Genomic DNA, 72,089 nt, shown 5'->3' on the forward strand with positions numbered 1-72,089 from the left:
TTCACTCCAGGCCTTCCAGATGATGAATGCGAGCACTCCTGAAGGATGTTTACAAGGTGATTATTTGTCTACTTGTTCTAATGTAACTGTCTGCTTTAAGGAACCTAAGGAGAAAAACTGGACTTTGTGTAATAAATTACAATACAACAAAGGGGGAAAACAGCATAGGCAGGAGGTGAATTTGAAAAGTAAGGGGAAAATAAAATAAACCAACCTCAAAGAACTTGAAGTGCCCCTGGAGGCCCATTCTATTCTAAATAAAACATTTTTGTTTGATCTTTCCATGCATCCTGTTGCAGGTTGCCTTTTATCAGAGAATATTCACTCGAGGCTGTTGCCATTGGTAACAGTCACTGAAGCACATTGCAGGGACCTCTCCGGCACCCACACAATTGAACACTGGTCTCTCTGTAGGCTCCTAGAATTTAAATTTGATATGTTTGTACCTTTCATTTGTCTCTGCCCTTTGGTCTCACAAATGTAATGGGAAGGAATTAGGATACATGAAAGAAATGTAGCAGAGACATCCTTCAAAACTATCAAATTTGATTTTTTATATTAGATGGAACTTTAATAAGACTAGGTGATACATTATATTAGGAAAATCAAATAAATATGCTAAATAGTCTCACTGTAAAATTTTTTCAGCTGTAACTTACATTTTGTATGTTAAAACTCTTTAATTTGAAGCTACATACTTTGGATAGGATCTAATATTTTCAACTTTTTTTTTTTTTGCTTTTGGTCATAGGGTTTATTACATTAATAGAAAACAAGCTAATACACACATTGCAGCCTAATACACACATCACATCCTAACTAGCACACAGAAATTTTCAAACCAAAATAAGCCAAGCAGCCAAGCACTGTTTCATACTGCACTGAAATTCCCCTTTTCCCTTATCTTCAACAACACTCACCTATTGTCATTTCCTTAACAGTCATTCTTACTTGTAGAAGGTAGTATTATGTATTATTTTGATTTGCATTTCCATAATAATAATGATGTTGTAAATTGCAAAATCCAGTTTTTCTGAAGTTGTTTAGATCATATTTATTGAAACGCATTTTAATATATTTGCCCTGTAATAATAAGGTTTTTTTTTTTACTTTCAGTACCTTTATATTTTAGTAATACATTTCATTTTTTAATTTTGAGATATAGCTCAGTTCTATGCCCCTCCCTCCTTACCTGTCAGTCCCTTTCTCATCTTCCTATAAACCTCCTTTCCTGCCCCACAGAAAAAGAAGACGCGTTTTCCCCTAACCTGCCCCAGTACATCCAGTCTCCTCAGGACCGTGTGCTTCCTCTTTCACAGTGTCCTGGCAGGGTAGGCATATAGAAAATATAGAAAAACATTCAACAGAGACCATGACAGAGAGAGCCCATCTCCTTTCTGGGGGACCCACGTAGAGGCTAAGCTGCCCATTGGGTGTATATGTGTAGAGGGTCTAGGTCTAGGCTATGCCTGGACCTTGGTCCTTCAGTCTCTGCAAGGGCCCCTGGCCCCAGTTTAGTTGGGACTGTTGGTCTTTTTGTGTAGTTCTTGTCCCCTCAGTCTATCCTTCTATCTAGCGGTCTATGCTTCTCTAAGGTTCCCTATGTTCTGCCCAATGTTTGGCTCTTGAGTCTCAGTTTTGGTCAGTTGCTGGGCAGAGTCTCTCAGAGGACAGCCAGACTGCAAACACAGTTCCGCTTTTTCCATATCCTCACCAGCATGTGCTGTCACTTGAGCTTTTGATCTTGGCCATTTTTACTAGCAGAATTTGTTTAAATATTTTCTTAGAAGCTAACTTGTGATTTAAAAATAACTTTCACAGCCAGGCGCAGTGACATGAGCTTGTACTCTCAGCACTCAGAGAGGCAGAGGCAGGCAGATCTCTGTGATTTCAAGGCCAGCCTGGTCTACAAAGTGAGACCAAGACAGCCAAGGTTACACAGAAAAACCTTGTCTCAAAAAGAAACAAACAAATAACAGCAACAACAAAACCCTCGTACAATGAGACATAGCTTCTTTTTCTTGTTGCTATAATAAAACCAGCTGATGAAAGCAACCCAAGAAAAGAAGAATTTGTGAGTTGTGGGTGGGTGGCAGACAGTTCTCCCATGGTGGGAAGTCAAAGTGACAGGACCTTGAAGCAAGCAGTGATGTTGCATTTTCAGGAACAAAAGAGAAATGAACCCTCATGCTTACTTAATTTTATCCTTTTTATGTAGTCCATGACCCAAGGGTACTGGGACACCCTCCTTCAGGGTAGGTCTGCCTACCTACTCAGGACTATCTCTAACAGGCACTGGAGGCAATAGCAATTGTCCACCATACAAGACGCTTATACATGAAGAAATTTTTAAAAAGTAATTATATTTTCTGCAGTCTTTGAAAATAAAACAAAATCAAATGAAACAGAGAAAAATAATCAGTACTCAGGTTTTCTTACCCTATTTTCTATCATTATTTTCACAATTCACAATATCTTGAATTCCAACATTTCTTCTTTTGTGGTTATAATTTAATCACAACAGTTTTCTCTTCTCTCTCCTCCCTTCAAGCCCTCCCATCTACTCCTGCCATCAAACCCTCCCTGTCTCCTGCAAATTCATGACCTTTTTTTTTTTGCTAGTGGTTATTATATGCATATATGTATACATATATAATCCAAAATATAACCAATTTAGTAGATATAATGTTACTTGAATGTATGTTTTCAGCGTTGACTATTTTCAGTAAACATTTCTAGACTTTATATTAATGAAATTGCATATTACATTAAGGAACTCTGTCTTTCTGTCTCTGTCTCTGTGATGGAGAGTGAGGATCGGGGGTGGGAGTTGGGGAGCTAGGGCAGGACATGCTTTATAGACAGAACTGAGGGGCTAAGTAGAAATTTTAGCAGCACTCATGAAGTATAAACAGGGAAATTCAAATAATATTTAGGACAATCACAAGTAAAGCCTCAAACTGTAATACAAGCTCGACTTAAAGACTGTAAGCACACACATATTGTTCAAAGTTTTTCCCAGAGTAGACAATCCTTTAGGCTAATTTCAATTAACTTTTCTAAAGTGAAAGTACAGGGCCAGCGAGATGGAGGTAAGGCAGTGCTGCCCGAGCCTGCTGATGCGAGTTCACTCAGCGAGACCCACGTGACGGAGGAGAGCCTGACTCCCGCAACTCCTGCAAGCTGTCCTTCCATTTCCACACGTATTTTGTGGCACATTCACATAAACACAAAAAAGAAATGGACGTAAAATTTTTAATTAAAAATAATGAAAATCTTTATAGTATTTTTCTAAACCTAATGAAATGATACCAGCTTTCAATAGCAGAAATAAAACTGAAGGTATGCAGAGTTTAAAACAAAGTCAGTCAGTCAAAAAATAGAATAAAGGAGGTCAAAGAAAGAAAGTTTTTCTCCCAAGGAAACTTAAAAGTTTCAAATAAATAAAGATCATAGCACACTCAAATTTATGATTGAAAAGAAAGTTGTGGTCAGAGAAAAAAAAACATTTTAAAAATATATATCTGCTATCTATCTATCTATCTATCTATCTATCTATCTATCTATCTATCTATCTATGTCTGTGTGTGCGTATGAATTTGGATATCAGAAAAAAGTAGCTGTACCTGGTTTTCCCTCCTACCATGTGGGTCTTAGGAATTAAACTCCAGTCCTTACTTTTGGCAGAAAACACCTTACCCTTCTGCTGGGTCAGAATGGTGAATCATTTGTAAACCTTACTTCAGATTCAGAAGTTACTTAGAATTTGCAATTAATGAAAGTTAGATGCACTATGACATCTGACCAAAAGCCTTCTAACTTGACTGTTCCATTTTTTTTTCAATAATGTTGAAATCCTTCTGCAAAAATATACACTGAAGACACTAATTCCAAGTTTGGGGTTGGCTTCAGCTGACAACCATTATTAATTTTATTTGAAAATAAAGGAATACAACATAGAATATTTAGACATTTGTGTTAGCTGGTAAAACTGACACCTTATGTATTTGCACAAAGTTAATAGTGAATTTCCACAGAGACTATGGTCCTCAGAGCATGTATCTTATAGTATAAACTCACTAACATGTAGCCAGCCGTTGCCTGTCATCTGTAGAATGGGGGGCACAGTGGACTAATGAGCAGAGCCTTGAGTCATCTAAGGGTACATGCAGGCTCTTTGTTCAAAACACCAATGTAGTCTAGGACAGTCCTGAAGTTGAGACACGGCAGTAGAAAAACACACTGCCTATATTTTGCAAAATAAATATTGGCATTTGAAAATTGTATCCAGGAGAGACTATTACACAGTTCTAACAATGTCATTATTCTATTATAGTAACAGCTTGACAAAGGAACCATGCTCAGTAAGAGTGGGGGAAAAAAGCTTGCCCTGGGACTCAGATTCTTTGTGAGTAGTGTCTCTGATTTTGGTTTTTAGGAGATTTGAATGGTAACCCAGTGTGAAGCCAGTATTAGTATCTAAGGCCATGTTCCTAGGCTTGGGGTATTTCATTTTTGACTCTGAAGTGAGAATGTGTGTATTATGATAACTAAGGTAAGTGTAGCTTTTATATATCAAGGCAAGATGATGCATTAACATAATAGCTTCATATAAATTTCCCATCCTAATGCCTTCTCCATTAAATCCTCAATAGTGGGAAATTTAGAGGTAATGATTTTTAAAATGTGTTACGTTCTTTTATGTCTGAGGTATCTATGATATTAAACACCACTCTTCAATAGTAAGAAATATTAAAGTTTTAATCTAATCTTTCAGAAGAAAATTACGTTCCTTGAAATAAACCAAACTCAGCAGATGCTGAGACTCACAGCCAAACTTTGGATAGAGTGCAAGGAGTCTTATGGAAGAAGGGGTTGAGGGGAATAGAAGGACATGGAGGAGACAGGAGACCCACAAGGAGACCAGCAAAGCTAAAATATCTGAGCCCAGGGGTCTTGCAGAGACTGATGCACCAACCAAGGACCATGCATGGAGAGGACTTAGACCCCCTGCTCAGATGTGGCCTATTGGCATCTCAGTCTCTATGTGTGTCTCTGAGTAAGTGGATCAGTGGTTGCTTCTGTCATGAACTCAGTTGCCTGCTCTGTGATCACTTGCCCCTGGCTAAGAGGTTTTGCCAGGACATAGAGGAAGAAGATCCAGGTAGTCTTGATGAGACTTGATAAACTGATAGACTTGGGCAGTTTTCAGAGGAGAACTCCCTCTTTTAGTGGACTAGGGAAAAGGGATAGGGTGGAAGAAGGAGGAAAGGTGGGACCGGGAGGAGTTGAGGGAGGGGTCTACAATAGGGATATATAGTGAATACATTGGAAACAAATAAAAATTAAAATTAAAAAAAGAAATAAACTAAACTACTTCCTAATGAGCTGGTCCCACAGACAATGCATTTAAAGACACTAAAATTTCTCAAGATCTGTGATTTTTTTTTAATCTTCCAGCTCTAAAATGAAGTACTTTTGATTCTTGGGTATTTTGTGTGGCAAAATGTGGACACATGGATTTGTTTAGTCAGTTGGGATTTTGACTTGTTTCATACCAATAAAATTAACAACATAATGTCTGTATCAAATGGAAAGTAGTGAACTTATCTACATTTCTAATTTGAACAAGCTAAACTGGTTTGCTTCCTGTTTTTTCCCCAAAAAGAAAATTGAAATTTAAAAAGCCTTTGAGAAGCTGCTTGTGACTTCTGACAAGTGTGCCTTCAGTGTCTCTGAGACTCAGCCCTGTCAATCTTCCCAGCTTTGCAAATTCTTTACCTATTCTGAAAAGTGCAATTGTGGCAAGCAATGGCCTTTTTCTGTGTCTGGCTCCTGCCAGGAAACACTCTTGCACTGCTCTTCTAAGTCTATGGTTATTGTTTTATCTCCTAGTTAGTTCCAGGTGTTAACTTGACCTGTTCCCAAGTTATAAGAAGCAGCACCAGCTGAAGAATTGCCTCTATTGGATTGGCTTACATGGAATGTCTATGGGGCATTGTGGTGACTGATGGTTATTGTGGTAGCTCACTGTGGGAAGTCCCAACCCTGGGTTGGAGGGGGAGGGGGAGGGCAGGGTTGTATAATCCCTGTATAATGAGCACTAGTCTGGGAGAGCAAATCAGTAAAGAGTGTATCTCTGTGGTGGTTTCTGCTTCAGGTTCTGTGTTAAGTTACTGCTATAACTTCCCTGTGTTTTGGACTGTGACCTGGAAGATGAAGCCAAATAAATCCTTTTCTCTCTGCAGAAGTTTTTGGTCATGGCGTATTAGCTCCACAACAGAGATCAAACTAGCAAGACCCTAGAGGATCGACTTCATGATGCTGGGGATGTCTCAGTATTAAGAACACTGCTTTTCCAGAGGACACCAGTTTGGTTTCCAGCAGCCATCTGTACCTGTAGTACTGATGGATCTGATGCCTTCTGACATCCAAGGGTACCATTTGGTACATAGACATGAAAAATTGAAATACCCACACACATAAACTAATTTTTAATTGAAAATAGATTCTCTTTCATACAATATATTCCAATCTCAGTTTTCCTTCCTCCGGTACTCCCATCTCCATGACTCACCTCCTTTCTCCCCCTCCATTTTCCTTCAGAAAAGAGCAGGCTTCCAAGAGACAACAACCAAACAGAACAAAACAAGATACAGTAAGACAAGACAAAAGGCTGGACTAGGCAACTCAATAAGAGGGAAAGAGCAAAGACGGACCTGCTCCCACTGTGAGACTATGTGAACTCTGCTTACTTGTGTTGTTGGGCTATGCTCTCCTGATTTCTCTCATTCCTTCTAACTTGTAATCTTTCCTTTTCCTCTTCTGTGGGATTCCCTCATCTCTGAGGGGACCTTAGGGAGATCTCCAGTTTTGACTCTTTATCCATATAATTTCTGGCTGTGGGTCTGTGCATCCCTCCCCTCTGGTGCAGGAGGAAGCCTCTCTGAATATGACAGGACAAGGCACTGATTTATGAGTATAGCTGAATATCTTTAGGGATTATTTCATTGATTACTTGAACATCAACCCAGCCACAAAACATTTGACCTACAATATATCCTGCCTGGAAGACATGCTAAAGAAACAGGGGTGCAAAACTTCTCTGTGTGGCTAGCCAATGTCTGGTTTAACTTGAGGACCATGCCACCAGAGGGAGCCTAAGCCTGACACTGCCTGTATGACCAGGAACCAAATACTAGATGGCCCAGAAGCCTAGAGTAGAGCCAAACATGGCTGTCAAATAAATAGATAGATAGATAGATAGATAGATAGATAGATAGATAGATAGATCGAATTATTTGTAAACTGGATAACTGAGAGATAAAGATTTTCTTTACTTTCTAATAGCAAACCTTTCTTCCTCTTCCCCATTGTATCTCCATGCTATTTTTGCATATATTTGATTCTTTTATTTTTTATTTTTTGATTCTTTTATTTTTTTATTCAATTATTTGATTCTTTTTATTTTTTACTCAATATAATTTTGGTTAAATGTCAGTAGTGGTAAAAGAAAACAATAAATTGTAATTAAAATGTGTATGGTAACACTTGTATAATACAATCAATACTTGTATAATACAATACATATAATACAATCAGAGCCAAATGTCACTCCAATCACAGTTTATGTGGTTGAAACACTGGGCCCTATAATAGTCCTTTCTTCTTTCTAGGGTTTGCAGAATTATTTTGTCAGAGACTTTAACATATATCTTGATTTATCAGAGGAGAAAGGAATTAGGCTATAAGAAAGCAAGAAAGGGCTTTGAGGAAGAAAAATAACAAATATCCTGTGTGTATGTACATGTATGTATGTATGTATGTGTGTGTACCTGTGTGTAATGTGTGCACATATATGTCTCTGATGTGAATATGTGTGTATGTGTGCAAGGAAACTATTTAAGGGGAGGGAAAGGATCAGCAGAGCGGTAGAGGAAAAAAATAGGGTACTGGGAGGAGATGATGTGAAGAAAATACAATGATACACAAGCATGAAAGTGCATGAACTCATTATTTTATATAAATTAAAATATTAATTTTAAGAATGTGTATATTCTAGGTTGGACATACAATAAAGATAGGGTAATAAATGTTTTGAAAGAGTAAAAGTATGAGGTATATTTATTCTTAATCTCTGTACAATATAATATCAATGTCTACATTATTCTGTGCATGGTCATTGAAGTTAAGTTGGTGTTGACTGTTTGGGAGAGTTGACTGAAGTTTGAGTCCCTGCGAGGTACTATCTTCAAACAGAAGTTGTGAGGTATTTCATTGTGACTTTAGCAGCTATGGTCTGTTTGTGTAGCCTTTGTTACCACCTCACTGTCCTTGAGGGATATGTATTCAGTTTCTATAATACTTTGAGAAAAGTCACTATTTCATGTTGTAGTTCATGTCATTCACAGCCACCCAAAACTTTGTCTAGGAACAACATCTTAGACCTCCAGAACCTAGCAGTTGACTCCTGTTTTATTACTGTAATTCCGTCTAAGCTATGATTCAGTGTATGTGGATCATCATCCATTCTTCAGCTTTCAAATATATTGTTCTGGCACTGAACACCTACTATCAATCATAGAAAAATGGAAACATAAAAAATAAAGACACACAAATAAATTTTTAAACAGGGCATGGTATAAAAAGCTGCACTATTACATAGCTAAAGAAAATGTCTCCTCATATCTTCGTGGTCCCTATCTGCTCGAGATCAGGTACCACAGCCTTGCTTTCACTGCATGTGAGTTAAGGATGTCCAAAAGCCTCCACAGGGTTGTCACCAAGCACCCAGGAAGGAGAGAACAGCTCCACATATGTTCCACACTGATTCATCCACCACTAGACCCAAAAGCAAAGGGGAAGGAATATCAATTGAGTTTGTTTAGCTTTACATTTTAAAATTTGATGGCCTCACAATTGATACCAGGCATGTGGTACTTGTGCAGAACTTGCTAGAACAAAGGAGTCAGTCAGCATCATTTGGAAGCAGATAATTCAGAAAGCAAGCAGGGTGGAGTGAATCTTCAGAGCAGAGAAAAGGAAGGGTCCCTTATACCAAGCGGAAGCTACGGGCATGAGAAGACTGTCTGCAGAATAACTAGAAAGTAGGTGGGCTAACTGACCTGCCTAAAAGCATTTTTGACTGACTATGGTTGGTATTAGTTTAAAATCATAAGGAAAATCATGACAACTTGTGTTCAGCACCTCCTAAACACTGGTTGCAGAGGCTATAGTCTTAGTTTATAGGGTTGGTTGTTATCAAGATTACAGGTTAGAACTCTATTGTCATTTATAATCTGATTATTGTTTCTTTCTGTATTTCATCTGTCATATCAATGTGATTTAAAATTTTCTACAAAGGCTTTGAGGTTATATTTGACAATGGAATAACAACAAATACCCCATAAACATCTAAGCCTATCCATTTCCATTTTAAAGCTGTTTGATTTGGCGGCCACATAGGAGGGATAATGAGAATATAACTCTATTTATAAATAATCACAGTTAGGATTGTTCAAAATATACAATATTATATTAACATTCACTTTTTCAACTAATACAACTACCTCAAAAGATTCCTCACATGGCTCTGAAATGTAAAATAAGTGACAAATACTTGTAGTATTAGGGCTTGAGTAGGGTCCTTTTACAGCCAATAGGCAACCTCATCTTTTAGGGTAGATCTTTCCAGGTTGGAAACTGCCTGGGATTCAGCAGAATTCAAATCATTCCTCTTCTTAGAGGGCTTTGGAGTGGAGGCACAGCATGTGAGTATGAAGTGACTGAGAAGAGACAAATTGGTATTCTGAGTGAGTAACTTGATCAGGTTGGTTACAGTTTTGTTTTGCAGTTTATATTTTCTAGTGCAAACAGCTAAGTTATTATGTTTTCGGATCCCTTCATTGTTCAGTAGAAATAGAGAAACATGCTTCCTTCCACACTCCTTAGCATGGTAGATAGATACAAAAATGTCTGTTGGCTTTGCTCCTGAGTGTCCGAGCATGATTGAATTATGAGCTTTTTTGCTGCAAAGACAAACCATAGATTTAACTTTGCACTGACAAGTAATGCCTCGCATGCTGAGGGCTAATGACAAATGTAGAGAATTGTAGGGCTGGAGAGATAGCTCAGCTGTTAAAGGCTAGGCTCACAACTAAAAAAATAAGAGAATTATAGTATTTGGTTTCAACTGTTAATCCAAGAGGACTGAGTTAGCTGAAAGAGTTATACTGTGTCCTGTCGCTTTGATTTTCAGTGAAGGACTTTCTGTATTGAATAAAATGCATGCAATTAGATGAGCACTACTTTAAGGCAAACATTTTTTAGCACTGGGATTTACTGGGGGTAAGGGGACTGCTACAGTCCTGACTCCATTTTCTTATTATCTCTTTCTCACTGGGAAGGAAGGGTTTAACTCTGTTTATGATCATTCCCAGGGAAGACAGCAGCCCTTCCCACCAATATGCCAGCCTCACACTGAGGGACTTGCTCACAGGTGAAGAGTGGGTATCACTGGATTAACCCAGTCACACTGCAAGCTGAAACACTAATCTCCTGGACATCTTCATCTCCTCGGGTCTCCTTATAAGCCCTTGGTTTAGAGAGGAAAAAAATCTATTTCTTATATTTTGAAGTGGAAACTCGTAGCTGATTGTAGATAAAATGCACCACAGCTGCGGGAACAAGTATTGCAGAACTCCAACAACTGTTTCCTATTTCATATGTCAGTGGCTTCGCCTGGGCTGAGCTCCTCTGTAACAGCAGGTAATCTTTATTGTGTTGGCTGCCTTTTGCAACAAATTCTCTGTCCATGCTATGTGTAGCTCTGTTCCCTCCATACATTCCATATATCTACAAATATTTTTCCTGCAGAATAGGAGGACTGTTTCATGAGGCAATGTTTTATGAACCGAAATTACTGCAAAGATACATTAAGAATGATCAAGGTTAAAAAGTAGTCTGGAGGGCTTGAAATTGAGAATTAATGCTATTTCTCATTTAGTAGAATTCCCAATTCAATCATTGTATGATGGCTAATTTCAATTTTCAACTTGAGGGAGACAAATCTCTGGGCATGAGGTGTTTTCTAGGGTCATTTAATTGAGGTATCTATAGGTGGCATCACTGCATGAGCTGGCATAGAAAGGAGGCTGGAGCCTAGCATCAGCCCGCGGGTGCTCTCCGCCTTGTGACTGGAGAATGAAAATTTATGATGCACCTCAGCCCTTGATGCCTTCACTTTCTGCCACAGTGGAATGAACCAAATCAAGTCCTTCATGCCTTAAGATGTTTGTTGTTAGCTATTTTTTCATAGCAATGACAAAGATGAGAACGATAATTAAGACAAGTCATGAGTTAGGGGTTCCTGTTTGCCATAAATACTTAGGAGGAAACAACTTGATCCTATACTTGTATAACACATAGTCATTCATAAGTCAGTGAACAAGCAGTTGACAAAAAGAAAACAGGCATATACATTCTGGCTGGAATTACAGAACATAAACTGAACATTAGCGATTCAAGCAACTAGTGGAATTTCTCTAATACCTGACGAATGAGGACAACCACATTTTTTTGGGCTAGCATTTTCAGAATGTATTTCCTCATATTATGGATTATATAATTTGGATGTTTGCAAAACTTCACTAAGATCCTAATATCATGCCTCTAAAACTGCTTAAACCTTAAATAATTGGATGGATTTCAGGGTTTATTTAGAGAACTAATAAGTTTATTCCATTGATTAAAAAAGACATTTCTCAGAAAAGCATAAGAGAATTTGACTTTTTATAAATTATTAAAAGGCTAAAAACCATATGTTACTTTTTTGTATGCTACATGTAAAACTTCTTATAATTCTGATATTTTATATTTTACTCTATTTAGAATTTTACTTTTCATTTTGATACCCAGTTGACACACTTGGGGTTACAATGTTATCAGGCCAGATTTTTCTGTACCCAAGATTTGACAATGAATAGTCCTTTTCCAAAATTCAGGTTAATTTTTTTTTATGTCTAATGCTTTGTCCATGGTTGCTTGATTTAGTTAGCCCACTATCTTGTTCCAGATTCTTATTGTCTGTCTGATTGATGTATCAAACCAAATAGCCCAAATGTGCATTTCTTCAATTTTGAAAGCTTTTGTATCATTTATTTTGGTGATTTGTAATAAGATCTGTCAATGTTTATATCTTTTTTGCCGCATGGAAACTTTTGTCTCTTTTATTTTTATTTTTGTTGTATTCATGATTCTTATTCATTTATTATTTACATAGGATGCACATTTCTAATTTTAGTTTTCAGTCTGTTTGTATACATTTTATTTGAAACGAAGTTGTTCTAGATAGTATATCAATGGATTGTGACATTTTATCCATTCTGACAATCTCTAGTTTTTCTACGATAGATATAAATCTACTTACATTTAAAGTAATTACTGATAAAAAAGGATTTAGTTCTACCATCTTGATAGCAGCATTCCCTCTACCTATTGCATTGCTACTTACTTTTACGTTTCATTGACATTTTGGTTTTAATATTATATAATTTTAATATTTTATTACATTTTATTTTGAGTTTATAATATAATTGTGTAATTTACCCATTTTTTCCTTCCCTCAATATTGGGGGTAAAAGGGGGTATACTCCTATATACTCCTCCTCACACTCAATCAAATTCATGGCCTCTATTTTCATTAGTTGTTTTTACATGCCTATATGTATGTATGTATACAAATTGTTTTTCTGAATATAAACTGCTCATTCTGTAGTTGTTAGTTGTGTGTTTTTAGAGCTGATTATTTGGTATTGGATAACAATCTGGTGTATTCTTTCCTAGGAAAGAATGTTTTCCCATTCTGAGGATTCCTTAGTTGCCTGTAGTTTTTTATCTACAGTTGAGACCTTATAGTCTTTCCTTCATTCACTTTGGTTTGTCTATTGTTGTTGTCATTCTTCAGCTTTTGTTTTGACTATCATTTTCATGAGACTTTATAGATGTAGCTTTTGACATTCCTAGGAGAGATGTAATCTCCCTGCAAGCCCTCTGATCCTCTGGTTCATACACTCTTCTACAATGATCCCTGAGCTTCAGGTTCAGTTGTTTCATAGATGTATTCATTGGAAATGGGCCTCACAACTCTACATTTTAGTTGATTGTGGATTTATGTAATGATCTCCTGCTGCAAAGAAGTTTCTTTGATAAGGGTGAAAACTACATCTGTCTGTGGATATAATGGCAAATACTTAGAATGCAATTAGGGTTTATACTCATGTAGTAACGTGGTAGTTGTGGCTTTTCCTTTAAAACCCAGGACTTCACTAGTCTTGGGTGGCTGGCTAGCTTTCCAGTAGCCAGGAATGGCTCTTCACTTGCTTTGTAGGCCATCAGTCAGATCAGAGGGCTGTTGGTTACCACCAAAATAGCTGAGTTACTATTACACCCTTATGACTACATGCTGATCATTATTACGGTTTGTAGGTGTTTTGGCTTGGTAGGAATGCTGGTTTCTTCCATCCTTTGAAAACTTTTATGACACCTTCTGGTACCATGAAATGGTCCCCTGGAAGAGGCATTCAGGTCAATTTCATCTCAGGGGCTTGTGGGTCTTCTTTTACCTTCCATCTTTGGAGAACAAATAAGAGCAAGAGTAATAGTCTGGAATATTTGATGAGTCTCCTGGACAATTGTGGCCAATAATTCCAAAGAAGGTTTCCTATGCCTTGTATTTAGGTTTTGTTAGATGATCTTTGGCTCTTGCAAAGAACATTGTCAGCTCAGATATTCAGATGTGAATATATATTCTATAGGATACTGCAGAGAACAGAAAAGATAAAAAGGTATCATTCCTGGAGTGGGGCTTGTGGAAGCAAATGAAAAAGGGAGTAGCCATACATAAATAATATGATAAGGAAAGGGGCAAAAGAGGGGTCTCTAATTAGGGAGAAAAGCAGGAGCTAAATACAGAGGAAGAAGGCAAGAGGGTTAAATAACAGAAAGAATTTCTGAAAAAGTCATAAAAAATCATACTATTAACTATGTACCTCCTAAAATACTATACCACATATAATTCTATTTATATGTACTTACTTTATAATTTATTTTTATGCATATATACACTTACATGCATTTATGTTCACCAAATGCTTACAGTGTTCATGGAGGCCAAATGAGAGTGTCAGATTCCTGGATCTGAAGTTATATAAGAAGGTATGAGTTCTGGGACCTGAACTTGTGCAGGTCTGCTGTAAGAGCAACAAGTACTCTTAGCTACTAAACTGTCTCTCCAACCCCATATTTGACCTTTGTCAACTGACTGTTTATTATCCTTTTAGCTAATCTTCAACTCCCTTCAGTATTTTTGCTGTGCATGTCTCCTGGTAGCAAATTCTACTTTTTGTTTACCTAGGAATAACTTACTTTCTTTTAATTTTGAGCGGCCTTTCCAGATGAAGAATTCTGTTGACTGGTTTTATTTTCCTAAATAGAAGTCTGTTTATAGTACCTCTTTCTTTCTCTCTCTCTCTCTCTCTCACACACACACACACACACACACACACACACACACACACACCACCCTCCAGCTCCTTTTAACACTTTGAACATGTTGGCCCATAACTTTCTGATCCCTGAAGTTTCTGATAAAAACTTATTATGTCAGTTCTCTTGTATGATAGTGTTAATTGTTGACTTGACTCCCCGGAGAATAATCTGAGACAGGCCTCTGAGCATATGTGTTGGGGATTCTATTGATTGCATTAACTAACTGGTATGAAAAACCTCACTTATCTTTCCCTAGATAGGGAATTCTGGTGTGTACAAGATGGAGAGAGTGAACTGAGCATTGAATACAAGTATGTATTCATTGTTCTTTTATGCTGACTAGGAATGTAAAAAGTTGTATATACTGTTTTTTATTTTCTCAGATGAGGGGGGAGATAAAAGCCAACCTAAGCTTTATGAATACATGGCTTGTGCTGAGCCCAGAGAATTTCTATTTAACTATCCCTAGGCCTTGGCCTGGGAGCTTCTAACCTCCGTGCAATCTAGTCTTCTGTAACACAGGACCTTGAAGCCTTCAGTTTTCATCCCCTGAAACTTACTGCTTAGTATACTCATCCTTTTTAGTTCTTTCTGAACTTTAGCTGGCTAGTTCAATTAGCTAGTCCTTCTGACTCAAACACTTCTCTAAGATGACTGATTCCAACTGACTTTTCATGGCTTCTGAATGAGTTGGTCTGCTTGGAAAAATTACCTCTGAACTCCATAAACTGAACATCACTGACTGCACCAAGTGAAGGGAACTGAACTGAACTGAATGAACTCAAACTTCCCTCTCTCTCCTTGCACTGCTCTAACGCAGCCTCTTCCTCCTGTCTATCAGTGCACATCTATCTTTGACTCATTCTGTCAAATCTTTCTTTGGTTTTTCATTGTTTGGGATTAAAGGTGGGTACCAAGGCATGTCTGCATTAGCTATAGAGGGGTTAAAGGTATGTGGCTTGTCTGCATTCCAGCCGATCACAAAGATCCAGATGGATGTGATCCCTTGCCAGATCTACTTCAACCCTCTGATTCTCTAACTTCCCAGTCATTACAGCCAATGCCTTGAACTGTGAGCAAAGTGAATATTTTAATCCCTTTACTCCTCAGATGCTATCGTCAGAATAGTTTATCATGACACCAGAAAAAGAAAGTAAAACAGAAATTGGTAGTACAAACTTGGGCTATGACTGTGATAAACTTGACTGGTTCTTAGGCTACTGGAATATCAGGTTAAAGAATTCCTTGAATGATAGACACGGATCTAAGTGGGTCATTTGGGTGGACACATGGCACACAGGAGTGCTGAGAGAAATGTGGACAGTGGAGGCCAAGCCTGTGAACTATCAGGGCATGGGAGAGGGGAGCAGCAAGGGCTCTATTAGCAACTGAACTACAGACTATTCATATGCTACCTTAGCCAAGAGTCTGGATTCATTATTCTTGTGACCTTGAGGAGAGGTCATTATTCTTGGATTCATTATTCTTGAGGAGAGCTGAATTTCAAGACAATGGACTGAGTCACTTTGATAAGAAAGCATCAATGTTGGTGGGGAGAAACAGCTATATTCATTAAAGAGATCAGTGCTCCTCAAGAGAAGCCTCCTGTTATGCACTGGAAAGATGGTATCCCAAAGTCAAAACCATTCTGCTGGAGGGTCCACTTTGTGCAGATCTGAACTCACTTAAAGAAAAATGCCCATGCTGAAGGGGTTTCCTGCTCCTCAAAAGGAACTTAATAGGGAAATATTTACCAAGGTCAGTACACAGAAGCTGTTAGGATTGTGCTCTCCTGTGGTTCAAGGAGAAACATTGTAACTTGGAAATACAGAGCTTTTTCTTTTCTTTTCTGGAGTTCATAGTGAAGAGACTCTTGACTTTTAAAATATTGGATTAATAAAGAATATGTCAAAATTTAGGGTTTATAGAGTTTTATGTTATGACATAAATGTGAGACTTTTGGAGAAGGATTGGATTAGAAGTCTATGAGTTAAAATTGATGTCTTTGGAAGATGGTACCAAAAGAGAAGAAGGAAACTCCTGCCCCTCACAAAGCCAAAGCCAAAGCCAAAGCCAAAGCCAAAGTGAAGGCCTTGAAAGCTAAGAAGGCAGTGCTGAAAGGCGTCCACAGCCACAACATGAAGAAGATCAGCACGTCACCCATCTTCCAGCAGCCCAACACCCTGCAGCTCCGGCGGCAGCCCAAATACCCTCAAGAGAGTGCACCCAGGAAAAACAAGCTCGGCCACTATGCCATCATCAAATTTCCCCTGACCACCGAGGCAGCCATCAAGAAAATAGAGGACAACACACTTGTGTTCATTGTAGATGTCAAGGCGAACAAGCACCAGATCAAACAGGCCATGAAGAAACTCTATGACATTGATGAGGCCAAAGTTAATACCCTGATAAGGCCTGACAGAGAGAAGGCGTATGTTTGCTTGCCTCCTGATTATGATGCTCTGGATGTTGCCCACAAGATCGGTATCATCTAAACTGAGTCCAGCTGGTAAATTCTAAACGTATACTTTTCTACCATAAAAAAAAAAATAAAAAAAAAAATTGGTGTTTGGATATCAAACCAGCAAGGGATGGATAGAGTTGTGAGAGTATTACTTATCAAAATGACAGAACTAAGGGCCTTTTGATAGATAGGCATATGAGCAGTTCTGTAGGGATTCTCTAGATTACCTTATTTGACGTGGGAAGACATTTCTTAATTATAAGTTAGGCAGTTCCCTAGGAAGGAAGTTTTAACTTGTATAGGGAAAGTGAGCTGAGCTCTGCATGTTTAGTTCATATATTTAGATGCTTCAGCTCTTGCTGTCTTGATTTCTCTACCATGACGGCTAGCACCTTGAATGGTCAGCATTAAGTGCTTTCTTCCTGAAGTTGCCCTTGTCAGCGTATTTTGTCTGAGAAACAGGAAAATAAACTGAGACATATTGCTGCTTTCATCACTCTTCCTTTGTCTTTAGGAAGTTTAGCTACAGTGTGTCTCAATATGACTTTGTGAGTGAGTGTGTGTGTGTGTGTGTGTGTGTGTTCCATTTGTTCGGTATCTATTCACATTTTGGGGTGTTTATAAGTATATTATCTATTCTGAAAAAATAGCATTATTTCTTTTTTTATTTTTTATTAATTACACTTTATTCATTTTGTATCCCCCCATAAGCCCCTCCCTCCTCCCCTCCGGATCCCACCCTCCCTCCCCTTTCTGCATGCATGCCACTCCCCAAGTCCACTGATAGGGGAGGTTCTCCTCTCCTTTCTGATCTTAATCTATCAGTTCTCGTCAAAAGTGGTTGCATTGTCCTCTTTTGTGGCCTGGTAGGGCTGCTCCCCCCTCAGGGGGAGGTGATCAACGAGCAGGCCAATCAGATTATGTCAGAGGCAGTCCCTCTTCCCATTACTAGGTAACCCACTTGGACACTGAACTGCCATGAGCTACATCTGTGCAGGGGTTCTAGGTTATCTCCATGAATAGTCCTTGGTTGGAGAATGAGTCTCTGGGAAGTTCCCTGTGTTCAAATTTTCTTGTTCTGTTGCTCTCCTTGTGGAGTTCCTGTCCCCTCCAGCTCTTACTATTTCCCACTTCTTACATAAAATTCCATTCACTCTGCCCGACAGTTGGCCATCAGGCTCAGCATCTGCTTTGATAGTCTGCAGGGCAGAGGCTTTCAGAGGCCCTCTGTGGTAGGTTTCTAGGTTGTTTCCTGTTTTCTTCTTCTGGCTTTCAGAGGCCCTCTGTAGCAGGTTTCTAGATTGTTTCCTGTTTTCTTCTTCTGATGTCCATCCTCTTTGCCTTTCAGGTGGGGATTGAACATTTTAGTTAGGGTCCTCTCTCTTGCTTGGTTTCTTAAGATGCATAGATTTTAGTGGGTTTGTCCTACGTTGTATGTCTATATGAGTGAGTATATACCGTGTGTGTCTTTTTGCTTCTGGGACACCTCACTCAGGATGATCCTTTCCAGGTCCCACCATTTACCTGCAAATTTCATGATTTTCTTATTTTTCGTTGCTGAGTAATATTCCATTGTATAGATGAAGAATGGATGCATTATTTCTTTAAAACTTTTCTCAGACACAAGCTTCCTTCTTGTTTTTCTCATATTCCTGTAGACTATTGTTTGGTTTTAAAATGTCTCATACATCCCATAGGCTCTGTTCACTCATCCTCAATATTTTCTTATTCCTTATACACAGTAATTTCCATTGTTGTACCTTCAAATTTGCTAATGTTTTCTTCTTACTTTTCAGATCTGTCATTTGATTTTTCTGGTGAATTTCATTTAAAAATTTTAAACATTGCACTTTTCAGCTTCAGAATTTTTGTTTATTCATTCATTCATTCATTCATTCATTCATTCATTCATTTGCTTTACATTACATCCCTATTGGAACTTCCTCTTACTCCTCTTCTCCCAGCCCACTCCTCTCTCCTCCTCCTATCCCCCATCTTTTTGTCCTAAGAGAAGAGGAGACTTCCCATGGATGCCAACACTCCTTGGCATATCGGCTTGCAGTAGGACTAGGCACACTTCTCTTATTGAGGCCAGACAAGGCATCCCAGTTATAGGAAAGGGACCCAGAAGCAGGCAACAGAGTCAGAGACAGCTGGAGCTCTTGCTGTCACAGGTTCCATAGGAAGACAGAGCGGCAGTTGTATAGCTGTTGCAAATGTGAAGGGGGCCTAGTTCTATTCCATGCATGATCTCTGGTTGGTGATTCAGTTTCTTTGAGCCCCCAATGGCCCAGGTTAGCTGATTTTATAGTTTGTGTGTGTGTCTGTGTGTGTGTGTGGTGTTATGGTGTCCATGACATCTCTGGCTCCTTCTATTCTTCCTCTTCTTCTTTCACAAGGTTTCCCCAAGCTCCACCTAATGTTTGGCTGTGGGTCTATGCATCTGTTTCCATCAGCTTCTGGAAACATCCTCTCAGACGATAGTTATGCTAGGAGCCTGTCTGCAAGTATCGCAGAATACCATTAAATGTATCAGGTGTAGCTATTCTCTCATGGCATGGTTCTTAAGTTGGGCCAGTTGTTGGTTGGTTATTCCTTCAATTCCCACTCCCTTTTCAATCCTGAACTCCTTAGAGGCAGGGAAATTTGTGGGTCAAAGGTTTTATGGCTGGGTTAGTGTGTCCTCCGTTGGAAGCCTTGCCTGGTTGTAGGCGGTGGCCATTTCAGGTTCCATATCCCCTGTTGCTAGGAGTCTCGGCAAATACTCTGTATTTTATTTTCTTGGTTTCCACCCTTTTTCTCTAGTTGTTTGAATTTTTGGGAAGTGTGAATGTATATATGTATGCATGTTCATATATATGTGACGCACATGTGTGCAGTAGACATTGAAGCAAAAGGACAACTTTAGGTGTCATTCCTAAGGATACATCAACCATTTTTATTGTTTGGTTTATTTTTATCTTATATTTAAATATTTTTTAGTTTGTTTTTGGAACAGGATTTCTTGCTCACTCAGAGCTTGCAAAGTAGGCTAGACTGCCTGGCCAGTGATTCCAAGGGGTTCATCTGTGTCTACCTACTTCGCACTGAGATTACAAGGCTTTTCCACCACTGCTGACTTCAATCATCTTTCAGTGTGAGTTACTGGAATGGAGCTCAGGTACCCACGCTTAAAGGGTACCTTATAAACTGAGCTATCTCTCAAGACGTGATTCTTTGAACACTTAAAAATTGTTATTTTATCCCATTTCACTGTGCCAACTAGAAAACCCTATCTCTCAGAAAGCACCCTGATGCTCTGGCACTTATACTGTTTCTGGCCCTCTCTTCCAAGATGTTTTATAAAGCTTAGGTGTGGGGTTATACAGAAGTTGCCTATATAAGACGAAACTGGAGCTGGCCTCCCCACAGACCCTATCTCTGCATTTTTTTTCTAGTGGATCTCTGTAGTAACCTCTACTGCAAAAAGAAGCTTCTTTGGTGAGGGTTGAGAGATGCACTTGTCTGCGTGTTTAAGATCAAGTGTTTAAAGTACCCTTAGGAGCTCTATGGTTCTAGAGTAAAATATCTTAGAATAAACTAAACCAAGGAGGTAAAAGACTTCTACAATAAAAACTTTGCATCTCTGAAGAAATTGATCCAAGAAGATGGACAGACTCTCTCTGTTCATAGGTTGGTAGGGTTAACACTGGAGAAATGACCGTAAATATAGATTCAATGCAAGCTCTATCAAAATCCCTTGACAATTCTCATAAAAACAAAACCAAAAAACCCTAAAGTTTATTCAAAAGTACGAAAGACTCTACATGGCCCAAACAATGATGCGTTGAGTTTCTAAGAGGCCCTTTGTGGTAATTTGTCACTAGTGAAGGAACCAAGAAGTAAAAAACATAAAGTTCCTCTTTTCCCAACACATTGGAGGGAGGAGACTTTTGGAGTCTTTGAGATTGCTTATTTTTATATGTATATAAATATGGGAATATTCTTGTATTATTCAATTTAAAGGAGTTTATCAAGTCCCACATGATGATCTCTGGATGCTCTTAGTAGGTAATGATACAAGAATAAATGAGAGACAGTAGATTTTTGCATGCACAATAAATGACACTTCATCAGTCTTCTTAACTTTCCTGTTCTCTTTTGACCTACATAACATCATGCCATTTTACAAATGACCACACCAACACAAGTAATACAGCTAATAGAGGGGAGTGTCTGTGTGTGTGTGGGTGTGTTTGTGTGTGAGTTGTGTAATGAAAATTAAATGTTTAATTTTCATCTCCAATATTACACAAATGTAATCAAGTTACTGGTATCCTGAATCCCCAAAAGCTTTCATTTTATAATTAGAGTATATTCCAAAATATATGAGAACAATTACATACTCTGGTGTCTGGTAAACATCCCAGTCTCTCAGCTACCTCTGCTTTTATCCTTCCACTTTCTTACACCATCACTTTGTTCTTCAGATATAAAATTCTTTAGCATCCTTGTGACATTTTGCATACTATGAGTACTGTTACTGATTATTAATGATAATACCTGTTTTCTGAAAGAGATCACCATATTTGTTTTGCTTTCATAGTCCATGCTTTGTTTGATGATGATGCCCATCACACAGGAAATACAATATGCATTTCATGCCTGCTAATCTGTTCAATTATTTCAAATAAGAAAATATAATTCCTATGATTTTGAGGACTGCTGATATTTTATCTGATATTATCTAGATTACATCTTTCTTCTTTGCTCAGCTTTATAAGTTCTGCCAACTAAGAATCCAATTTAAGACTTTTTAGGGCACTTATTTTTGCCTCTTCTGCCATTTCACACATTCACTGTTGGAGTGACAAAGTCAATATTTTATTGCATCCATTCTTCCTTATAAAAATATGTACATCTTGCAAATTCACTTTTTTTTCAACACAGTATTTTAAAAGAGATTGTGAAAATAATTTTCTCCTATTTCTTTGTTGAGGCTGATGTGACTTGGCTTCTTCAAAGTGATGAGAAAGAACTAGCTGACATTGATTGGCCGACACTGGAGAGCAAAGAACAGTTAACAGACAAAGGTTTTTGATAGAGTGCGTGGTCTGGAGCTGATCAAAGAAAGGGCACAAAAAAAGGTAGCCTTATTATTTTTTTAGCAGGCTGCACATCTTGAGACTGCAGCAAACATTTCAAAACATATCTGAAAAATAACAGCGTAGATCTTTGTCTCTCAGGATGCATATATGGGAAATGTTCTGACAAAGTCCATCTGAAAATTAATAAGAAAGTCAAGGTTAATACAAGAAACATTGCTTGCAAACTCCTGACAATATTCACAAAGGTTCAAAAGAAATCTTATTTAAAAAACACACACACACACACACATAAAAAAAGAAGCAACTTTCTTAGAATTTAAATCACTTATGATCTCTGTGTTAGACTGTTTTTATTAAAATATTTTTATAATTTCCAAACATTGACTTTAATCAACAGTACAAGACTTGCCAATCTGACAGAAGGGGAATAATTGAATAGACTCTCGTCTTTGAACATGAAAAGAACTTGTGGACTGAGGAAAACTATTTGCTCTCTATTCATTCAAGTCATCAATCTATAGACCTGAGTAACCTTGTTTTGAAAAATCCTATTCAGACAGGGAACATGGGCTCTTAATCTCAAAATCCTGGGTAGCAGTCTGCACTGGGCTGATAGGATTGCTTCTTTTGCTACTGAACAGTAAATTTCCAGAGTCTAGAATTTTTTTACACCCTTAAATGTTTGGCTTACACAAAGCACCCTTTTAAAAGTGAAAGGTTAAAAAATAATTAGGATAATGCCATTGTGAATAATAATATCTTAAAATTCCACTTGTAAAAAAATGAAAAAATTCTTAGCTATAATTTAGGTAAATACTTTAATAAAGAAACAACCTATGAAGAACAGAGATGATGAACTTTGTCATATGTATTTCTAGAATCCTCCTTTAAAAATACCTGTATTTTTTTTTAATTTCAGCTCAAGCTATGGCATTGCTGGCTGAATAATTAATATAGTGTTTAAGGTAACAATAATGAGCATTATGTTAAACAGCTGATAAACAAATCAGCATATCACTGTGAAAGCAAAATTTGATTATAAACTTAACTATATTTATCATCACCTGAGATGTACATCTCTGGGTATATCTCTAAAGAGAGGATGGACTGGAGAACAACACTAGACTTGAGAGTAGGTAGGTTCTCTCCCTCTGCTAGGTTCCCAGACTGAATGTTAAGGAGAAGTAAAAATGGTAGCCTTGCTGAACACAAACAGTTCTACCCCATATTGCCTCCCCCATTCCTGATTGTGGATACAGTATGGTCAGTTTTCTCATATTCCTTTTGTCCTGACTTCCCTGCCACCTGCCACAATGGGCTGTATCATCTCAAACTGTGAGCCAGATTAAACTCTTCCATTCTTACACTGCTTTTTAGCAGCTATTTTATGACAGCATGAAAAAAGTAACTATTATAATTAGATATAACAGACAAAACTATTTAAAGTTAGTAGCATATGTTTTGACAAAGAGGCACAAAAATAATCATGATCCTAGCTGATACTCTGGGAAAAAAAGATTTGTGATTATGATAAAAAGACAAAATAGTTGTTGAAAGGATAGAGGTAGAAAAGGGCAAACTACATATTTCTCACTTTGAAATAGACCCACTGAAACTTTTTCAATTCAATGGAAATTTAAGGAACTTTCTTGTGATCTGACAAAAAATTACAGAAACAAGGAAAATAGCATGCTGAGCTCTCTCACAGAAATGTCACTGTAAGGGCACACAATTATATCTCATCTCTCTGAGCGTTTGTGATAAACTATTTTTGTGATTAATTATTTAGCATAGTTATTTTATCATCTTTTTACTTGCTTTAGCTGAACAAGACTGTATGGGTAAAGTGGTTAAGGTATTTAGTCTGAGGAGTGGTGTGGTGTATGGTCATGTTTGGTCTCCTCATAAGGCAGTGATGATAATCTTTCTTTGGGTTAATTTTTCCTCTCAAGTTCTTCCTGTACTCAAAAATACAAATTTATATTATTCCAATGTTGTTTCCTCTTTAATATAGATTGTTCCACAGTTAATTATCTGATACTGATAAAAATTATGCTGTATTTTGTAAGATATGTGGAATGTGCATGTGGGGATCTTGAGCATTGAGGAGGGGCAGAGAACACAAACATTCCTTAAATTTTGACTGATGTTGGCTCATCAAGAAATAGGATTTTCTAAAATGGTAATCAAAAAATATGTTCCCTTCATCCAGGTACACATGAAAATTGTGAACTATTATCCTCATGAATATCCATTTATATGACAAAAGGTATTTTTAAAATATGACAGAATGACTAACAATTTTATTTTAAGATAAAGATGTTAGACTGAATTGTGTACCTAGATTCAATTCAATAATCAGACGTATGACAAACAGGGATCTTTCTCCTGCTGATAGTCAGATCAGATGACATAGGGCACATTCACAGTGGTATAGCCATAGATAAAAGAAGGGGGGAATGAAAGACCTGGAGGGGACAGGAGCTCCACAAGGAGAGCAACAGAACCAAAAAATCTGGACCCAGGGGTCTTTTCTGAGACTGGTACTCTAACCAAGGACCATGCATGGAGATAACCTTGAACCCCTGCACAGATGTAGCCCATGGCATCTCAGTGTCCAAGTGGGGTCCCTAGTAAGGAGAACATACAAAATACTGCATCCTAAATCTCTGAAGAGCCCAGAGGGGCACCACAAAAGTCTTGACATTAAGGGATTTCACATGTTAGATTGTCCTTTCTCCTGTGCTTTTAACATTTTCATGATAGCTGGAGAATCAGAACACTCTTATATAAGAGAAGAACAATCATGAGCAAGGAAAACTAATTTTCCTATCTGTGCCCCAGCTGTTGGTGAGAAAAGAATTGATTTAAGGCAGAGTAAGTTTTGTTTGTGATTATGACAACTCATTTACTTGCAAACTATTTACCTCTAAGAGAAAACTGATGGGGTTAGAGATGCTTTGAACGTTTGGCCTAGAGGGCAGAAAGCAGGACAGTACCTGCCTACATGTCTCCTGGAGGCTTTGAAGACTAAAAGGCAAAGTATGATCAACAGATGCACATGGCAGCAGTGTGAGATTCTCTGGCCAGGGAGAGCAGAGAGACTGTGGCTGAACAAAAGCTCTGACCTTTTATCCTCACCAGATGAAAATACATCTGGGCTGTTAAAAGACAGCTCTTCATTCAGCTCTTCTCCCTGCTTATCCGCACATACTTCCTCTCATGAGACTTTACATAGCAAACCAAAATAGTATTTTGGTTGAATTTTGAAGTTGAATTTTGATCATAGAATTTCCCTTATTCAGATCTCTCAATGGCTCTTTCTGACCTAAGGTACTGAATCTGGACTACAAGGTGGTCATTTGCTGCTTTCTAGGTTGGCTGTCTTCTTTCTTGTTCGGGATTCTCTTTTCTGTAACGGAGGTACTTTGAGTCTTTTTTCTTTTTTTTTTAAGGTAGTGTTAGGAGAGAAATAGTCTCTAACATACAATTCTGTTAATATGCAGATTTTGTGTATTGGTCAGATCCATTCTTATAACTTAAATCTGCTGGGCTCCCTTGAAGGTAAGAGTTAGATTGTATTTAATTTACTGCTGTATCTCTAGGCTCCAATATGCCTTTTAAGGAAAAAACAAAAGGAGAGAAACAGAGGAAGGAGAAGGAAAAGGAAGAGAAGAGAGTGTGGGAGAAAGGGATGGGGGGACAGGCAAGAAGAGGAGAAAAAGAGGGAGGGGAGAAGAGAAAGAAACTGTCATAAGAGTGATAAAAAAACAGTGGGCAGATTCTAAGGAATTGCATTTAGTTAAATAAATTTTGGAGCCTAGTACAAGAAATATTTCCAAAACACCTTATACCACATTTGTTCTGGTATGGCTTCTGGTCATAATTGAATTTTTCTTCAATGAAAAATATGAACGCTCCTCTTGATCTCTATTGTACAAAGCCATTTGTCATGGTCAGGACTAGTAAGGTATGCAATTTCATTGAATCTAATGTGAATTGAACTCAAAGCAGCACAAACACAAAATACGGCTTTCCTTGATTTCTCATAATGTAGCTCAGTCCAAGTCTGATGACAAAACATCCTAGATTAGAACTAATTTAGATTCTTTACTGACTTTCAGTTTTAGGCAAGCAGAATTTAGAAAGCAGAGTTTCTACTGAAGTTTCGACTTGGAGGGTTAGGTGCTTATATAAAGCTTGCAAAATGAGAAGGGTTGGCTCTAATGTGTGCCTGTCCAAGTTATGAGTGAGATTGTACTGAGGACTCTTTCCTTGTGTCTGAAATCACAGACCTAGAACTCAATTACTTATCTCTTCACTTCTGGAAAAATATATAAATTTAACTTATATATTTAATATAAATGTAAATATATATAAATTTTAAAACTGAATTATTTATTTCTTTATATATATATTTATTTATATATATATAAATATATATATTTATATATATATATATATATATATATATATATATATATATATATATATATATATATATAGTGCTAGGTCAAAAGAAAATGCGTAATATTTTATTTACCATGCAGGTATAGGTCCAGATCCATATGATTTAACTGTTAAAGGCTCTACACCTACTAGCTAGTAAAACACGTAAATTAAAATAAAGGTAATGTATTGATTTTAATTTCTTAAATAGCAATAATTAAATGGGATATTTGTGTGCTTAATAAGTATCACTCAACTTTGAAATTCTGGAATTGACAATTGACATCCCATTTTCCTTCTCTTTCACATAGCACTTGTCTTGTTTCTGTTTTTTTTGTTTTTTGTTTTTTTTTTTGCCTTTAAATTTCTCTCTCTTTCTCTCTGTCTCTGTGTGTGTGTCTGTGTGCTATAGTCTTTGAGTATATGCAGGCCAGATGTCTAAGTTGAGTGTCTTCCTGGTCACTCTCTATGTTTTTGGATTTGTTTTATTTTATTTATTTGTATGAGTGTCTTGTGCGCATGTATTTATTTGTACCACATGTGTGCTTCGTACCTGTGGAGGCCAGAGGAGGTTATCAGGCCTCTAGAAACTAGATTTGCACATGGTTATGAGCTGTGGGTTCTGGGAACCGAAGCCTGGTTCTCTGTATGAGCCAGGAATCTTCTTAACTACTAAGCCGTCTCTACAGCCTCACCTTAATTTTTGAAACAGCATCTCTCACTGAACCTTGAGCTCATTTCTTTTCTAGGAAGACTTGCCAGCCAAACATAAGGATGCTTCTGTCAGTGCCTCTTGTAAGCACCGGTACTTACTGGGCTGAGACAGCTGATGAAACATGAATCTTAATAGGGCCAGAATGGAGAGGTGTCAGCAACAGTGAGGCTGATACAGGTTTACTTCAAGCAATCAGACTTTTTATACTCTTATCAGAAACAGGATGTAATGGTGGTTGCCAAGGTCAATACATTGGTAGTTTCCAGGAAACAATGACGTTTGCAAGCTATACAGTGTACACAAGATTCCGTACCAACACCGTCCTGTTGAGCTGCTACCTGCCTCATTGACCTCTAGGGAACACAGAGAATCACAAGGCAGCCTGAACTCTTCACTGTTTGAGGGAGTCTCAATTTCTGAGGAACTGAAAGGCACACTGTGCCCCAAATAGCCACAAATCCAGCACATGCTGCTATGTCTGGCTTTCATGTGGGTGCTTGGGATCTGAACTCAGTTCCTTTCACATGTACAGCAAGCCCTTTACCTACTGAGCCACCTCTCCAGCTCCAGTCTTTTTGTTTTTATTCAGAGCTTATATAGATTGGAAAATCAAGCATCACAGAAGGTGATGTAGGAGATCTGATGCAGGCCCTCTGATGTAACACATGCTGCAAACTGCCCTGATTCTGAAAGCTGTTTAACGACACTATTTTTCCCCTCAGGAAATAAAAACGACTCAGGGTGCCTCTCTTAATTCACTGTAGACTGTTAACACATTTTGAAGTGCTGAGCAAAGCAAATGGCTAAAGACCATGTGAGAAAAGAAAAAAAAAATGTGGGAAAGAGTAGGGACAGTACTTGACCTCAAGCCTCAATGACCCTAAACCAGAATTTTGGCCTAACTACAGATTGTGACATTATGTAGGAAGGAGCATAATAAGGTTCCAGGGTAAGTGGATAACCACAGATTATTTTGATGATTATTAGGATGATTCTGTGAATATTGGAATTTAAGCTATGCCTAGTAGATCCTTCTGTTTTTTTTTTTATGTTTATTAAACAGTGCAGTCTAAGATCATAGCTTTCCAAAATGAAGCTAACTCAGATAGCATGCATCATCTCACATTATTCCTCTTATTAAAGTATTTTAAATGTGATAATTTATGCAAATTAAGGAAAATAATGTTTGTGCTCACAACAAAATGTTTAGTTAATTAAAAACACTGGCCTTTAAAGAAACAGCTTCTAGGATTTTTCTGTTTGGTTGTGATTCAGTAGTAGTTTTTATTTAGAAATATCCTCAGACTGTTTTCACTGATATTTATGTGAATTCTTACTATCTCATGAACTTATATTATTCATTTTAATGATACTTATTTCTTCCAAACAAAACAGAACAAACAAGTGCCTGAAGAGAAGGAACTTGGTGTGTAATTATAGTGCTGTAACAATGAGGCATCCCACAAGAGCCTGAAAACGTTTGCTCCTCTCCCAAGGTTCTGTGCAACTCGCTTATAATCAAGCTGTGCCTCAACATAGAACTACTAAAATATGTTCACAAATTCAGCAACATTTTTAAGTGTTTTCTGTACCATTCACTTTACCAGTAGGTAAAGGGCTTGCTGTATATGTGAAAGGAACTGAGCTCAGATTCCAAGCACCCACATGAAAGCCAGTCATAGCTGCATGTGTCTGTGCCATTCAATAAAAAACTGGAATGTTCTGTTTTAGCTATCAGAGATCACCAGTTTCCGAACAGTTTCTTACACACTATAGCTGAAGCTTGCTGGGCGTTGGGGAGGGGGGGGGCACTTCACCGCTGGGAAGCTGCATGCGGCCCGGTGGCTGGCTGCACCACCATGTGCATTTAGACAGCACTAGTTATACCTGGGGTTAGTGATAACAAAATACAATTTAAAAGGACATGAAGTTGAGAAGGAAATAAGTTGGAGGGAGGTGGTGGTGGATGAATATGATCAATATACATCATATAAATGTATGAGGCTTACAAAGAATAAAAATATTGTTAGAATAGTTCATCTAAACAAGATAAATACAATTCCTTTATAAATAAATTTTTCATTACTTCTCAGTGTGAGCACAAAGAAGATTTGGAGAGGGAAGTGAATAACCATCATGGAACCTTCAAGTTTTCGCTTTTTTTAAATGCAGAGAATTACAAATTCAATATTTATAAGTAAAGAAAGCAAATTTCACTGTAGAAACGTTTTACAGCTTAGTCTTAAAAATGAAAGTAGATGAGCTGTAGAAGAGCTTACACCGCCTCTGTCCTTTGGACTTGCATCAGTAGATTCAAACAAAATCATTTTTGTATGTTATTTATACCCTGTTTATTACATGGTCTCAAATAGACACATACTTTTATATATCATGGAAAAGGTTTTCTTAAGAGGTCATTAGTAACTGCTTATATTTAAAATATTATTTTGAGCGTGTGTGTGAGTGAGTGTGTGTGAGCATGTGTATGTGGCAGTCAAGTGTTTCCTCCCACCACGTGGATCTAAGGGCTGAAACTTCAGTGGTCAGATTTAGTGATGTGTCCATTTACAATCACTGGCCAAGTGATTGTATTTAAATATACTACAAATACCGAGATGTATTATTTCGCAAGGGAAAAAGGTCCATGGAGCAGTGATTCACTGAGGGATCACAGCTGCTTACGAAATGAAAACAATTATAAAAGCTATAAAAAGAATTCATTTTGAGCATGGAATGGCAGAAGCCAGACCAGCTGATGCCCAACTCAGCCCCTGCCTCCATGCCATCGAGACACGATGGCAGTCGCAGGTGTGAGAGAAGGCTGAGGTTGACAGTGGATCACGTCATTGCCCAGTGGGGGTCAGTGGAACAGACTGGAGCTTACACAGCTGCAGACTCGGACCCCAAACATGCTGGTGGAACACAGGATCACTCTGGCTCTGGGCAATGATGGAGGCCAAAGATGAGGAATAGTTCACTTTCTGGATTTGACCCCCTTGAAGGACCACCATGGTCCGTGATGCTGCTTTGGGCCATGTTTTGGTCAGTGATCCTGATGAAGCCCTTGTTATTATCACAGAACATCATGCTTATGTCTGTGGTCTACTCTGCTGCCTGAAGGCATGAAGCCCAAGTTCTCAGGCTGTGCTGCCCCTGTAGGAGGCCAGAATGATGTGAAAGGCCTATACTGCCATCTGAAGTCATGATGATGTTCAGCTACCTGCCCACCTCCCAGTGTCATGACTGGGTTCCTGACCCTACTGCCCACAAGGTCTGCATTGATCCTTGTGGCCTGTGTGACCACAGAGGGTCAGAAACCATGAGGAAGCCCATGATCCAAGCTCTAGCTGACTGGAAAGAACAAAGAAGATACTTTGGTAGTGATACTGATGACTGAATATACACAATTGAGAAAGAGGGACATGAAAAGCTTCTGTGATAACCTCTTACCTCTCCCTCCCACAACGTAACAGCCTAATGAAGAAGCCATCAAAGAGAACTCTTAAAAACTGTGATAAGATGATGACATGTGGTTCCTCAACTGAAGGCTTCTGGTGGGGGTGCATATGCCCCCCCCCAGCTTTCTTTAGTGAGTGGGCCACTGGGAGCTTAACTGTGCTTCAGTAAATATATGGACAACAGAAATTTGGGTTGTATTTTTATCTATCTATCTATCTATCTATCTATCTATCTATCTATCTATCTGTCATCTATCTGCATACCTACCTATTATTTATTTATTTACTTACTTATTTATTTATTTATTTATTACCACCTTGTTGGGGGAGGTCACAAGGATAGTTGGAGAGCAGACATGAAAGGACTTGAAAGTGAGTTTGATTGGGGAGGTATGAGGTGAAATTCCCGAAGAATTAATAAAAACATTATTTTGGAAAAAGAAGAGTTGATTTCCGACATCAGGGTCATGGAAATGTTATGGAAGACCCATAAACAGAAGCTTGTCTAGAAAATCACACCAGGACTACTGAAGAACATCTACTACTCTGAAATCATATGGTACTCACGGTTCATCTTTTAAATCGCCTAGCCCTTAATTTTGATATGATTGTTGAATACTGACCATGCTCAGAAAGTTGTTCTGGCTCTCTAAAATTAATTCAAGTTGTTGACTTTCTTTTTATATTCATGACCCCTTGGATTTACAGAGTTAAATTTTCCTTTATTCTCTTTCCATTTTCACTTTTGTTTTAGACTCTGATGGTTTTCCCTTTCAATGACAATTATCGCAGAAAAACTGATGTTTTCTTATTCATTTGTTCTCCTTTATAGTCACTGAAAAATGTTTACTTAGCTTCTGTGAACTCTGAACCATACTTTTCCTAGTCCTGGGGGTTCAAATAATCAACATCTATAACTTGTGATTGAAGATGGCCACTATGACTTAGGGCCCAAGCTACAGGCTACCCAGGCAGAGACTTGTATCCAAATAAACAGAGATGATATGGTTGTTATTGCTGGGAGCACACTGTCTGTCTTTGCTAAGTGTAGCAGGATCACTGTGTAACTATGTAGATACTAGGTTCTTCTGAATGACTTATAAATGGATTCTTCTACTTGATTTTCTGTTCATTACTGACTGACTTTTACATGATTAATTCTATGTCTGAAATTCAGCTTTACTCAAATAGTCCAGAACTAAATAATACTTTCAGCTTTGCTATATAAATTTCATAGTCAAATCAATTGTGAATAGATGCAATTGCTAGCTGATATCTATTTTAAATTAACTGCATCATGTTAAGCTAGGGTGATGACTAACAATAAAGTATTTATCTCCTAACCAGGAGGATCTGAGTTTGGTTCCATGGAACCTAAGTGAAAGGTTGAGTGCTTTTGTATGTGCCTCTCACTCCAGGGACAGTAAGACAGGAGGTGAAGACAGTTGTCTACCTGAACAGTCTTCTGCCACCTTGCATGTCCTGTGTGAAAAGTTTCAGGAAAAAGGAAGGTCATGTTGGAATGTGCCAGAGGACTAACAGCCAATATTTATCTTTTACCTCCCTCCACATGTATACTGTGCATGTGGGTACACACACACACACACACACACACACACACACACACACACACAACATCTGTCCTGCTTACAACCTATAACAGTAAATTTCTGGGTATTTTCTTCATTGTGTCATTGTCAGTTGATTTTGTTTTGTTTTTTTCATTTATTATTTTCTTAATTTGATGCTCTTCAAAACTACAATTTAGGAGCATTATAAGGGAGCATTAGAAATGGGACTAACTAAAGATCAAGATGCCCACTATTTAGCAAGCTTCTGCCTAGGCAGGGATGTATAAGAAATGACAAATAACAAATACTGATTTTGTTACCATCCTTGTGTCAAGAAATTTAAGATTAAGGTGTTGGCATAGTTGTTCTTGAGGGCTTGCTCCTTATTTGGTAGACAGCTCTTCTTCCCAGCCTTCAGATGCACCCATACTGCTCTAATTTCTTCTTGTTACAAGGAGGCCATTCACATTGGTGGAGGAATAGCCATTTTTTTATGACCTAAGGGCCCCACTGATCTCATTTGGAAATAATTACCCTCTTAAGTCCTATTTTTAAATACAATAATATTCCAGTGCATGGCAATGTATGAATTTGCAGTAAAGGTAATAAAACCTGCAACAATCAGGCTATTTTTGAATATCTTTAACTCACTAGATTCAGTTTTCTTCTTTACAAAATGCTTAGTCATCACAGGGGTGCCTATCTCCCCAAAGTCTGAGTACTACACCTATATGAGGCATGTATCCTACCATATGGTAAATTTACTATTGAATAACAGTTGTTTGTAAAGCATATCAAATGTCTTGACTTGTGTTGGCCATGACCATAAAAAGTGAAATCTTTCAATGATGTTTGAGTCAATAGAGATTGATCACTCATATGTACATATGTATTTTTCATAGTTTTTAATCATAAATTTATAGCTAATATTTAAGGGATACATGCCTGCGTATAATGTACTTGACTTCATATAATGGACCTTCACATTTTTAATTGGTTGGTTCATCACAATATAGCAAGATTATAAGAGTAAGCACTGCATCTGTTCAGTTCTACATGAAGGGAGAAGCCTTCAATAATGTTGTTCAGATCACACATTCAAGAGGCAACAGAGCTGAGACTCAGAGATTTAATCAGATGTTAAGCTCTGTACTCTATTTTCTCTGATATGATCATTCTTTGGGGGAAGCAAGAAGTAAATGAAAAATTTGAACAAATGTTGTTATTTAAGCTCATGGGAAACATAAGGAATCTTCTAAGGTTTAACTGGACTTGCCATCACGGATGTCAAATTTTAATCTCCATGATAAGGTATTCGGGGGATTGAATATCAATCTATTGTGATATTTGAAAGTTGGATTTGGGAGGTGATTAGAGTTAATGAGTACAGACTGTGGATTTTTTTTAAGGAGTTGTGAGGCAGGAATCTGTCTCCATGGTCTGTGAAGAATCCTACTAGAAAGCAGGACCTCACCTACCATGTATTACCCTTCACAGCCTTTTGAGCTGTGAGGAAACTATAGATTTATTCCTAATCAATTACTCAGTCTGTGATATTCTATAGTATCAAAAATGACTAATTTAGAAGCTTAATATAGAGAGAAAAGTGTAAGCTGTTCAGTGGGCAGGGGCAAAAATGGTAACATCTAATAGTGATTGGGACGGGGGCAACAAGGACACTGAAGCTTAACAACCAAAGAAACCCAGGAATCTACCACTCTCTGGTAAATGGTAAACACAGGAATCCTCAGATAAAGGGTAAGGAGTCTCAAAAACATTGAGTAAAGAGAATGAGAAGATATTTGGTATTTTAGGTTGTAGTCTGTGCAGCAAAGTCAGACTGTGCACAGGCTGTCATCTCAGAGGCATCTGAGAGCTCTACCCTATCGTTTACAATGACAAGATGCTATTGCATCTTTATATTTGTCTAGGCAAGGTGAAGCCATGCTGTTAGCATGCATTGTGCTCATGTATTAGCTCCAGCAGAATTGAAAACTGGATGACGGCTTGAAGAATGGGCACACCAAGGAAATGCAGAAGATAAAGTTCTAAAAGAGCATCATGCTGCTTTTGGAATGGAGTATAGACCAGCAAAGAATCACATTTGAAATAGTAAGCTAAGGTAGTCAGGCACTTAGTGATTTCATATGACAAGGGAAATAGACTGGGTACGGGGAACCACATATGTGTTAATAAAACAGCTGTGAACAAAGCATGAACTCTCAGTTCTCAGTCAGTCTCCTTTTGATGCACTAAGCCCAGTTGAGGCTCATGTCCTTGATATAGTTTTTTTCTTGTGCCTTACACATGAATACTGATTGCCTCTTGGTCCAGATACTTTGGCAATACTCTTAGCTGATACTGTTAATTGCATAATTTATTAAGCATAATTTTAGCCTTTTGACACAACCTAGTATCCCCTAGGAAAGAAGTCTCAATGATAAGAAATTGTGTAGGCAGGGATGACAGCATATCTGGGGACTGTCTTGTTTGTCTTACCTCCTGGTATGGGTCAATCTGAAAGTAGGTGACATCTCCCTCTGGTTTTGGATCCTAGACTATGTAAGAGAAACTGCTAGTGCCAAGTGTGCATACGTCCAGTAACTCTGATTTTGCCTAGATGTGATGTGATTAGCTGCTTCACGGTTTCTGCCGTCTTGACTCTCCGACAATAATGGACTATAACCTAGAATATGAGATAAAATAAATACCTTACCTTGCCCCTAAGATGCTTTTTTTCATGGTATTCTTTCATATCAACTGAAATCAAAGTAGAATATTGAGCAACATTAATGATTGATACTAGCTCAGTGTCTCTCCTGCCACAATATATACACATACACACACACACACACACACACACACACACACACACATTGTATGTACATTCATGACTGACAATAAATGCCCTTGCATGGACCAAATCATGTAGGCAGGCAGAAAGTGAAAGACTTTAGTGAAGAAGTTTGATTTCTCTAGAGAAAGCCTGAGTTGTGTTGATCAGCACTGAGAAGTTCTTGTCTCATCCCAGTGATTGAGCATGGCTGGAGAGCAGGGTATGGATGATGGAGAGCATGCACCTGGGAAATACAGCAAATGGGGCTCAGCTTTTCAGCAAAGTACAGTTTCTGCAGGTCTATTGATCTTATCTTAAAAGTATCATTTGAGTGGCCCTATCAAGTTTGTGAGTGAGAATGTTTTTAAGCTTATGTTCATCATTGCCTTTGCCAAGGTTTTGATACCCACGAAGCCGAATATGTTTCTATCATTCATAGTGCTGTCATTTACAAAGCAAAGACGCTGCTTTCCCAATGATTTCTCCCATTAATTTAGCTTTTGCAGAACATCTTGGAAAGGATTCAATGGAGAGATGATTTTTATTATTATTATTTCATCATTATATATTGTAAGACTTTCTAGTTATAGGAAGTCTTTGAAGTTAGAGCCCATGATTTTAAGATTAACAGGAGTGATTTCGAGGACCTGTTATTACAGAAAAAGCTATAGTTCACCCGTGAGAGTGAATATAAAAGATTCCTGGTCCAAGGCAATAATGAAATCCTCTTTTGTGTGTATGTGTGTGTGTGTGTTTAAAGACAGCCCAGGACAGCATGTCACTTTCTGACAGGGAGAAAAATGGAGGGGGTGAGGGTTGAAACCTCTCTGAAAATAACATGAATCTCTGTAAACTGACCCTGAAGTTCAAGCTATAACAACATTTGTTTTATTATTTTGCTCTTCTAGGGGTATGTGAAAATTCATCTGGGAAGTTAGGACATTTTTCACTCATTTTCCATAACTGTAAAATTCAGGTTTTTCTAAGATCTAAAAATTTCTCTCTAGGATGTTGCAATCTGGTTCCTCCCTTCTTTGAATGAAGAATGGTCCACATTGGGCAGAGACTAGGTACTGCATCTACTATCAATAAAAAATTGAGTATCTAGTTTTATGTTGAGGTCTTTGATCCACTTGGACTTTAGTTTTGTGCAGGGTGATAAGTATGGATCTATTTGCATTTTTCTACATGTAGACTTCCAGTTAGACCAGCACCATTTGTTGAAGATGCTATCTTTTTTCCATTGAATGGATTTGGCATCTTTGTCAAAAATCAGGTGTCCATAAGTGTGTGGATTTATGTCAGGGTCTTCTATTCGATTCCATTGATCCACCAGTCGGTTTCTATGCCAGTACCAAGCAATTTTTAGTATTATTGCAGTATATTGTTTAGTATAGTACAGCTTGAGATCAGGGAAGGAGATACCTCCTGAAGAACTTTTCCTGTAAAGAATTGTTTCAGGAATTCTGGGTTTCTTGTTGTTCCATATGAAGGTGAGAATTTTTCTTTCCAGGTCTGTAAAGAATTGTGTTGGTAATTTGATGGGAATTGCATTGAATCTGTAGATTGCTTTTGGTAAGATGGCCATTTTTACTATATTAATCCTGCCAAGCCATGAGCATGGGAGATCTTTCCATCTTCTGATATCTTCTTCTAATTCTTTCTTCAGAGACTGGAAATTTTTTTTCATACAAGTCTTTGACTTGCTTGGTTAGCTTCATACCAAGGTACTTTATGTCCTTTGTGGCTATTGTGAAGGGTGTTGTTTCCCTAATTTCTTTCTCTGCCCTTTTGTCTTTTGTATACAGGAAGGCTACTGATTTTTTTGAGTCAATTTTGTATCCAGTCACTTTGCTGAAGGTGTTAATCAGCTGTAGAAGTTCCCTGGTAGAGTTTTTGGGGTCACTCAGGTATACTATCATATCATCTGCAAACTAGACATACTAAAATGCTTAGAAGAAAAAGTGGGGAATACCCTTGAACTCATTGGCACAGGAGACAACTTCCTGAACAGAACACCAACAACACAGGCTCTAAGAGTAACAATCAATAAATGGGACCTCATGAAACTGAAAGGCTTCTGTAAAGCAAAGGACACTGTTTTCATAACAAAACGACAGCCTACAGATTGGGAAAAGATCTTCACTAACCCTTTATCTGACAGAGGGCTAATATCCAGTATAAACAAAGAACTAAAGAAGTTAAACAGCAAAAATCAAGTAATCCAATTAAAAAATGGAGTACAGAGCTAAACAGAGAATTCTCTGCAGAGGAATATTGAATGGCAGAGAAACACTTAAAGAAATGTTCAACCTCATTAGCCATCTGGGAAATGCAAATCAAAAGGATCCTAAGATTTCAACTTACACACATCAGAATGGCTAAGATCAAAAACTCAAGAGACAACACATGCTGGAGAGGTTGTGGAGAAAGGAGAACCCTCCTCCACTTCTGGTGGGAATGTAAACTTGTATAAACACTTTGGAAAGCAATCTGGCGCTTTCTCAGACAACTAGGAATAGCACTTCCTCAAGATCCAGCTATACCACTCCTAGGCATATATCCAAAAGATTCTCAAGTACACAATAAGGATATTGGCTCAACCACATTTGTAACAGCCTCGTTTGTAATAGCCAGAAGCTGGAAACAGCCCAGATGCCCCTCAATGGAGGAATGGATGCACAAATTGTGGTATATCTACAGAATGGAATATTACTCAGCAATAAAAAAAAAGGAAATCATGAAATTTGCAGGTAAATGGTGGGATCTGGAAAACATCATCCTGAGTGAGCTATCCCAGAAGCAGAAAGATGCACATGGTATATACTCACTCATATAGACATATAACAGGATAAACCTACTAAAATCTGAACACCTAAAGAAACTAATCAAGAGGGAGGACTCTTGCTAAAATGCTCAATTCATATCCAGAAAGGCAAAGAGGCTGGACATCAGAAGAAAGAAAAAAAGAGGGAGCAAGCCAGGAGCCTGACACAGAGGACCTCTGAAAAGCTCTGCCCTGCAGACTATCATTGTGGATGCTGAGACTTATGGCCAACCTTTGGGCAGAGTGCAGGGAGTCCTAGGAAAGAAGTGAGAAACAGTAAGATCTGGAGAGAACAGGAACTCCATAAGGAGAGCAACAGAACCAAAAATTCTGAACACAGGGTTTTTTTCCAGAGACTGATACTCCAACCAAGAACTATGCATGGAGATAACCTAAGACACCTGCACAGATGTAGCCCATGGCAGTTCAGTATCCAAGTGGGTTCCATTGTAATAGGAACAGGGACTGTCTCTGACATGAACTGATTGGCCTGCTCTTTAATTACATCCCCCTGAGAGGGAAGTAGCATTACCAGGCTGCAGAAGAAGACAACGCAGCCACTCCTGATGAGACCTAATTGACTAGGATCAGAAGGAAGGAAAAGAAGTCCTCCCCTATCAGTGGACTTGGGGAGGGGCATGCATGCAGAGGGTAGAGGAAGGGAGGGATTGGGACTGGAGGAGGGAGGAAACCACGGGGGGGATACAAAGTGAATAAAGTGTAATTAATAAAGAAAAAATTAAAAAAAGAAATTATAAAAAAGAAATTGAATATCTATAAAACTTCATATATTTATAATTATGAAAAATGGCAAATTTAAATAAAACCCCGTTTTATCCCATTAATTATAAGAAAATAGGTGAATGATCTTAAAGAATATAGAGGTGAAGTTTTGTGAGAAAGAAAGGAGATGAAAGAAGGAAGAATTGTCACAAAGAAGGGGGATGCTAAGAAAGACCCAAAGGAAGAACAGAAAATAGAGAAGAAATACAAAGAAAGGGGTCCAATAACTTGCCCACGGAATGTGTTTTTCTCATTTCTGCGATCCTTTTTACTTCAGAGAAGTGGAAGTTCAAGCTAATGTATTGAATGTGAAAACTGAATCAGCCATATTTCTTAATGAAAAGCGTATTCAGAAATAGAAAAGGGAGTTACATTTGATATTATTCCTCAAAATAAAAAAGAAAGGTATTGCCATGTTTCAGGTATGGAAGGGGCTCAGAATGCCTGAATTTGAAAGATTATTCAGGCTGCATGATTGCAAAGTACATCACCTGCCTCCTCAGATCACTCGGGAATCCTATCATAGATTCCCAGAACCTGATGAGTTTCTGCAGTTCCACATCTTTTCTGTGATACGTTCATTTGTGTTTTTAAACTTCTTACTGTATTAGGCTCTTTTGTGCCACTAGGACCAAATGCAGGACACAAGAAGGAGGATAGGTTTATTTTGGCTGGCAGACTCAGGGGCTTTTGACCCATCACAGAAGGCGGCAAGGCAGATATCTGTTCTTTGAAAGTTAGAATATGAGATGAGACATATTCACAATGCAGAGTGAACTAAACTGGAACCATATGTTGGTATAACCTCGAGTTTCACTCTATCACACTTCACCTTGCCATGTCTTACTTTCAGAGGCCTATGACTTTCAGAAAAAGTCATAAGCTGAGAACTGAGCATTCATGAACTTGAGTTCTCACTTCATATTCCCACTGCAGCACCCACTGTTTCCATGTTCTTGACTGTAATATTTAAGTTCTTCCCACCAGAGATAGGGTGCTCACATATATATCCTTGACTTTGGGCTTGTCCACTTTACTATTCATTGTCAGTGGGCCATAAGTTGGGAGATATGATGGGGAAAGTAGTTTTCACCATAATTCCATGGGTCTTCCCTCTATCTCTCCTCTGTTGAAAAAATGAGTCTGAGTTGCCCTCCAAGCCTTCAAAATATGAGAAACACAGAGTAAACCCAAGGTTGGTGTTAACTAAACAAAGCAGCACAACTCAGCCAAGATTAATACAAGGATTTCCATGAAACCGCAGGGATGGGAGGAGATAACCGCATGTTATTTAGCCCAGTGAGATTTTGCGGTTACGTGTTGTAATATATCATTTTTTTTCCAGTGTTGCCTTGATTCATGTTTAAAGCTCTTGGCTGCAGCAGCTCCACTTCTACTTATGACCAGTTTTCTGACTGTGCTTATTCACATCCTATATTGGGGTTCATTTTCCCTTTAATTTTGGGCCAGATGCCAGACACCTTGAACCAGGTCTATACTTTAGAGCCTGAAGAGAGTATTCAAAAATATCTTATCTACAGGAGATTGAAACTCTAAACTTGACTGTACCCTGAATTCTGTAGACAAGTTGTTTCCCCGATTGTCTAGCCTGAAGTTTCCTTATGTTCCTTTCATCTGGCCAAGTAGTCATGGTCTGTGAAGCCACCAAACAAATATTATACAGTAACTTTCAAGCAACATTTTATGATAGTATATACCTGACATGACAGATAACATGTAAATATTTTGTAAATGTCTTAGCTTTCCAGGTGCTTTTTCTGACTTTATATCTTTATTTACAACAGCATTTGCAAAATGCATTTTACTGGGAGGAGAAGACACAGGACAGAATACATCTTCTCTTAATATACAAGAAACAGATATCAATTTCATCAAGTCTTCAGTGTAAATGGAGAAATTTTAATTTATAAATGTTAAGTGGATGTGCAGTGTACACTGTGTAATTTTCTAAGGAAAAAAATAATAGCACCTTGGGTATCAGGCAAATGGAATCTTATGACAGAGCCTTTTAGATCTTTGACTAAAAGTCATGTTTAATGATGCCTCACCTCTATTCCTGGAATAGGGAGTTATTAATGGTCTTGTGCATGCCTTATGTTTCTTTATAACTAGAAGATTTATAATGTAATGTTTTATAGATTATTATATCACTTTTAGCTGGTCATTTTAGGCAAGGTACTATTCCCCCACATCTTATGGACAGGGTGGAGATATTACCAGGTTTAAAAAGAGCATAGAAGGCATTTGTGCTTGCATGCACTTCTCTCAGAAGAATTAAAGGGTATAAAAATGCCACAGCTAACATTATATGGACTGAGTTTATATTTAGAATACATATGCATACATATATGTGTTCAATAACAATTAATAAAAATAATAAGTCATAAGTTTGAAGGCGAGTGGGGATATGTATGTTGGAGGGCTTGGAGGGAGGAAAAGGAAGGAAGGAATGTAATTATAATCTCAAAAATTAGAGAAAGAAATGAAGGTGAACAAAATTTATAAAATTTTTTTGCTCTATTATTTCACACACAGTTCTGTGTTATAATTATAAAAATATTGATATAGCATTCTGATGAAACAAAGGAAATTTGAAGTAACTATAAGACACTCCACTGATACCATAATAGACAAATGATCAGTTTATTTTAATGAATCGCATGTGCTAATCACATCCTGTCCATCCTTTGCCTTTCTATCATGTTGGCTAAGGGAATTTCATGGGATTTGAAAGTGCAACCTGATGTGCTGGGGTGGATTGATATGGGGGTAGTCTCCCCCTTTATGAGAAGATGAGAAGGGGGAAAAGGGAAGAGGGTGGGAGGATGGGACTGGGAGGAGAGGAGGGAGGCAGCTGTAATCAGGATGTAAAGTGAATAAATAAAATATATAAAAATGCGACTGTATTAAATATTCTGTTATTTGTTCTGGTTCAGTTGACTTGCCACTCACTCAGGCTTCAGTTCTCTAATATAATCAATATTATGAATGCTTACAGAAGCCATGGTAAAATCAAAAGGTATACATGTCATAATAACCATGACTGTGAGCTAGTCAGCTATAAAGAACAAATAATAGCTATATTAAATTATTTCACTAATTTATAAACAGTTTTATTAGCTACTCACAATAGTTATGGTTGAATTACTCATAAGTTGTAAATGTGAATGTTCCATAAACTAGATATTTTTTCTGAGAGCAAGATACTTGCCAGAAAAGAGAAGGTCCTTCTAGTGACAAATGTCTGCGAGATCCCTTTCATGCTCTTCTGACATCTGAGAGTATCTGACATCCAGAAGAAGTTAATTGAGCCCTTTCTACCAGCCAATGGACTTCCCCACAACCTTTTATCTAGTCTGTGGGGATGTTTAAAGTGAGAAATGATCTGAGGAAGAAGAAACTACACGGAATATCTCAGCTGTGTTTTTAATTTCAGGTCTTGCTTTACGATGACCTATGATTTTCAGAATTTCACTACTCATGCATGTGAAGGTATTGGACTGACTCACATCTCCCCAGATATATATGCACTCTATGGGGCGATGCTAATACCAACGAAGAATAACTATGTGCAGTAGTGGAACGGTGTATCAAGGAGGTAAATAAAAAATGCATTTAGATGTATCTGCTCATGGTATTCACTAGGATGAACTCATTGAACTACTGTGGATATTAGGGACTTTCACATCTGACTATTAGGAAAGCATTTAGTGGGTTTGCATTTAATGGCAGAAAGCATTAGAAAATGAAGCATGAGTCCAGCTTTTGAGATCAGGTAGATACAGAGTGTACTGGTGAATCTTAACTGTCAACTTGACAAACCTGGAAAGAGAGAGCTTCAGTTGAGAAATAAGCTCCATTATAATGGCCTGTGGGCCTATATGTGTGGTATTTTCTTGTCTTTTATAATTTTTTTTATTTTATAACATCAGCATGTACCGTGTTAGAAACCACCATACTATTTTCAAACAAAGTGTATTTTTATGGTTCTCCTTCCCTACTTCCCTCATACCTTCCTCTCCTCCTGGAGCCTGCTCCCTGCCCTCACACACCCCAGAATTCTTTACTTTTTCATATTCCTTGAATTCTTCATTTTTTATTAATTACAGTTTATTCACTTTTTATCCCAGATGTAGTCACCTCCATCCCCTCCCAATCCCACCTTCCCTCCATAATTTCCTCCCATGCCCTTTCCCAAGTCCACTGATAGGGTCATTCCTCCTCCCCTTCCATCTAACTCTAGCCTATCAGGTCTCATCAGGACTGGCTGCATTGTCTTCCTCTGTGGCCTGGTAAGGCTGCTCCCCCATCAGGGAGAGGTGATCAAAGAACAGCCACTGAGTTCATGTCAGAGACAGCCTTGTTCCCATTACTAGAGAACCCACTTGGAGACTGAGATGCCATGGGCTACATCTGTGCAGGGGTTCTGGGTTATCTCCATGCATAGTCCTTGCTTGGAGTATCAGTCTCAGTAAAGACCCAGGGTCCAGACTTTTTGGTTCTAATGCTCTCCTTGTAAAGCTGCTGTCCCTTGCAGGGTTTTTTTTTTTTTTTTTTTTTTTTTTTATCTCACTCTTCTGTCATAAGATTCCCTGCACTCTGCCCAAAGTTTGGTCCTGAGTCTCAGTGTCTGTGTTGATATCCTTCTGGACGGAGTTTTCCAGAGGCCCTCTGTGATAGGCTCCTGTCCTGTTCCCTGTTTTTTCCCTCTTCCTATGGCCTTCCCATTTGCCTTTCTTAGTGAGGATTGATCATCTTACCCAGGGTCCTCCATCTTGCTTAGCTTCTTTAGGTGTACAGATTTTAGTATGATTATATGTCTGATATCCACTTATAAGTGAGTATATACCATATGTGTCTTTCTGCTTCTCACTCAGGATGATCTTTTCTAGATCCCACATTTGCCTGCAAATTTCATGATTTCCTTGTTTTTAATTGCTGAGTAGTATTCCATTGTGTAAATGTACCACAATTTCTGTATCATTCCTCCATGGAGGAACATCTGGGTCGTTTCCATGTTCTGGCTATTACAAACAAAGCTGCTACAAACATGGTTGAACAAATGTCATTGTTGTGTACTTGAGCGTCTTTTGCATATATGCCTAGGAGTGGTATAACTGGATCTTGAGGAAGCACTATTCCTAATTGTCCGAGAAAGCACCAGATTGATTTCCAAAGTGGTTGTACAAGTTTACATTCCCAGCAGCAATGGAGGAGGGTTCCCCTTTCTCCACAACCTCTCCAGCATGTGATTTCACTTGAGTTTTTGATCTTAGCCATTCTGATGGGTGTAAGGTGAAATCTCAGGGTCATTTTGATTTGTATCTCCCTGATGGCTAAGGACGTTGAGCATTTCTTTAAGTGTTTTTCTACCATTCTACAACCCTCTAAAAAGAGTTCTACAGCAATGGAGAAGGGTTCCCCTTTCTCCACAACCTCTCCAGCATGTGTTGTCATTTGAGTTTTTCATTTTAGCCATACTTATGGAGGCATGGTTTTTGCCTAATGAAAAACATCCTGGTACCAACTCTGAGAAGGTGCGAATGGGAGCCCTCTGGCAAAGAGAGAAGGCTTTACATCAGTTTGCTATGCTTTGCATCACTAGGCTTCACTTCCTGGAGAACCTTTTAAAGAGAAATGCTCCAGACATAGCTTCGAGTAGGCTACTGCTGCTAGCTCATGCTGCTTTTGTTGTATTGTGTTATTGCTGCTGATTTACGCTGCTGCCACTGTTTGCTGGTTGCTGCTATTGTTAGCTGCTTGACTAGATTCCTGGTTTTCGGACAACAAAGAGCAAAAGAGGCTCCAAGAAACTATGTCTCAATAGGTCCACATTCTCTGTCCCTGTTAACCTTCTTTCTCTGCTACCTAAGTTTGAGAGTTTGGAAGAAGTAGAGGTATTTAAGAATCCTAAATATGGTATAGATGCAGACACAACATTGAATACATAATAAGTAATTTATAAAAGAATCCTAAATAAAATAGGTTTTACAAAATCAACGTCTACAATTTGGCTTGTTGATGTCTTTATTTTCTACTCTATTTATAATCTTGTTTCTTGAGTTCTTTATATATTTTGGAAATTAGTCCTCTGTCAGAAGTGGGCTTGATGAAAATCTTTTTATTTTCTGTAGGATGCAGCTTTGTCCTATTGAATGTGTCTTTTTCCTTTTAGAAGCTTTCCAGTTTCATGAGGTCCCATTTATTAATTGTGGATCTTAGTGCCTGTGTTTTTGGTGTTCTGTTTAGGAAGTTATCTCCTATGCCACTATTTTTCCCACTTTTTCTCCCAACAGATTTACTGTGTCTGGTTTTATATCACAGTCTTTGATCAACTTGGACTTTAATTTAGTGCAGGGTGATAGTTAAGGGTCTATGTACATTCTTCTACATGTTGACATCCAGTTAGACCACTAACATTTGTTGAAGATGCTTTCTTATTTTCATTGTATAATTCTAGATTCTTTATTTTTAAAAAATTAGGTGTCCATAAGTTTGTGAATTTATGTCTGGGACTTCAATTCTATTTCATTGATCAACCTGTCTGTTTATATGTTAAAACCATACAGTTTTTGTTACTATAGCTCTACAGTACAGCTTGAAATTGGGAATGGTGATACTTCTAGAGGTATCTTTACAGTACAGGATTGTTTTAGCCACCCTGGGTTATTTGTGTTTCCACATAAATTTGAGTATTACTCTTTTACGGTCTGTAAAGAATTGTGTTTGAGTTTTGGTGGGAATGGCACTGAGTCTATAAATTGCTTTTGGTAAAATGGGCATTTTTACTGTGTTAATCCTACAGATCCAAGAGCATGAGAGATCTCTCCACCTCCTAGTCTCCTTTCACTTGCTTGGTTAAACCAAGATATTTCATCTTATCTGTGGCTGTCGTAAAGAGCATTGCTTCACTGATGTTTTCTCGGTCTGTTTTTCATGTGTATGTAGGAGGGCTACTGACTTTTAAACATTTAATCTTATCTCCAGACACCTTCCTGAAGGTGTTTATTAGCTGTTGGAATTCCCTGGTAGAATTTGAGGAAGACACTTTTATATAATATTATACAAATGAGGTAACCAAGATCCAGAAAGACAAACATGGTATGTACTTATAAGTGGGTATTAGTTATAAAGAAAGGATTATCGTGGTACAATCCACAGACCAAGAGAGGCTAAGCAGCAAGAGGGAGGGGCTCAAAGGAGAAACACATGAATGTCCTTGGAAAGGAGAAATAGAATAGATATTATGGGTAGACTCTGGGTTGTGGGAGTGGGAAATGGAGAGATCCAGTATGGGCAGGGAAGGACAGACAACTGGGAGAGACAACTGGAATTGGGTTCAATTTCAGGAGTGAGAGTACAGAAATTTTTGGAGTGGCCAACCAATCACTGGCACAGCTTGAGATCCATGCCATGATAGGGATTCCATCCCTGACACTGTCTGGAGGGCCAGAAACTAGAGGCTAGAGAGCCCAGAGATAGAACCAAAAACCCCCAGAAAGTAAAAACAAACAAACAAACAAACAAAAACAAAAACAATGATAGGACGCTTTGCTATACTCATAGACAGAAGCCTGGTATAACCATCACCAGAGAGGTTTCACCCCACAACTGATGGAAGCAGATGCAGACGGCCATAGTCAAACATTAAGCAGAGCTCTGGGATTCCAGTGGAAGAGGTAGACGGATTGTAGGAGTCAGAGGGGACAAGGACATCACAAGATAATTAACTAACCTGGGATCAAAGAGGCTTGTGGAAACTGAACCAACTATCAGGATCTTCATGGGTTTGACCTAGGTCCTCTGCAGACATGTTATAGTTGTATAGCTTAGTCTTCTTGTGACTCTCCTAATAGTGGGAGTGGGCCCATCAAATGATCTGATTAAAAATGGGGTGCAGATCTAAAAAGAATGTATTTTCTTGACTGATAGGAGGGCATAGCCAAATGTGGTTGGTACCATGTCTAGACAGGCAAACCAGGAATGTGTTAGAAAGCTAAGTCAGGAAGTAAACTGGTAACAATGTTCCTCCATGGTAGCTGATGCAATTCTTGTATCCAAATTCTTGCTTTTCCTTCTTTTATTATTGACCCATAAGCCAAACAAACTCTTGCCTCTCAAAGTTTCATTTGGTATTGGTGTATATCACTGCATCTGAAACAATGCTAGAACATGGAGATATGTTTGGATCTAAGACAGCAATATACACACACAAAAAGAGAAAATAGTCAAATAGAGTAATGTTAATAAAAGAAAAATTTGGGCTCAGGAGTCTTTGCAGAGACCTATGCTCCAACCAAGGACCATGCTTGGAGAATACCTAGACCCCTGCTCTGATGTAGACGATGGCAGCTCAGTCTCCAAGCGGGTTCCCTAGTAAGAGGAGCAGGGGCTGTCTGTGACATGAACTCAGTGGCTGGTTCTTTGATCACCTCCCCCTGAGAGGGGAACACCCTTACCAGGCCACAGAGGAAGACAGTGAAACCACTCTGATGAGACCTGATAGGCTAAGGAAGGGGAGGAAGACCACACCTATCACTGAAGAGAAGGGGCATAGGAGGAGAAGAGAAAGGGAGGGTGGGGTTGGGAGGGATGAGGGAGGGGGTGACGGCTGGGATACAAAATGAATAAATTGTAATAAATAAAAATTAAATAAATAAATTTAAAAGAAAAAAGAAATACTAATTTTATTTTCCATGAATACTTTATCTGTATAAGAATCCAACAAGGATCACGAGTTCACCTCATTGTTTAGTTCTTTGTTTGTTTGAGACAAGGTCTCAGGTAGCCCTGACTGGCCTCAAAATTGCTGTCTATCAAAGTTTGACCTCAACCATCCTAATCCCTTCACCTCTACCTCCAAAACGTTGGGACTACAGACAGATGAGCAATACTGTGTCCTCTTCTACTTAAGTTCTTAGTCACCTACTATCAAAAAGTATTTGACACTTATCATGTATTTGGCTCCATGTATTCACTATGGCAGTTAAAATAAGAGAAAGTCAAGATCAGAACAAAGCCATAAATAACTTTCTTTTCCAGGAAGAGAGATGAGGCATTATATATATTTATTAGTCAAAGGTTTGCCATGGAAATTTCACTAAATCAGATCCAAGATACTATAACCAAATCAGCTGAGAAAAATTGCACAGTGTACATCTTCTCCACCATAAAAAAAGAATCGCAAATTAAAATTTCTCTGAGATTATGAGGATCTCATGTAATTGGTATCCATTCATGTGTCATGAAACCAATTTTATTCTTTTATGTTTATTTTCTTTGCAACTAAATCACTGTTAAAAAATTTGTGAGAATATTGTTGAATAAAATGTCATTTGTAGTATACTGCCATAAATAAACTGGGAAGGAATAAGTGGAAGGGGTTTATGAGAATGAAAAATGGAATGCTGTATTCATAGAGTCAGGGTGGAGGAGAAATCACTTATTTTTGCCTGAAAGGACTGGGGATTATGGAAAGGGCCTTGTTATTGTGAAATTTCAGGAATACTTAAGAACTGTGAGTGGATAAATGAGCTAGAGAAATACCTAAATTGAAAGGAGACATGAAGTATATAGAGTCCAGATTATTAATCTATCATATCTTTAAAAAGAATGATTTATTTTTTTATACTTCACTAGTAGCAAGGAATCTTTTGAAATAAATCTTGAACAAATAAATCTGAGCCTGCCACTGGGTTCATTCCAGAGACAACCCCTGCTCCCCTTACTAGGGAACCCACTTGGAGACTGAGCCTGGGCTATATCTGTACAGGGGTTTTAGGTCCTCTTCATGCATGGTCCTTGGCTGGGGTATTAGTCTCTGCAGAGCCCCAGGGCCCAGTTTTTGTGGCTCTGTTGCTCTCCTTGTGGAACTCATGTCCCTTCCAGGTCTTTCTATCTCCTCCTTCTTTCATAAAATTCCTTGCACTCTACCCAAAGTTTGCCTATGAGTCTCAGCCTCTGCTTCGATACCTCGATCCATAGTGTCTTTCAGAGACCCTCCGTGGTAAGCTCCTGTCCTGTTCTGTTTCTTCTCCTGCATTTGCCCTTCTGAATGAGGTTTAAGCAATCTTCCCTAGGGTCTTCCTTGTTGTTTTGCTTCTCCCTGTGAGGGTGCAATCTTGCCAGGCCACAGGGGAAGACAATGCAGCCAATCCTAACAAGACCTGATAGGCTAGGGTCAGATGGAAGATGAGGAAAAACTCCCCTATCAGTGGACTTGGGGAGGGGCATAGGAGGAGAAGAAATAAAAAAAAAAATTATGAGGATATGCTAAAGCACAGAACACCATAAACAGAGTAGGTAGGATATCTCCTACACTATAAAATATTGGATTAGAGTCCAGATTATTATATATATAATTGACCAAGCAAGTGGTCAATGGAGAGGTTCCCGAATAGCCAACATATTTTAATTTTGTGAATTAAACATGAGTAGCCCTGAGGATCTGGTTGAGATTTTGACAAGCATCAAGGATAGGTGTGAGCCAACATGTCTGAGGTGTAAATGAACCCGGGCCCTGTGCAAGAGTAGCAAGTGCTCTTAAATGCTGAGCCATCTCTCCAGCTCCAAAGCTATTAATATAAACTTGATGAAGACATAAATTACAACTTCATGTTTCACAATGAAATCACATATGCAAATAGAGAGAATATGTGTGAGTGAATATAACCTGAGAAGCACGAAGCATGCCATAGTGTCTGCACAGGTTCATTTCATTTTGTAAAACATCGTGAAAAATGATCTTCTTCATGATTGGATCCATCTTCTATTGAATTTCTTATAAGCATTAGCTGATATGCATCATGTCTAGTGTTCATGATAATAAATTTGAAAATACATTCAAAGTTGAGATGGCAATGAGGAATAATGTTTCCTGAGGTTAAGGTCAGATGGGGATATATTCATGGAATGTTATGTACATGTGTTCCAAGTGTCATACCAAAATAATACATTATATATCAAGAAAAATCAATGGAGAAACCACTGTAAATTTTTCTATATGGGAGTTAATTGTAATAATTTCCAGTTCAAATATCTTTGACTCACTTTTGGCTACTTTGTTCTTTTCTTGATAGCCCACACTAAATACTCAGGATGATGGCACAAGAATAGAAGAGTGTAGTGTGAACAGAAAAAAGAAAAATCATGGTTGCAAGCTCAAAGCTATCATGTAGTTACTGTACCTCGGTCTCATCTAGTCTAAGGTTTTCATGTTATATATTAAAAGAGATGCAAAGAAGGCAAATAGTTTGTCAAAATTATATGAGAAGTTGGTGACAAGCCTGGGCCACCAGCACCTAGGACAGTGCTCGCTGATGTCCATATCTCAGAGAATAAAGGGACTCATGTCTCTCTTACCGTTTACTTTCCTTTCAACTGTTTAAAGCTGTTGCCCCTGTTTTCCACAATGTTGTGATTGCCTCATCAGGCACCAATGAGTCCTCCAATCTTTCATTCTCTCAGTTCTAAGGGTTTCTAGAGAATTCTTCTGCTTGATCACCATCATTCATCACCAGCTCTACCTGGTTAGGTAGTCTCCTTTTTCTTTGATGATGGCAGATAGTCTTCTTCTCTTGGTGTCTTCATAGAGAAGAACATACGCTACATAAAAATTGAGTATTTCACTCTTGTCTTCTTACCTATGCAGTATTTGGTACTTCTCAAATCTCTGTAGTTACTTTACCAGCAGATGATTTCCACAACAATGACTGCTATCTTGGAAGAGTATTAAAAATTCTCACTGGGCACAATTTATTTTTTTACTGAGCTTCCTGTTTTGGCTTTGATATACCTTTCTTTTTATATTTAGGAGTGTTTTCTGCATACAGAATAGCCTTGCAATAATAATTTGCTATTTCCGTTTAGCAAAGCCTATTGTTCAATTTTGTTTGATGGTATAATGGGTGCATGTGTCAGACTATCGCTTCAGTATTTTTCAATATATGTCAAGCTCCTCATGTTGTTTTTCACTTAACTTTCTATTTACTTTGTCTCACTTATTGGAATGTAATTTTAATACAGATTTTGAGATCTTATTTTCTTTCTCATTCAACATATTAATACCAGGATACAATATGTAGGTGAATAAAGAAAAGGCATTCCATTCATTTGGGTCTTATGGTAAAGACTGACTAGTAAATCAACAAGAACTCGCCAATGTTATGCATATTCTGATGGAATTAAAGACAGGGTGTTCTAGCTAGTCAGAGGTGAGATCAGCGATCCCTGACCTGCCCAGATGCTTTGTACTGACAGGAAAGTGAGGATAGATTATTTTCAGTTTTCAGTTTGGCAAACAGACAAGTAACTAAGCACTGTCACTTCTGTGAGCACAGGCTGAAGACTACAGTGATTTGCATGTGCAATGTTCCTCAAAGGTTCAAGTGTTAGAACACTTGGTCACCAGCTATTAGTGCTGTTTTAGAAGGCTGTGGGGCCTTTAAGATGTCAAAGCTCATGAAAGAAAATAGGTCACTAGAGTTGGACCTTGAGATTTTTTTTATAGCCAGTCTCTTCCTGGCTTGTCTCTGCTTCTTGGCAGACTCAACTCAACTAGGTACTGGATGTTCCTGCTGCTGCGTCTTTCCCACCTTGATGGACCTTATCTGCCAGAACTGTAATGCAAAATGTGTTCTTCTTGTCTTACATTGTTTCTTGACTGGTATTCAGATACAGCAACAAGAAAAGAGAGTAACATGTTTCTAAATGAGAAATTACGAAGAAAACATATAACTAATGAATTGTATGTTTGGGGATCAGTTCAACACAAAGATTCCAGTTGGAACTGTATCAATTTCCTTTAATTTTATTAGAAAAGATGAAATCTTGCAACATTTGAAGTGTGGTATTTGATACAAAAACTTAGAATAAGATGGAGATAATAACATTATAAATATAATAATATTTATAACTGACTTTATAGTTAGGAGAATTGTTGACTAATTTTCAGAAAGTCACTTGTTATTTACTAGCTTTGGATACAATTTCATATCAGAATCAATTTGCTGGAAGGCAAAATAGCTTACAGGTCGAACAAACCAATAGCAATATAATTTCAACAAGACTAATGGTCAAAATACGAATTAAAACCTGTAAGTAAGAGATTGGGATGCCAACTAAACATGAATGAACTCAGCAAATATATGTTTAATTTCATGGAACTTTCTAAATTTTTTGTTTGTGAATTGTAATTTCTAGGTATTGTGTTGACAAGAATATAAATTTTAGAATACATGCATCAAGTTGCCTCACTACTAAACCGAAAACTTAAATATATGAATGAGGAGAGGTTTTCTTAAAACAGCTATGAGTTCAAAAGAGAAAATTTCTTCATACAGTGTATGCAAAACACTTCATCTTAAATACGTGAATACAGAAAAAAGGTTGCAGGAGTTGACATCGGCATGAAACATGATATGATAAGGAATCAAAGGAAAGGGATCTACTTTGTTGTGCTTCTCTTTAAAGGTAGGAGAGGGAAAGAGGTATATGTAAGAAATAGAGCATGGACCCCATTTGTGTGTAATTGGCTGAGCAACATTAGAGAGCATTGTTGCTGGAAGACCTGAGGTTTCCTGTCCTAGTGAAATGAGCGGAAAGACTGGTTAATGTCCCTGGAACCAGCCACTGAGCAGGTGGGCAGTAAACAGACAGCGTGTGTACACACCATGGAACAGGGGCCAAAGTAAAAGTTGGATTCAGATATCTGGCTTCTGGAATTTTGTCTCCTCACCAAGAGAGAAGCTAAGTGTGATGATAACAGAGCTCTGCTACATCCTGGTTCCTTTTTAGAATGTGAATTACATTCTGCTTTTCAAAGTTTGATTCATCCAAAGCATCTATGACCTGCAAGAACAGCAAAGCTTCCCATAGCATCAAATGGAAAGGAAGGGCATTCCAGAAGGATGCAGTCACCTTAGTTGTTCATGTGAGCTTGTTTCCAATAAAGATAATTTAAAGCAGTGAGGGGATGCAAGACAGCAGATGGTGTGGAAACAGTATCTTTTAAAAGAGCAGAATGCTGACTCTAATCACAGATAACAATACATGTTTGCTTTAAAAAGATTTATTTTTATTTTAGTGATATATATGCTTGGATATCTCTTAATAGGTGTGTACTTTTAAGTACAATACTTGGGGAATCCAGAAGAGGCTATGGATCTTCTGGAGTTGGAGTTAGAGGTGACTGTGAAGTGCCCAACGGAATTCTGGGAACTGAAGGGACTCTGCAAGAATGATGGCTTCTCACTGATGAGCCATCTCTGCATCCCCCATAATTTTTAATTTTAATGAAGTGCTACTACAACCAAATTTTTATTTGTTTTTCCTATGACTAATATCAGTTTGGAGTCTCTGATGTACAAAATACTGAATAGATCATGAAACAGAAATCATGGACTGCAATTCATTGCAATTCATTTAAAAAGCATAAAGCAAATACAGAATGTATTGGCTACAGTCAAATCTAGAAAAGACTCTTCTAATCATGCCTTTCTCATCTTCTTCATGTTTTACCTGGCTTTTGAGTTCTCATTTTTTAAAAGACAAATCCATCTTGATATGGCTCATGGTGCCTGCCTCCAAGATTGATGGCTGGGTTCACTTGGTGGGATATTGTAAAGGACAGAAGTCTCCTCTAATATTTCTTCTTGTTTCTTCATGAATGCTATGAAACATGTGACCACACATCTACACTCACATAAACAAACAAGCAAATAAATGAAATGCACTATTTTTATAAAGACAGAGCTTTGCTTTGTATCCCAAGCTAGCATAGAACTTTGGGTCCTCTGGACTCATCTTTCTCAATGTTGCAATTATAGGTGTCTGTCACCACTCCATCAACTCTCCACATTTTCAGGAGTTCTCTTTATATAATGTGCTCCTTGGTAACCAGAGTCAAAAATTATTTCTCTGGTGATTCCAGTGAAAACATACCTCAAGTAGGGTTGTGTGTTTTTTCTTGGGCCCTTCAAACATAATACATACAGAACAGAAAATCATATCCCTAACAAATTTAACTCTGAACATGGGATATGGTCAGCATAACTAGCACACAGGGAATACAAGTGAAATGTCAGATCCAGACACTGTTAGAAGAGATAAAAAGAAAACCAGGTGGGGCAACAGCAATCACTCGCTCTGTCACGAGCCTACCTCACTCAGGGATTACAATGTCCTTATTTCCACAAGACATATTCAAAGGGACTCTTGGTGTGACAGGACTGCTGAATATAGCACTGCAAATAAACACGTGTGCAGATCTTCTCAAAGAAACAGTTTATCAGTTTCTGAGCAGCTTCATGTCCAGGGTTTTTGAAAGCTATTCCTTTGTTTTTTTTTATGTCTTGAACACATGAGAAACCAAAAAGCAAATGCAATCAAGTAGAACCAGGAAAAACAAAACAAAACAACAATAACAAAAAACAAACAAAGGTAGTAAAAAACTAGATAGGTGAACTATGTTTAATGTTCTTATAGGACTGTAACAAGAACCTCTTCTGTGGGTGAAGCAAAGCTTATTGGTACCAGCAGAGTCAGAGGTGGACGGTCTCTTCACAATTTACTCTTCATGTTACCCCCACATTGGTGGTAGAGAGAACTGCGGTTACAGTGACTGCGGTATGTCTTGAACATGGTGATGCTTGCCTGTGATATAAACACTGGCAATAACAGGGTAACTTCTACCATCAGTTGGCTTAGTGCACAGTACATTTCACATTAACTTTAGGAACCTAGTGAGATGCTGGCTCAAGGAGGAACAAAAACAACAAAACCCAGCAATATTTGTTAGTTCACTTTTTTTTTTTTTTGGTGTTCATTTGGCAGTTTGAGGCTGAAGAAATCAATAGCCACTTTGAGCCACGCTTGGACTTTTTTCAAAATGCAATTACCTTAATTGCTAGAAATTTCACAGTGATGATTAAGACTAACATCTGGCTCCTATTATCATAGAAACCTCTCATTTCCATTGCCTTTAATGAGCTCATATTGGTGGCCACATCTTGTGACAATGGTCTGGTTTACAGAGGGCTATAGCTGCTGAGAGTCTCAAGGATGGGACTACTCTTCCCCAGCACGCTCCTTTCGCATTCTTAGAAAGTGTTCTCTGTGATTTCTGTTGGTTCTTCTTGGGCCCTGTTGTAATGTCATGTACATATGTCACTTCAATGTGCCTCTTGGCCTCCTTTTCCTTTTTCTATCACCTTTTCTGGGTGACCATGTCAAGAGTGGGGCTCTCAGGGACTAATTTAGTAGCATATTTTCATGAGCTCTCAAGGTCCTTACCTGGATGCTTAATTCACATCACGGCACAGTGTTCTCATACTGACAATCATTTAACTATACTTATATCTCACCTCATCTGATCTATTATTCTCTGAACCTGGTCTCAAGTACTCTATAGGGAATTTTATAAAACAAAACAAAACAACAATCAACTTGATTAGATCCTATAGTTTATTAAAAGGTTTATATTCATCTTACCTGATAGAACTTCTTCAGTTGGGTACCATTACTTGACTAAAGTCACTAGGATGGAAGCTCGACAGAAAATGGCTGTTAGCTTTACTTGTCACTTTGAGACAATCTGTACTAACACAGGAATGGCGTCTAAATGAGGGATGGTCTAGATTAATTTTACCTGGGGAAATATCTGTGGGGGATTATCATGGCCACAAAACTTGAGAAGGGAAGACTGCTTACTGTGGATGGCACCATCCCCCAAGAAACTGAGTTGAACGGAAAGGTGGGAATTCTTATTTCTGTGTGCCTGCTATAGAAATGGAGTGGCCATCCCCCTTAACCTCCTGATGATTCTGTGATTTCCCCCAGAGGATTGTCTAGTAAACTGGAATTCTGTGCTGAAACAACCTTTTTCTCCCCAAAGTGCTTTTGTCAGGCAATTCTGTCACAGCAACTAACATAAAACTAAGACATAAGATTAGATTTTATTCTTAGAAAGAAAGACGTGACAGGATGAAAATGCAACCAAAATTGCAATGCTATTAAGTGTAGCAACCTCAACCTGCTTATCCTGGGCCTCAGATTTCATCCTTTGGTACAGCAGACTCCCTCCGAGTTAAATAATTCAGTCTTAAGCCATGTTCTTTTGACTTGATTTAATGTAAAGACTTTTTCTGGTCAGTAATTGTGGACTTTGCAGTGCCTTATTTGTTTTGGATTTGATTTTTTTGTACTGAGAATTGGACCAGGGCCTTGGACATAACAGCAGGCACTCTATGAAAAAGCCATATTCTCAGTCTTCTTTTTATGTACAAGCTAGAGGAAAGGGATCCAAAAGTAGGCAACAGAGGCAGAGACAGTCCCTACTCTCATTGGTAGGGAACTCATATGCTGACCAGCCTGCACATCTGCTACATAGGAGTGCCCAAGAAAGGATGTTTGTCTCTCACTCAGAAGAGGAAGTAAAATAGACATCTGAAGTAGAAGAAGGAAGGAAACTTGGTGGGAGAAGAGGTTGGAAGTATAACTGATGGCTTCTTTTAGTCATGGGAAATTCTAGTAGGGGCTGTTCTCTGGACTTCCTACCTATGCTATGATGTCTTAAAACATTAAAAAGTTAGGTAGTGGATCCTCAGGGTCTCTCTGGGTCACATCAGAGTACCCTCTTTAAGCACCCAACAAAGTCCTGCCTGTACACAAGCCTCTAGTTTAAAGTGTATCCAAGGTGGTCTACTGTTGGCTGGAAATTTGGCTTCTACTTCCATTTTCTATTCTTTTTCCCCCTTTTCCGATATCTCTCTTTCTTACCTTATCATTATCTCTTTCATTCCTTTATTTTCTTTTTTTAAAAAAATATCTATCTATCTATCTATCTATCTATCTATCTATCTATCTATCTATCTATCATCTATGTATCTGTCTATCTTGGTATGTACATACTTATGTATGTATGTATGTACTTAATGTATATTGATGCTTTTTTCTGCATGTGCATCTGAACACCAAAATAAGACAGGAAATTGCATGTACAGATTGCCACTATATGAATGCTGGGAATTAAGCCTAAAACCTCTGGAAGAGCAGGCAGTGTTCTTAACCACTGAGCTATCTCACAAAGAAGCTGCTCTTCATTTTTTTTAAATTTAATTTATTTTTTTATTATTAGTTACATTTATTAACTCTGTATCCCAGCTGTATCCTGCTCCCTTTTTCCCCCCAATCCCACCCTCCCTCCCACATTTCCTCCCTGCCCCTTTCCAAGTCCACCGATTGGAGAAGACCTCCTCCCCTTTCACCTGACCATGTTTTATCAGGTATCTTCAGGACTGGCTGCAAAGTCCTCCTCTGTGGCCTAGCAGGACTGCTCCTCCCTTGGGGGGTGGGAAGGTCAAAGAGCCTGCCATTGACTTCCCCATCAGAAATAGTCCTTGTTCCCCTTACTATGAGAAACCAATTGGTTACTGAGCTACCACGAGCTACATCTGAGCAGAGGTTCTAGGTTATATCCATACATGGTCCTTGGTGGAGTGTCAGTCTCAGAAAAGACTCCTGTGCCCAGATATATTTGGTCCTTCTGGAGCTCCTACCCTTTCCATGCCATACTAACTCCCCTTCTTTCATATGATTCCCTACACTCTGCCGAAGGTTTGGTTATGAGTCTTAGTATCTGCTTTGAAACCCTGCTAGGTAGATTCTTTCAGATGCCTTCTGCGGTAGACTCCTGTCATATGTCCAATGCACATCCCATTTGTCTTTCTAAGTGAGGATTGATCATCTTACCCCAGGTCTGCTTCCTTGTTTATCTTCTTTAGGTGTATAGATTTCATTATGTTTATCGTATCTTGTTCTATATAAGCGAGTATATATCATGTTTGTCTTTCTCCTTCTGGGATACTTCACTCAGAATGATCTTTTCTATTTTTACACAATAGAATACTAAGCAATCAAAAACGAGAAAATCATGAAATTTGTTGCTCTTCATTTTTATAGTCATATGTTTTCTGTTTCTTGAAATATCTCCACTTTCCTGTATTGCCTTTTTTTCTTCTGTCTTTGGTCTTTTCTTCTTTGTTTTTATAATGCTGGTGTTCATTGTATCAAAATACACTATGTTGACTATATAATTTGATAAGGAAAAAATGAGTTTATTCTTTTTAAGTACTAATGGGAGCTTTTTTTGCCCTTTCTTAAGTGGTTGTGTTTGCCTATTACCTGGTAACTGTCTACCTGGCCATAGCAAGTTCAAATATCACATGCCACATCTGCTCTGCAAAAGGACTGATGAAGAGGAATAGAACTCTAGCTCATGTGCAACTCTAAATTTTATGTGTCCATACATATTTGGTATATATATATATATATATATATATATATATATATATATATATATATATCTCACTTATATTATTTCTCTCTGGATATTTATGCATATACATATGCATATATACACATGTGACATATGTAAATATATGTCTAAAGTATTTTTGCACATAGAATCAATGGACTAAGTTTTTATAGGACATTTTACATTATCTCTTGTTAACTTTTTAAAATCAAATGTTTACACTTGGAGCACATCACAACTCATACTCCACTCAACTATAAGTCCACTACAGATATCTAAGTCGAGGATCACAGAGAGCCTCTCAAAGAGTCTACTTAGCAGGGTGTTAAAGCAGATGCTGACACTCATGGGCAGAGTGCAGGGAATCTTATGAAAGGGGAGGGGGAGACAGGAAGACCTGGAGGGAACAGAACTCCACAAGGAGAGCAACAGAACCAAAATATCTGGGCCCAGGGTTCTGTTTTGAGACTGATACTCCAACCAAGGACCATGCGTGGAGATAACCTAGAACCCCTGCACAGATGTAGCCCATGGCAGCTCAGTGTCCAGGTGGGTTCCATAGTAAGAACAGGGACTGTCTCTGACATGAACTGATTGTCCTGCTCTTTGATCACCTCTGCCTGAGTGGGAAGCAGCCTTACCAGGCCTCAGAGGAAGACCATGCAGCTAGTCCTGATGAGACTTGATAGGCTAGAGTCAGATGGAAGTGAAGGAGGACCCCCGCTAGCTAGCTATCAGTGGACTAGGGGAGGAGTATAGAAGGAGAAGAGGGATGGAGGGAAAGAAGAAGCCCAGCATCAGAGGACTCCATCAGGGAGAATACTAATAAGAAAGATGCCTCCACATTGGCAACAATATGATGACGAGATAAGATAGCACACACTAAATGCTATCAGGCCATATGCTAATGGATATGTTGGGCTTCACTGTTTATTATTTTGAATCTGTGATTATAATATTTTACATGTTAGGAACAGATGTTGTAAGCAACTTTCCTGAGTTCAGAGATCTAATGTAGGTAAGAGCTCTTATCTACCTCCCATAGTAAACTTAAAAAGAAGAAAGATTTGTTTATCATGAGGTTTTGTAAGTTTCAGTGTGATGTAGGAAAAGTTGGGTCAGGAAATAATATATTCAAAGCAGTATGATCCGGGAAGTGCCCATTTTTGATACACACACACACACACACACACACAGAGAGAGAGAGAGAGAGACAGAGACAGAGACAGAGACAAGGAAAGAAGATAGAGATAGAGAGAGAGAAGGAGAGAGAGAGATGCTTAGCAGATATCTATCTAAAGACTGAGATCTGAGTTTGGCTAAAAAGCAGATTTTATATTTATGCTGCCCCTTTGTTTGCCATCATAGCAATCCAGAGTGACATATATTTTGATTAGATATACTAAGCTTGCTTAATGGAGTTCTATGAATTGCTCTATAAGCAGAAATTTGTTCCCATGCAATAGAATTTACAATGAGCCACTTATACAAACGGGAAAGGGAAATTTGGTTACAGATAAGACAGAGAGACACATCAAGATCATGATTGGTCTGCTGTAGGTGTCTTCTGTTGACTCCTCAGGGTTCCTTGCCAAAAGCCCTCTAGGGTTGTTCCCACTTCTTTTGGGACCTGTGGAGAGGCAGACCCTCTGGATGACTAATGCATGATAGAAGATACATCTCATCTCGTAGTGGCTGGAAGGTATTGAGACCAGGGTGTCAGTATTTCTTTCAAGGCTGTCACCTATCATATGATTTCCTCTCACTAAGTGACTCTTTTAAAAATTCTACCCAATATGTGGCCTTTGGTGGATATTCATCTAAACCATAGAAAATGATGTCAGTATATAAAGTTTCCAATTGTACAAGTGATAATGAAATGTTTTCTTAGTATTTAGAAAATATTTTGTTTCCTAAAGTGTATGTGCTTTGAAATCCAAAAATCCCAATTCTCTACCCAGTTCTATTAGAATTTATATAAGCCAATTATACTTATTTTGGTAAAAGAATTTATCCAGAAAAAAAGAGAAAAAAATGATTCTAGTGTCCATGTCTTCTACTCAGCTTACTCTTTTGCAAAACAACAGCAAACTGCATGTGAGTTGATTCCTGGCTTCATTCACCAGTTCAGCAAGCACCAGGTATTCGGCATCTGCTATACCCCAGCACCAGCAGTTCACAGATTTACCGATTACGCCCTTCTATTGCAGGTCTCCAGCTGCATGTGAAAGAGATAGTGCAGAAATGGAGCCGTAGCAGTGTGACTCTGACCAACCCTGTCATTATTCCACCTGGAGAAACCAGTCTGAGTTAGCTGAAAGTTGTGGAAAAGTGGACAAGGGAGACAGCTTAATTAGAGACAGCTTAAGCATTAGAACTCCTCTCTGAGCCTTAGAATCCACATGGTGTGACTGTATAATCCCAGCCCTGAGGAGGGGGAGACAAGAGGATCTCCAGGGCTTGCTTTTCAGCCAGCCCAGCCTCCTTGGTGATTTCAAAGCCAGTAAGAAACCTTGTCTCAAACAAAAGAGAAACAGTGCTTAAGGAGCAGCACCTGACACTGACTTCTTGTTTCATCTCTCCACATATGGTGTGTGTCATTATGAAACTGTCAAACTGGCCAGAAAAGGACACATATTTCAGAAAACCCTGGAGAAATAACCTTCCAGTAGTAAGCAACATGTGTTAATGATGTTTGCATGAGAAAGCCTAGCGAACAATGCAAATTAAAGTAACTGTGCTGTTGTGAACTGAAGGTGAAATGCCCATACATGATCATGACTGTGAACATTTGGCCATAAAATGGCAAGGCTGTGGATGCTTTAAGAGGTAGAGTCTTAGACAAGGAAGGAAGTCCCGAAGGCAGGTCCTGAGATCTTATACACATATCCACTTCCTGTCCTTGTTTTGTAGGCAATTCACACTATAACACGAATCAATACTTAGTTCTTTTAATGGCTGAATGATATTCCACTATGCACATATGTATATCAGACCCTATTTATGTATTTATTAATTTGTTGGCATCAATATTTTCAATATTCAATTTAGTACCAGTTTTCCGTTCTTTGGGAGTTGCATCAAAGAGTGAAACTGCTGTCTTTTTTTATATTTTACTTTTGGGAAACTACTAAGATATTTTGCGAAGTGACTGAATAATTTCCAGTCTTAGGTTTCACTTTCGACAAATTCATTTGAAAACAATATGTTAGACAGATAAATTTACTTTTTCTTCATATAACTGTTGAGGCAAATTAGAGATTATAGGAAATTCTTCTTTTGTATCAATCCAGCCTTCTTTAGTTTTGTGATCAACAATCTATCTTTCACGGTTCTGTGTGTGCGCACATGAAATTTCCTTGCTGAACAGCCATTCATATTCATTCAGTTACACTCTGTTTTGGCACAGGTATTTTAGGACAGGCTTGAGTTGTTGATTCAAAAGCTATGTTTACCAACTGGCCTTCTAGAGAAAGCAAACTGCTTTTTGTGTGTCCATGAGTGTGTGTGTGTGTGTGTGTGTGTGTGTGTGTATCTGTGTGTGCATGCCTGCCTCATCTCATGTACATGGATACCAATGTAGGCTAGAAGAGGGCACTGTATCTCCTGGAGCCACAGTTACAGGTTTGAGTGTGACATGATATGTTGGTTCTAGGAATCTAACTTGAGTCCTCTGGAAGAATGACAAGCATTCTTAACCTCTGAACAATTCCCCGAGCTCTCAAACACTGTTAAATTTGATGCGCTTCTGCTGGCCAGGCATCTTGAGTTTTGTCTCCATTCTTCATTGTCTCTTCACATTCTAGTTAGTCATCCTCTTCTTCCTCAACAATCAGAGGGAAGATGAGCAAACAAAATACATGGCTGTCTCTCTTAAAACACTTCCCAGAGGAAATTCAGTTGCATTCTATTCTCCTAAGTTAGTCTGACATCCATAATTATATAATAGAGGATTAGAAATATTTTCTTTGCTTCAGCTGGCTGGAGCACCATTTAATAGTGACTTCTCTTGCTAAGGAAAACAGACAGGTGGTCTGAATGCCCATTCCTCCTCAGCACAGAGAAAGGCTTGCTTGAAGCTGATGAGGCACAGGTTTCCTGTACTGACTGCCTCCCTGACAAGGAAGGCTCCAAATAGGAGTACAGGAAAGAAAGACACACAAGAACAAACAAAGACTTAAGAACCAATGAGAGCTTCTACAAACATGGTTGAGCAAATATCTTTGTTGTATAGTTGAGCATAATTTGGATATATGCCTAGGAGTAGTATAGATAGATCTTAAGGTAGCACTAATCTTAGTTTTCTGAGAAAGCACCAAAGTGATTTCCAAAGTGTTTGTAGAAGTTTACATTCCCACCAGCAATGGAGGACGGTTCCCCTTTTCTACATCCTCTCCAGCATGTGTTGTCACTTGAGTTTTTGATCTTAGCCATTCTGATCGGTATAAGGTGAAATCTCAGAGTTGTTTTATTTGCATCTCTCTGATGGCTAAGGACGTTGAATATTTCTTTAAGTGTTTCTCTGCCACTCGATAGTCTTTCAAATGAGGAATGGATACAGAAATCGTGGTACATTTACACAACAGAATACTACTCAGCTATTAAAAAACAAAAGGAAATCATGAAATTTGGAGGCAAATGGTGGGAACTAGAAAAGATCATCTTGAGCGAGGTAACCCAGAAGCCGAAAGACACACATGGTCTATATTCACTCATAAGTGGATATTAGCCATATAATATAGAATAAACATACTAAAGTCTATAATCTTAAAGAAGGCAAACAACAAGGAAGACCTTAGGGAATGTGCTCAATCCTCATTCAGAAGGACAAACAAGATAGACATTGGAAGAAGAAGTTAGTGAACAGAGCAAGAACATACCACAGAGGGCCTCTGAAAGACTCTACTGATTGAAGTATGAAAGCAGAGGCTGAGACCCATAGCCAAACTTTGGGCAGAGGGCACAGAATTTTATGAAAGAAGGAGGAGAAAGACCTGGAGGGGACAAGAGGTCTAAAAGGAGACCAGTAGCACAAAACAAAACAAAACAAAACAACAACAACAACAAAATCCTGAGCCCTGAAGGCCCTGAAGAGAATGATACCCCAATCAAGGACAATGCATAGAGGGGACCTAAAACTCCGGCTTAGATGTAACCCATAGACTCAGTCTCCAAGTGGGGTCCCCAGTAAGAGGAGCAGGGGCTTTCCGTGGCATGAACTCAGTGGCTGGCTCTCTGATCACCTCCTCCTGGGGGGTACAGCCTTTCTAGGTCACAGAGGGAGATAATGCAACCAGTCTTGATGAGACCTGATAGGCTAGGGTCAGATGGAAGGAGAGGAGGACCTCCCCTATCAGTGGACCAAGGGAGGGGCATAGGGAGAGAAGAGGGAGAGAGGGTGGGATTGGGAGGAGACAAGGGAGGATGCCTCTACTGGAATATAAATTGAATAAACTGTAATAAATAATTATAATAATAATAAAAAAGAACCAATGAGGTTTATTTTTCTTCACTACAAGTTTGTAACCACAATCAGAAACAGCAAGGTGTGCAACAAATCTCCATCTTTCTCGATAAATTCAGGAATTTCTAAGTTCACTGGACCTCATTTTCTGGTTAGTTTCAAAGTCTGATTAAACTTTTACCATTCAAAATTGAGATCAATGTGGCATAATTTCTAGTTCTAATTGGATTTTCAAGGGTTTGCATTTGTAGATGGATTGAAATTTAGAGAAGTTGTCAATTTGTAGGACTGGGGCAACCAGCATCAACATGCTATCTCATTTTTCAGCTGGAAAGACCTTAGACTCTATTGCTTAGGTAGCAATCACTATAGAAGAAATAAATTAAAAAAGCACAGTGTAGTATTAACTTAAATACACTTTTCCCACATGGGCACCTACTCCAGAGTGAAAGAGAATTTACTTGTGACTGTTTAAGACAGTAGAAAAGCAGCCATTCATGTTTCCGTAATATTATGTTTAATTTTCTTACAAATAGCTGCCCTTACAAGACATCATGCGTCTCTGAAATTTCAAAACCTCAGATATAAAATTAGAGGTTACAGTTAATTAAAATACCATTGTTGGGGCTCATGATGTGCACAAAGTCAATCAGTGTATTGAAAAAAGGAAAAACTTATTATTTTTGGATAATGTTCTGAGAGGACTGATTTATTCATAACAACATAATTTTGTTTCCAAGTTGGTCTTAATTTTTTTCGTCAGAGCAAATAAAAAATTTCAATAAATTTTCCTTTGCTTTCTATACAAATTCACATTCTACAAAGAAATAGCCTTGATGTATAGTTTTTTGAGTTTTGAAAAATGAATGGAACTGTATCACTTCTTCCCACAATGAAAGCATAATTGTCCATCATGTTCCTTGGTGCTTCTGACCCTTGGTATCTATTTCTTAGTCCCCATGAAATCTACTCTTTTCCTTTCTCATGTACATTATCACACTGCCTGTCAGAATCATCACTTCTGTCAACAGTGTTTAAATTGACACCTACTACTGATAACACCTCATAACCATTGTCTGCCATTTAGCTTTCCTATATGGTTCTATATGGTATTTTTAGAAGTATCTTTTGTTTTGTTTTGTTTTTGTTTTTTGAGGTTTACATTGATAATATTGATGACTCCACGTACAAGACATTTTTGTTGGTTCATATTTTTTGTTTCATAGATGAACGATATAGGTCACATGATAATGAATGCTAATGCAGTGTCAGTGGCCTGTTATTTTTTGGAGATAAGAGAGTAACTCAGCTGATGTAAGTCAGACTCGTTTTACTTACAGAAACAGGCACTGCAAGTTTGGAAGGCTTAGAAGAATAATTATGTCACTTAAAACTTTTCTATTCCAGTGTCTTTTCTGTGTTACCTAAAAACCCCACTGAGAAGAGCTATAAATGGAGACAGGTGGTGGTAATAATAACTATAAACACACTTTATTATCTTTATGAATCAAATAGTTTGAGCTCTAAAGAAATTGTGCGTGAATGAGAATGCAAAACTTGAGGATGCCAGTGCCCTTGCAGAGAAGGAAAACCGCTGCAGTTCGAGGCCAGATATTCAGCCTCCATCTTCCTTTTACTGCAATAAACGGCTTCTCATGTTTTCAAACATGTAAGTCTTTTCTAAATAACCGAATGTTGGATTTTTAGTGTGTGTGAGCATGTGTGTGTGTCTGTGTATGAATGCACATGTGCTTGAGGGCATCAGTTCTCCTCTCACACCTGGGGATTGGACACAGGCTGTCAAGCTTGGAAGAAGTCTCCTTCACTTGTTTAGCCATTTTACCTATCTCATGCTTTGTCCATTCTTGAAAAATTGTTTCAGGTTCTGCGAAAACGGTGAAGAACATATGGGACTTAGCTAAGCACATCACTCAGACAGCAGTATCTTGAACCATCATCTCAATATTTATCATATCCATCATAAGGGGAAGATTTAGGATCTTATGGGTGTTATAGTAAATAGGCAAACATTCCAGATATCCTGCCTGACAAGGCAGCCCAGCTATGGGGAAGGCATCCAGTGGCAGGCAACAGAGTCAGAGACAGCCCCTACTTGTGTTGTTAGGGGACCCACATGTTGACCATACTGCGCATCTGCTACAAAGGGGGCTAGGTCCAATCCTTGCATGCTCTTTGGCTGGTGGTTCAGTCTCTTTGAGCCTCCATGGGTCCAGGTTACTTGACTCAGTAGGTCTTCTTGTGTCCTTGACCTCTCCAGCTCCCTCTATCCTTCTTCCCACTCTTCCACAGAACTCCCAGAGCTCAGCCTATTGTTTGGCAGTGGGTCTCCACATCTCCTTCCATAAGCTGCTGGATGTAGCCTCTTAAAAAACAATTATTCTAGGTTCCTGTCAGCAGTCATAGCAGAGTATCATTAATAGTGACATGGGTTGGCTCTCTCCTATGGGGTGAGTCTCAAGTTGGGTCAGTCATTTGTTTGCCATTCTCTCAATCCCTGCTCCATCTCTACCCCTATACTTCTTGTTGACAAGACAAATTTTGGGACTAACGTTTTATGGGTGGCCTCCCTCACCCTCCACGGGAAGTCCAACATGGCTACAGGAGGTGGCCATTTCAGGCTTCTTCACCTCTACTGCCAGTAGTCTCAGCTAGGGTCACCACCATAGACTCCTGAGAGCCTCCCCCATCCCAGAGATGCCCCTACCTATTTATCTTCTTTCTCTTGGTCCTCCCCCACATGCCATCTCTTTCCACACAGCTGATCCCCACCCCTGTCATCTTCTCCCCTCTCCTAGCCAGATCCCTCCCTCCATCTACTACATCTTTACTGTTTATATTTATTGCTTATATATAGGAATCCTGTATATATTCTAAATTTTAACCTTTACTGGATGAATACCTGGCAATTATTTTCTCTTTATTCTACAGGCTCTCTATTCTAAATAGCATGTGTTAAAAATAAGCCTGATATGTTTGAGCATTTATTTTATTTAACATTTATTAATTTTTGCATGTATTTAAATAACATTTTAATTTATTATTTGAAATTTTCATTACTGTACAAAATATACCTTGATCATATATACCCCCATACCTCCCCTTCAACTCATCTGTCTCCAGAATTCATGCCTTATTTGTCCTGTTTTCATTTATAAACCTCTGAGTTTGGCTACTGCTATCTATGTGTGCAAGGTGCAAAGTCCATCTGCTGTGGCAAGGGCAGCCAACTGTTGTTCAGTACTGCAAGTAAAAGTGATTTATCAAACCCCTATCCACAAATCAATAACTCCTTGACTAGGGGGATATCTTGGTAGCCTTTCCCCATTGAAGCTTGTTTGTTTGTTTACTTGTTTGTATGTTTCTTTGTTGTAGACATGAACTCTCTCTATGCAGTTCTGTCATCCATGAAACTTTGCAGCCCTTGTAAACGATTCCTCTGAAATCAGGAAAGAAGACTCATTATTAATCTACCTCCATTTGACATACTACTATATGATATTGTTAATAATTTATAATATTTTCAATGAACTGTTGATAGAATTTCATGCTTTCATTAACTTCAATTTTGCAAACTTATTACCAGTCCTTAGAAGGCTGAATATGGTAAGCGTATTTAAAATAGTCACCAATTTATATCTGGTAAGCTTCTGGACATGCAGTTCTGCGGTAATATGCACCAGAGATAGAACAACTACAAAAAGAATGGATGGAAAAAGTAGGAGCCAATCTCAAAAATTTTTACTGGCTTATACTACTTTCAGAGCTTTTGGATCTTAAGTGTAAGATGGTCTTTAGTTCAGAGTATTGTTTGTTTATGCTCATTTTGAGGATTCAAAGTGCTAGTTCATTGATAGGTGAGCTTTCGCAGATAATCAAGAGACTCCAAGGGAAATGTTTGTGCATAAGAATCAACATTCTAATAGAGGAGGACCTTCTCCCCTTCCATCTGACCCTAGCTTATCAAGTCTCTTCAGGCCTGGCTGCAATGTCTTCTTCTGTGGCCTAGCAAGGCTGCTCCTCCCTTGGCGGGGGGGGGGGGGGGGAGTCGAAGAGCTCACCATTGAATTCATGTCAGGAATAGTCCCTCTTCCCCTTATTAGAGAACACATTTGGACACTGAGCTTCCATGGGCTATATCCGAGCAGGGGTTCTAGGTTATATCCACACATGGTCCTTGGAGTGGACTTGGAAAGGGGCAGGGAGAAGATGAGGGAGGGAGGGTAGGATTGGGAGGGAAGGAGGGAGGTGGCTACAGCTGGGATACAAAGTAAATAACCTGTGATTAATATAAAATAAATTAAAAAATTATAATGTGAAGAAAAAAAGAATCAACATTTTAAGGCAGGAGGTAGAGAGAACTAACACACAGCAGTGCAGAGAGAGAAGCCATGGAATCTTCCTGGGTTGCCATCTCTTGAGTTCTTTTCATTGCTTGTGAAATGTGGAATTTTTAATTTCATTTTTTAAAATTAAAACGTAATCACACCATTTCTTCCTTCTTGTCATCCCTCTAACTCCTCCCGTATTTCTCTCCTTATTCCCTCTCAGATTCTTAGCCTCTTTTTTTCTAATGCATATGTGTATATAAACACACAGTATGAGTCTATTGAATGTTGCTTGTATGTATATGATTTTCAGGATGACCACCTGGTATAGGATAGCCAATTTGGTGGCTCATCCTTGGAAATGCTCTTAACAGATCAGCAATCTTTCTAATTTGATTTTTAAAGTTTAAATTTCCCCAAATGAAAATTTATCATCAAATTAATGACATGTCAAATCATTAGTTTTTTTTTTCATTTTTTTAAAAAAACCACAATAATGATAATTCTAACAGTTCTTATATCTTGTGAAATTTGGAACATTGGAGAACTGGTTTAAAGCTGAGGCAGGATTAGATTGTGCACATATTTGCCCTCAGAAGTTTTAAGTGCCAGTTTTAATGAATACAAGCAACTTCTATGATAACAAATGAGCCTCATCATCCAGCTACAACCTACCTTATATTTTCCTCAAACGACGGTTAAATGTCTCCAGTTTGAAGATTGTACACTCATCATTTCCAATTGAATGCTGCTTCTGCCCACCATTCTTTCCCAGGTTTTTAATTCATAAAAATATTTTCAGTTTGCACAAATAAAGAAAAGGCCCAGAGACTTCCAGATGATGTGGTTCATAGGAGCTGTCAATCACAGTCAGTGCAGTGATGAAGTATATTATGTGTTTAATGATCTCTAGTGCCCTTTGCTTATTCATAACACTATGGATCCAAAGCATAGATCCACAACATCTGGAAATATTTGGAGCATTCTTTTGTCTGTGTGGGTGTGTGTTTATTTTTCTTCTAAAGGCTAAACTGTTATTTAACAACAACAACAAATGTTTTAGCAATGAACCTTCATTTTCTGTGTGTACTCTTTCTGGTATCTGAGAAGAAAGAAACAGAAACATTTAGCAGCTAATATATTTCTAGAATGAGTGTATGCCATTCTAGAGAGAGAAAGCAGTGGCCAAGTCACAGCAGAAAGTGATGGGCAGGGAAGATGAGCTGGTGGCCCACAGCAGTGCCCTGGCATTGACTCCTGTAACAACTGACTATGAACACCCACAGCGGAAGCAAATGTGAGCACTACAGGATGGAGGCCTGTAAGGAAAGGGCTGAAACAGTAACACACAAGCTCTGAACCGTGAGATATGAATTATAAACCTGTAGTAATTGAATCAATATAATAGAAGGCAAAATATAAATGGTGTAAAAAGTTCTGAAATAGACTCTTTTACATTTAAAACGCAATGATCCAGTTAGTGTGAGAAAGGTTGAATGAATTACGCTATAAAGGATATTGGATAATTTCATATTTTTAAACTAGTACTTATGACTTTATATTTTAGAGTACAGTAAAATAAATTTTGCTGTCTATGAAGACAAAGAAACTTGAAGCAGGCAAAGCATAACCTACACACTGGTTCTTAGATACAAGAGAAAATATAAGCATTTAATAAATACATCAGGTGATTTGTCCCAATATATATGCAACATTTTTAAGATGCAAAATGTGTACACATTTTATTTCTTTTGCTCCCCAAAGTTATCTGACAGGAAAATAAGTGGGGTTAAAGATAATACATTTATAATCATGCTAAGAATGGGAAGTGAGGCCACCAGTGAATTAGATACTTGACAAGTTCTTGGAAGAAGAATAGTGGATTTAATCATGGTAGACAATTCAAATGGACAGAATTATTTTCAAGAACACTAGCCATATAAGAAAGGTCAGAGCCACAGAGAAACAACAAACTCAGGCTGACAGACTGAGACAATGGTGATGAATGCAAATTGTGGAAATGTCTGTCTGAAAAGGCTGCCTGTGAACTGGTAAATATTACAGAAAAAACATCGCTGTAGATCATGAGTTAGCTAAGCTGCTAGAGAAATTGGTGGCGGATTAAAGCTTTCCATATACTCTCTTTAGAATCGTGGGTAGGAGGGTTGAAGAAGTCAGGTCTGACACAATTGAAAATTGAGGCAGAGCTCATGGCCAAGTTCCCTTTATGGTAAAATAATTTTTGATAAGTACTTATCATCTGAACAGAGCTAGTATCTATTTTCTCTTCATATATGTATGAATTAGGTCTTTATATTAGCTCTTTAATGGTTAAGGCCTGTTTGGAATATTATGTACTCAAACTAGGAGGTTAAATTAATCTCCCTTTCCCCCGTTTTCTTTTTAAAAACACTTTATTTTCTATGAATATAGCTGAGCAAATGTCCTTATTGAATGGTGGGGCATCTTTTGAGTATATGCCCAGGAGTGGTATAGCTGGATCTTGAGGTAGTGCTATTCCCAATTATCTGAGAGAATACCACATTGATTTCCAAAATGGGCATACAAGTTTGCACTCCCACCATCAATGGAGGAGGGTTCTACTTTCTCCACATCCTTTCCAGCATGTGTTGTCACTTGAGTTTTTGATCTTAGGCATTCTGGTAGGTGTAAGGTGGAATCTCAGAGTTGTTTTGATTTGCATTTCCCTGATGACTAAGGATGTTGAGCATTACTTTAAGTGTTTCTCTGCCATTCTATAATACTCTGTTGAGAATTCTCCACTTAGCTCAGTACCCAATTTTTAATTGTATTATTTGGTTGGTTGGTGTCTAATTTCTTGAGTTTTTTTTTTATATATTCTGAATATTAGACCTCTATCAGATGTAGAGTTGGCAGCTTTATTTGTAATAGTCAGAATCTGGAAACAACCTAGACGTCCCTCAATGGAAGAATGGATACGGAAATTGTGGTACATTTACACAATGGAATACTACTCAGATATTAAAAGCAAGGAAATCATGAAATTTGCAGGCAAATGAGTTGAACTAGAAGAGATCATCCTGAGTGACGTAACCCATAAACAGAAAGACAGGCATGGCATACACTCACTAATAAGTGGATATTATCCATATATATAGGATAGCCATCTACAGACCTTAAAGAAGCTAGACACTAAGGAGGACCCTAAGGAGGATACTTAAATCTCTTTCATATGGCAAACAGGATAGACACCAGAAGCGATGGAAGAGAGGAAACAGGATGTGAGTGTATTGCAGAGGGTCCTCTGAAAGGTTTTAACTAACAAGGGATCGAAGCAGATGCTGAGACTAAGGGCCAAACTTTTGGCAGAGGACAGGGAGTCTTATGGAGGAAGAGAGGGGTGGGATTACAGGGACATGGGAGGGACAGAAGCCCCACAAAGAGACCAACCAAACTAAGATTTGAGCCCAGCCATCCTGCTGAGACAATGCACCAATGGAAGACCATGAACCTAGACCCCTTGCTCGGATGTGTCTGTCTCCATGTGGATCTCTGAGTGAGGGGAGCAGGGGCTGCCTCTAGCATGAACTCAGTTGACTGCTCTCTGATCACTAACCCCTGATGATGTAGCCTTGCCAGTCCACAGAGGAAGAGGATCCAGGCAGTCCTGATGAGACTTGACAAGCTATGGGCAGATGGCAAGAGTGGAGAATTCCCCCTTTCAGTGGACTTGGGAAAGGGGATGAGGGGAAGAGAGAGGGTGGGTGGGACTGGGGGAACTCAGAGAGGGGGCTTTAATCAGGATATATAATGAATACATTGTGAAGAAAAATAAAAAATAAAAAAAAACATTTTATTTTCAGTTATGTGTATATATGTGTGTTTGAATGTTACCACACTGAGGTGAGTTTGAGTTCCAGTGGAGTCTGGAGGAGGGTGTCCTCTTGAGCTAGAGTTTCAGATATCCATGAGCTTCCTAACATTGGTGCTGGAAACTGAGTGTGGGTACTTTGTAAGAGCATGAAGCACTCTTAACAGCTGAGCTATCTCAGAAGCCATGTATTTCAACTTTTTTTCCCCAGATACTACTTTGTCAAGTGAAACAAATATTCCATTTTGAAGAGGACAATGTATGAATATTGAAATGAGTGAGAGAGTAGAAACTGGCTTAGTAACTATGGAGAAAAAAAGAAGCAATTCTCTTCAGAAAAAAAAGAGGAGCGCATG

General features: G+C 38.4%; 1 protein-coding gene across 1 annotated transcript; it reads left to right on the top strand.

Annotated features, from left to right (window-relative positions):
• Window positions 1–16,559: 16,559 nt before the first annotated feature.
• LOC129668471 (60S ribosomal protein L23a-like) lies at window positions 16,560–17,042 on the top strand. Its single transcript, XM_055596494.1, has one exon. It carries the CDS (start codon window positions 16,560–16,562, stop codon window positions 17,040–17,042), a length of 483 nt encoding a protein of 160 aa, XP_055452469.1.
• Window positions 17,043–72,089: the final 55,047 nt, after the last annotated feature.

This window comes from Psammomys obesus, unplaced genomic scaffold (assembly GCF_907164565.1).
Source record: "Psammomys obesus unplaced genomic scaffold, mPsaObe1.curated_primary_1811, whole genome shotgun sequence".
Taxonomy (NCBI): domain Eukaryota; kingdom Metazoa; phylum Chordata; class Mammalia; order Rodentia; family Muridae; genus Psammomys; species Psammomys obesus.

What these genes read in the sequence shown, in the direction of transcription:
- LOC129668471 (XM_055596494.1), top strand. Translation starts at nt 16,560, where the DNA reads ATGGTACCAAAAGAGAAGAAGGAAACTCCTGCCCCTCACAAAGCCAAA.